The following is a 51,985-nucleotide window of genomic DNA, read 5'->3' as shown; positions in this document are numbered from 1 at the left end:
AATTTTGATTTGAGTTTTAGTTCAGCAGAAATCAAGCTTTGAAGATTTGGAACTAAGAACTTTTCTCTCTTTTTCTCTCTACCTATTTTCGGCCACAAAGTGAAAATGAGCCAGACTTGGGGGTTTTGGGGGTGTAGGGTGAGTTGTGATTGGTTGGCTTGGAGGTGGATTAAAATAATATTAAAATATCTCAGGTGTATAACTACTAAAACTAGATGTATCGGAACACTTGCAAAAACATTTCTAAAAATTATTTTCTGAGCTACTAGCATAAATGACACTAGTAACATATTTATTATGAGAATAAAACATGAATAATGAGGCCTTAGCATTGCTAAAGTCATCAAAGAATGCTAGTGCTAAGCTGCACCAGTAAATTGTGAACCCGGGTAAACCGGTTTTCTGTTTTTAACTAAAACTGATCAGGTAACCTTATAATATCATTCAAGAGGCTTCTAATACTCATATAATGATAATATCATCCTATTATCTCTTTTCTCTCATAAATCGGGCCCGGTTTGTCAAACTGAGACTATTTACGAAAAACCGAATCAAAACTCCTAACCGATACGGTTCAAAAACTAGGTTCTTCGCGACCGCGTTATCGAGCTTATCTCGGAAAAGGTTCTAACTTAAAGATGACATAATGACAATGAGGATTGAGATTCTTGATGATATATCAAAGGTTTTCCCCTTACTGATCTTCTGGAGAAATTCGTACTTTCAGAAAAGATCTCGCGTACTCGAAAATCGGGGTTGTTACACGTAAGGTTTATTACTTGGACGACCCAGTGCACTTGCTGGTTAGTTGTGCGGAGTTTTGATAAAGAGTTGAGATTAAAATTGTGCGTACCAAGTTGTTGGCACCATTGATGATCACAATTTCGTGCACCAGAGCTCTGCTGTGTCTCGATGAATTAATGTAATTACTTCTGTTTTCTATTCAACACGCTTGTCTCTGTTCTAAGATATTCACTCGCACTTAACCATGATGAATATGATGATCCGTGACACTCATCACCATTCTCAACCCATGAACGCGTGCCTGACAACCACTTCCGTTCTACCTTAGATTGAGTGTGTATCTCTTAGATTCCTGGTTCACGCATTTGATTGCATCTCCTGATAACAGAGCATTCGAATTTGTGAGATCAGAGTCTTCGTGGTATAGGCTAGAATTATTGGCGGCCATTCCTGAGATCCAAAAAGTCTAAACCTTGTCTGTGGTATTCCGAGTAGGATCTGAAATGGGATGACTGTGACGAGCTTCAAACTCACGAGTGCTGGGCATAGTGACAGACATAAAAGGATCAATGGATCCTATTCCGACATGAGTTAGAACCGACAGATGATTAGCCGTGCAGTGACAGTGCATTTGGACCATTTTAATTGAGAGGACGGACGGTAGCCATTGACAACGGTGATCCACCAACATACAGCTTGCCATGGAAGGAGTCTTGCGTGCGTGAAGAAGAAGACAGTAGGAAAGCGGAGATTCAGAAGACAGAGCATCTCCAAAACCTCAATCTGTTCTCCATTATTGCATAACAAGTATTATTTAATTTATGCTATTTACTCCTCATAAACCCAATCACTTTTATTACTAATTTCCTGACTAAGAATTACAAAATAACCATAGCTTGCTTCAATCCAACAATCTCTGTGGGATCGACCCTTACTCACGTAAGGTATTACTTGGACGACCCAGTGCACTTGCTGGTTAGTGGTACGAGTTATGAAAAGTGTGATTCACAATTCGTGCACCAGGCATCCTGTCTAGTTTGGAAAAACCGGAACCCACACAAAGGGCATGGACAATGTACCATCCCATCAGATAATGCATTGACAAATAAGAAGTCAAGGAATCTATTCGGACCATTCCTATATTCTACCCTACCTCGTGGCTTTGAAATCTAGCTCTTATCAATGTCTCAATAAATGAAACAGCACAAACAAATAAATAATTAGTAAAAAAATACATAATACTAAAAAATGGGGTGTGTGTCATGAGAACCAATAATAGTTTATCACAATTATGAGATGGGAGAGTACCATACGTAATAAACTCGACAATATATTATAAGCAATACCACGTAGAGAGCGATGAAAGAACTCAAAACGGAGACGGAAAAAAAGTTACTTGCATCCCATATAACATGTAGCACACGAAATAATCCCAGCCTCCAGTAACTTGGTGACCTCTTTCTACACCACCTCCTTCATGGCTGGATTTAGCCACCTCTGTGGTTGAACCACTGGCTTAGCATCGTCCTCCAATAGGATCTTGTGCATGCATCTTGCTGGGCTGATGCCCTTAAGATCACTTATGGACCACCCAAGAGCTGCCTTGTGTGTCCTTAGCACTTGAAGTAGTGCTTCCTCTTCCAGTGGATTTAAAGCAAAGCTTATGATCACCAGAAAAGTGTTACCTTCTCCCATAAATGCATATTTCAGGGATGGTGGTAGTGGTTTGAGCTCGGGTTTAGGAGGTTTCTCCTCTTCCTGATGAAGTTTCAGAGGCTCTTTCAATTCCTCTGAATCCACCAGATCAGGCTGAACATCTTTAAAGATGTCTTCCAACTCTGATTCGAGACTCTCGGCCATGTTGATCTCCTCTACCAGAGAGTCAATAAGATCAACTTTCATGCAGTCTTTTGGTGTGTCTGGATGCTGCATGGCTTTGACAGCATTCAACTTGAACTCATCCTCATTGACTCTCAGGGTTACTTCCCCCTTTTGGACATCAATGAGAGTTCGTCCAGTTGCTAGGAAAGGTCTTCCTAGAATGAGAGTAGCACTCTTGTGCTCCTCCATTTCCAGCACTACAAAGTCAGTGGGAAAGGCGAATGGCCCAACCCTGACAATCATGTCTTCAATCACGCCTGATGGGTATTTAATGGAGCCATCAGCAAGTTGGAGACATATCCGGGTTGGTTTGACTTCTTCGGTTAAACCAAGCTTTCTGATAGTAGATGCAGGTATTAGGTTGATACTTGCTCCAAGATCACATAAAGCTGTCTTGGTGCAATTACCCTCTAATATGCATGGTATCATAAAGCTCCCGGGATCTTTAAGCTTTTCTGAGAAGCTTTTCAGAATGAATGCACTGCATTCTTCAGTGAAGAGAAATCTTTCAGTTTCTCTCCAATCCTTCTTATGACTCAAGATCTCTTTTATGAACTTGGCATAAGAGGGTATTTGCTCAAGTGCCTCTGTAAACGGAATCTTTATTTCAAGAGTCCTGAGATAGTCTGCGAAGCGGGCAAATTGCTTATCCTGCTCCTCTGCGGAGTTTTTGAGGATAAGGCATCTTGGCTTTATATTCCTCAACCTTAGTTGCTGTAGGTTTATTTCCTACAGAGGTGGTTGGAGAAGCCTTTTTAGAGGGGTTACTATCAGCACTTGTGTGTGTCTGATCCCTCACTGGCATTTAAACGTCAGAACTGAGCTTCCATTGGGCATTTGACGTCAGCTCTTTGCCTGTTTCTAGCATTTGAATGCCAGAACTGCACGTGGGTTGGGCGTTTAATGCCAGCTTTGCATCCTTTTCTGGCGTTTGAACACCAGAGTTATTCCTCTCTGGGATCTTACTATCCTCAGAGGGATTTTGGATGATATTTTGCTCATCCTCTATCAGTTGTTCTTTCCTTGGCTTTCTGTTGCTCTGAAGTGAGTTATTTAATGTTTTCCCACTTCTTAATTAAACTGCCTGGCACTCTTCTGTTATCTACTTTGATATCTGCTATTTTGTCTGATTCAATTGTGCTCCCATATTTTTATTAGCATTTTTAGTGTCTTGTAGCATCTCCTTGAATTTTGCTAGCTGTTTTGTTAGAAAACACAATTGTTGATTGAGTTCAGCAACTTGTTCTGGAGGACCAGGTTCAGTAGATACTGCTTTGGCTTCTTCCTTTATGGAAGACCCACTACTTATGTACAGATGCTGATTTCTAGCAACTATATCAATAAGCTCTTGAGCCTCTTCAATAGTTTTTCTCATGTGTATAGATCCACCAGCTGAGTGGTCTAGAGATACCTGAGCTTTTTCTATAAGCCCATAGTAGAAGATGTCTGATTGCACCCACTCTGAAAACATTTCAGAGGGGCATTTCCTTATCATCCCTCTGTACCTCTCCCAGGCATTATAAAGGGATTCATCATCCTCTTGTTTAAAGCCTTGGATGTCCAGCCTTAGCTGTGTCATCCTTTTTGGAGGGAAATATTGATTCAGGAATTTGTCTGATAACTGTTTCCATGTTCTTATGCTTGCTATGGGTTGGTTATTTAACCACCTTTTAGCTTGATCTTTTACAGCAAACAGAAACAGTAACAGCCTGTATATATCCTGATCTACCTCCATGTCACGTACTGTGTCAGCAATTTACAAGAATTGTGTCAGAAACTCAATAGGTTCTTCCTGTGGAAGACCAGAATACTGGTAGTTTTGCTGCACCATGACAATGAGCTGAGAATTTAGCTCAAAACTGTCTGCTTTGATGGGAGGTATACAGATACTACTCCCATATGCAGCAGTAATGGGATTAGCATATGACCCCATAGTCCTTCTGGACTGTTCATTTCCACTTAGGTCCATGATGGATAAAATGGAATTGATATGGATTGCAAAGAAAATATATTTTTGTTTTTATTTTATTTAAGTAGAACAAACCAAATTATTAAGTTAAATAAAAATAATAAGATAAAATAAAATAAAATAATTAGAAATTAAAATGTAAATTTCGAAAACCAAGAGAAAAATAAATTTGAAAATGAAAATAATTGCTTAATTTAGAAGATTTGAAAAACTTTGGATATGATTTTTGAAAAAGATTTTGAATTTTGAAAAGATTTGATTTTTAAAATAAAAATCTGAATTTTTAAAAGTAATTTTCGAAAATTCAATTTAAAATAAAGAGAAAAGATATTTTTGAATTTAACGAGGAAAGAGAAAAACAATAAAATGACACAAGACTTAAAATTTTTAGATCTAATGCTCTTTGTTTTTCGAAAGTTTTGGAGGGAAAAAACCAAGGAACACCAAACTTAAAAATTTTAAGATCAAAATACAAAGAAGGCTCAAGAACACCTTGAAGACTCACAAGAACATAAACAGAACACCAAACTTAAAACTTTTAGAAAACTAAAAATAAGTTTTCGAAAATAAATAAAATAAAAAAAATAACAAGAGAACACCAAACTTAAAAGTTTGACACAAGATTTAATCAAAAAAAATTATTTTTGAAAAAGTTTTAAAAATGAAGATACCCAATTACCAAGAACATAAGCACAACGCTCTAGCCAACTGAGCTATAAATTTAACGTGTTTTAAAAAAGGTATTTAATGTATATAAATTTTTTTTTTTTTAATCTCTTTTTTTGAATGCTGATAATTTGAAAATGCACAAGAAAAACAAGAAAATACACAGAACAGGAAAAACTAAAGATCAAACAAGAAAAATAGCAAGAACAATTTGAAGATAAAGAAAGCAATGAACACAATTTCAAAAATTTAAAAGAAAATAAAAACATGCAATTGACACCAAACTTAAAATATGAAACTAAACTCAAACAGAAAAACTCAATTATTAGTTTATAAAAATTTTCGAAAAATTTAAAAAGAGAAAATAAGGATTAAAAAAAAATTTCAACCAAAAACAATAATAGAAGACGCAATTTTAGTGACTCTAAACTAAACAGATAAATTTTTCCTAATCTAAGCAACAAAATAAACCGTCAGTTGTCCAAACTCGAACAATCCCTGGCAACGGCGCCAAAAACTTGGTGCACGAATTGTGAATCACACTTTTCACAACTCGTACCACTAACCAGCAAGTGCACTGGGTCGTCCAAGTAATACCTTACGTGAGTAAGGGTCGATCCCACGGAGATTGTTGGCTTGAAGCAAGCTATAGTTATTTTGTAATTCTTAGTCAGGAAATTTGTAATAAAAGTGATTGGGTTTATGAGGAGTAAATAGCATAAATTAAATAATACTTGTTATGCAGTAATGGAGAACAGATTGAGGTTTTAGAGATGCTCTGTCTTCTGAATCTCCGCTTTCCTACTGTCTTCTTCTTCACGCACGCAAGACTCCTTCCATGGCAAGCTGTATGTTGGTGGATCACCGTTGTCAATGGCTACCATCCGTCCTCTCAGTTAAAATGGTCCAAATGCACTGTCAATGCACGGCTAATCATCTGTCGGTTCTAACTCATGTCGGAATAGGATCCATTGATCCTTTTATGTCTGTCACTATGCCCAGCACTCGTGAGTTTGAAGCTCGTCACAGTCATCCCATTTCAGATCCTACTCGGAATACCACAGACAAGGTTTAGACTTTCCGGATCTCAAGAATGGCCGCCAATAATTCTAGCTTATACCACGAAGACTCTGATCTCACGGATTCGAATGCTCTGTCGTCAGGAGATGCAATCAAATGCGTGAACCAGGAATATAAGAGATACACACTTAATCTAAGGTAGAATGGAAGTGGTTGTTGATGCACGGAAACTTGTCTCTCAATAATTTTCCTTCGGCAAGTATACCAAATTGTCGTCAAGTAAAACTCACAATAGAGTGAGGTCGAATCCCACAGGGATTGATTGGTCAAGCAACTTTAATTAGAGGAATGTTCTAGTTGAACTAAGCAGAATTTGATTTGAGATTTGCAGAAAATTAAATGGCAGGAAAGTAAATAGCAGGAAAGTAAATGCTGAAAATAAAGAGCTGAATGTAAATAGCGGAAAGTAAATTGCAGAATCTTAAATGGGAATGGGGAAGATGCTCATAAAAGTAGATTGCAGAATTTAAAGAGAATGGGTAAGATCAGAAATGGGGAATTCATTGGGCTTAGGAGATGTTGCATTCTCTGGATCAAGTTCATTTTCATCTCTTCCTCAATCAATGCATTCATTGATCTCCTTGGCAATTTTAAGTGATCGAATTCCAATTTCTTGGTAATTCAATCTCTCAAATCTTGATCAATAGCCAATTCCTTGGTCAATTACTCATGAGAAGAGATGAAGTATGGTCACTGATTATACTACATGTATTTCTAAATCAAAGTGTTGGTAGGATTATATGTCACTATATCCATCCAAACCCCAATTTGGTCCAACATGAGAAAGCATTTCTAGTATGGTCTCTTCATTCCTCTTCCAAAGTTCCGAAGAGATCCAAGTATGAATAGCTTCTTTTCTAAGATAACTACCCAATTGAATGAAGATTGAAAGCTTTCTAGTAAAATCAAGAGAAAAGAGAGAAGAAGAATAATGAAAACTAATATTGATCCATCAAATTACAACAGAGCTCCCTAACCCAATGAAAGGGGTTTAGTTGTTCATAGCTCTGGGAATGAAAAGCATAGATGGAGAGTACATTCTCAGAATTAAACTAAAAGTTGCAGAGAAAGTAAAATACAGAGAGTAGCTCTCTAATTTCCAACCCCCCTTTTTGATTCAAAACTATCCCTATATATACTACTCTTCTGATCTTCTAGTTGGTTCTTCAAATCTTGGATATGGGCCTTTGGATCTTGAGTTTGAAGCAGTTATCCTCTTCAGTGGGCTTAGCTTTACTTGCAGAGAGAAAGTGTGAAGTAGGAAGGAACTTTTAGCTTAGGACGTTAGTGGCTTTAACGTTAAGTGAAAGTGTGGGTTCGAGAACATTAGTGGCAGTCACCTTTTTCACTAACGTTCCTAACCCAAGGGTGATCCACGTTAACTTCAACGTTAGTGGCACCAACGTGACCACTAACGTTGCCTCTTGATCCTTCGCACACGTTATTGGGACTTACCTTTTCCAATAACGTTGAGAATCCTCCCTTCCCTACGTTAGAGTTCACGTTAGTGTGGCTAACGTGACCTTTAACGTAGGCTTGCCAAATCTTCGAAAACGTTAGTGACACTTACCTTTGTCACTAACGTTTCAAAATGCCCCTACTTCCCACGTTAGAGTTCACGTTAACTAAGTTAACGTGGCTTCTAACGTGGTGGTGATAGCCATCTCCAACGTTAGTGACAAAGGTGAGTGTCACTAACATTGACTCATCATTCTTTCATCCACGTTAGCTTCCACGTTAACTAAGTTAACGTGGGAGTTAACGTTGCTCATAGTGGCTCATTCCAATGTTAGTGACAAAGGTGAGTGTCACTAATGTTGGTGATTCTTGCTCCCTCCACGTTAGCTTCCACGTTAACTAAGTTAACGTGGCAACTAACGTGGCTCAAAGTGGCTTAGTCCAACGTTAGTGACAAAGGTGAGTGTCACTAACGTTGGCTATTCTTTTGCTTCCCCACGTTAGAGTCCATATTAACTGAGTTAACGTGGCTCTTAATGTGGCCAATATGAGCTTGGTCCAACGTTAGTGACAAAGGTGAGTGTCACTAACGTTGGCTTCATTTTCTTCTTCCACGTTAGAGTTCACATTAACTTAGTTAACGTGACTCTTGACGTGGGCTATGATGGCTTCGAGGACGTTATTGGCGATTACTTTTCTCATTAACGTTGCAAGCTAGCTCCCTTTCCACGTTAGTGATCACGTTAGTCAGACTAACGTGACTGTTAACGTGGTTCTTCCTTGCTTCCTTTGTCCGGAAATCAAGCAGTAGAGTGCATCAAAGTTCTAATCCAAGTCATGAGACATGCATCATCCAATTTGTCATTTAATTCATGCATAATTCTTATGAAATCATGTAAAGTGCACAATGTTTGCTTGAATCAAGATGTAAGTGAAATTCTACCCAAAACTTGCTTATTTCCTAAGAAAATGCATGAAACTACCCTAAAACAGTAAAGAAAAGGTCAGTGAAACTGGCCAAAATGCCCTGGCATCACAACACCAAACTTAAAGCTTGCTTGTCCCTAAGCAAGTACTGGAACAAGAGAATGATGAATAAAATGACAAGATGAATGAATCATTATTGTGGAAGTCATGCCCTTGGTTTTATGGTGGTTTCATGCATAGCAACTTAGGTTCATTCCTTCACTGGCTTTCAGACCTTTATCATGTCCTGGAATACTCACTTGATTGCACCCTATGAGACTTTTATTCATTGATCCTTTTATTGTTTTCAAGGTTTGATTGTGCTCTTAGGCTAAGTGCTCTGTGAGGGGGCGACTCTTTAAGATAAGCTTTCAGCCAACACTCCTGAACCAGTTGGTTCAAGGTGCTAGGTGTTGAAGCACCCCTAAGGACTTACTCCCTCAAGTCTCTCTCCCCCATACATGCACACCACAGGCACATGGTTTGTTATTTTCTTTCCTTGAGGTCTTGGTGTCCAGCACCTCTTTGGGTTACTAAATGTTCTGTAGCAAGGTTGCTCTTGATAGTGGATTTTCAGTTGATAATCCCGGGTTAGTTAACCTAAGTTACCAAGTGATGAAGCACTCCTAAGAACTTATTCATCCAAGCAGATCCTTGGTACAAGAGCACCACAGACATATCACTCAAGATTCAAGCCCTTGGTGCCTAGCCTTATTCTTTATTATCTTTTCTTTCTTTTTCAACTCTTATTGTTATTTTTCTTTTTCTTATTAGGATCTTATTATTTAGCTAGTCTCATAGGGTGTGTTTCAAGCATATGATTTAGGACAGATAGTTGCCTTCCCACCTTGTTGGTGAACCAACTTAGCTAAGCTATTACCACACCACAAAATTAGGAACTTACTCCACAATATGGATTCCACTCTGGTCTTTTATAACAAACATTCTCTTTTTATTTGGCTTAAAAGGACAAGCATACATGTAAACAAGGTGAAGATGCAGCATTGACATTAAAACCAGCACATATATGACAAAAGCAATAAAAACAAACATTAAATTCTAATGATTTAAACTAATGAGTAACTATTAATCAAGGGCACCTTGGGACTTCCAATTTTTAGCATTTCAAGTATATGGAATTAAGTAACAATACAACCTTTGGGTGATGGTTTTTAGCTGTCCCTTTGTTGTCATCATCCATAGTTTTTGCTCCTTCACTTCCTTAGATGATGGTGCACCATTTCCTCAGAAGGTTCCTGCAAAGTTATTGGAAGTTGCTTGTTCCCAAAGCACTTGAGAAATAGTTAGCTTGCATGTATGCTATTGAATTTCTGAACTTAATTTGGTGTGTGAACACCAAACTTAGTTCCTTGCCTAGTACGACAGATTGCATACTTGCAGAGAGCCTCATATGTTGTTATTAACTAAACAACTATTAACTAAAGACTAAACTACTACTAAGTGGTTCCCCTGATTGGTTGGAGCTAGCATTTTGCCATTCGAGTGTAGTGTGATTCTAACTAATATCTTTGGTGGAACACCAAACTTAGAATTACACTTTCACTCTTGGATTGTTTTAGTGTGGAACACCAAACTTAGCTCCTCGTAATACAGGGGAAACAACTTGTGATCTTTATTGAAATGATGATGAAAAAGAAACTACCTTAGGTTGGGTTGCCTCCCAACAAAGCGCTCTTTTAGCGTCGCTAGCTCGACGATTCCTCCCTTACTTGAGGACTTTGCTAGCATAGTATATCACATGGACTAAGTTATCTTTCCTCTGCCCTAACACGGCCCCAACTGCAAAATCAAATGCATCACACATCAATTCAAATGGTAAGTTCCAATTAGGTGGGGAAATGATAGGGGCAGAGGACAACCTCTGTTTCAAATTTTCGAATGCTAGCATGCATTTTTCATCGAAGACAAACGGTGTATCAGATACAAGGAGATTGCTTAAGGGCTTGACTATCTTTGAAAAATCTTTAATAAATCTTCTGTAAAAGCCAGCATGCCCTAAAAAACTCCTAATTGCCTTGACATCACTGGGTGGAGGAAGTTTTTCAATAAGTTCCACCTTAGCTTTGTCCACCTCAATACCTTGGTTAGAAACTTTATGGCCAAGGACTATTCCTTCAGTCACCATAAAGTGACATTTCTCCCAGTTCAAGACCAGATTGGTCTCTTGGCATCTTTTCAATACCAAGGCTAGGTGATTTAAGCAACTAGGAAAGGATTCTCCGAATACCGAGAAATCATCCATAAAGACTTCAATGAATTTCTCTATAATATCCGAGAAGATAGAAAGCATGCAGCGTTGGAAAGTTGCAGGTGCATTACATAGCCCAAATGGCATGCGCCTGTAAGCAAACACTCCATATGGGCAAGTGAATGAGGTTTTTTCTTGGTCTCTGGGATCAACCACTATTTGGTTATATCCTGAATAAACGTCGAGAAAACAATAATATGCGTGTCCTGGGAGTCTTTCCAACATCTGATCCATAAATGGAAGGGGGAAATGATATTTTCTTGTAGCTTCATTCAGTTTTCTGTAGTCTATGCACATCCGCCATCCTGTGACGGTCCTGGTGGGGATTAGTTCGTTCTTCTCATTGGGGACTACAGTGATTCCTCCTTTTTTTGGGACGACATGCACGGGGCTGACCCAGGGGCTGTCTGAGATCCGGTAGATTACCCCTCCCTACCATAACTTCATAACTTCTTTCTGTACTACTTCCTTCATGATTGGGTTCAGCCTCCTTTGGGATTGAATGGATGGCTTGGCATCATCTTCCAACAGTATTTTATGCATGCATATGGCCGAACTGATTCCTTTCAGGTCAGCGAGGGTCCATCCAATGGCATCCTTATGCTTTCGCAACACTTGGAGTAATTCATCCTCTTGATCTTGGCTGAGGGATGAGTTTATGATCACTGGGTGGCTTTCATTCTCTCCTAAGTATGCATATTTGAGAGTGGGTGGCAGTGCTTTGAGTTCAAGTTTTGGTGCTTCTAACTTTTCATTCTCTTCCTTTGGTGCGCCTTGTATATGAATTTCTGCTGTTGCGGCCTCTTCACTAGACGTTGATTTCTCCTCGGTCAACCCTTCAGGTTCTTCTTCTTCAAAGCTCTCCTGCACTGCATCTTCCAGTGAGTCCAACCTCATACACTCTCCCAATTGTTCTGGTGGGTAACTCATGGCCTTGAACACATTGAATGTCATATTTTCATTGTGTAATCTCAGGGTGAGGTCACCTTTTTGGATATCAACGACAGCTCCAGCAGTAGCTAAGAACGGTCTTCCCAGGATGATGGAGGCCTTGGCTTCCTCCTACATGTCCAACACTACAAAGTCTGCTGGGAAGATGAAATCCCCCACCTTCACCAGCAAATCTTCTACTACACCATGAGGAAACTTGAACGATCGGTCTGCCAGTTGTAGGGCTATTTTTGTTGGCTTAGCCTCCTCGATCTTCATTTTTCTCATCATAGCTACTAACATCAGATTTATGCTGGCTCCTAAGTCATATAGAGCTTTCTCCACTGTGATCTCCCCTATAATACAAGGGATCTGGAAGCTCCCAGGATCCTTTAATTTCTGGGGTAGCTTGTGCTGAATGATGGCACTACATTCCTCGGTTAGTATCACCGTTTCGTTATTCTTCCAACTTCTCTTTTTGGTCATCAATTCCTTCAAGAACTTGGCATAGAGCAGCATTTGCTCTATTGCTTCAGCAAAGGGTATGTTGATCTGTAGTTTCTTGAAGATTTCCAAAAATCTTAAGAACTGATTGTCATCCGCCTTCTTCTTCAATTGCTGAGGGTATGGGACTCTTGGGACGTCTGGCTTCATCATTTCTTCTTGTTTTTGCGGACTCGAAGTGGAAACTCGAACTCCATCTTGCTCTTCTTCCTTTTCATTTGAGCCATTTTCTTGTGGTTTCTGGGAAGCTTCTTTCAGTTCCTCCCCACTCCTGAGGGTGATAGCCTGACACTCCTCCCTTTGGTTTGAGTCAGTATAGCTGCGAGGGTTGTGGCTGGGAATTTGCTTGAATAGGTAGCCAATTTGTGTCTCAAGTTTCTTGATGGCAGCATCTTAATTCTACATATTGGACCGCACTTCTTCTCGGAATGCCTTACTGTCTTGAATCTCTTTGCATATGCCTTCATGTAGTTTCTCAATCCTTGAGAGTCTATCATCAGATGATGGTGGGTTGGGATTGGATAGATGAAAAGGGTTATCTTGGTTTTGGTATGGATGTGGAGAGGTGTTATGAGGGTGGTATTGATATGATCTCTGTGTGGAATGTTGGTGAGCTGCATGGTTGTTGGGGTTGTGACGTCTCTGATCTTGGCCTTGATCTTGTTGATTTCCCCACCCAAAGTTTGGGTGATTCCTCCAACCAGGGTTGTAGGTCTTAGAGTATGGATCATGGGTCTGCCTGGGTGAATTTCCAATGTAGTTGGCTTGTTCATGCTCACCTTCTGCCTCTGCATTCACCCCCTCTTGGGTTGTTGATGAGGTGGTGATTGCTGCTACTTGGTTCCTCTCCATCTTCTTGGTGAGGTCAGCCAGCTGCTTGGTAATAAGCTTGTTTTGGGCCAGCAGTGCATCCACATTGTTTAGCTCCATCACTCCTTTAGTGTTGCCTTTCTTAGAAGCATAGAAGTAGTCATTCTCTGCTACAGTCTTAATGACATCTATGGCCTCCTCAATGGTCTTCTTTTTGTTCAGAGATCCCCCGGATGAGTGGTCTACTGCCTTCTTTGATTCATAGGAGAGGCCTTCATAGAAAATATGTAGCTGCACCCATTCATTGAACATATCTAGTGGACACCTTCTTGTCAGGTCCTTAAACCTCTCCCATGCTTCATAGAGAGTCTCACCATCTTGTTGCCTGAAAGTTTAAACCTCAGCCCTCAACCTGTTGATTCTTTGAGGAGGATAGAATCTTGCCAAGAATTTGTTCACCACATCTTCCCAGGTTGTTAAGCTCTCCTTCGGAAAAGACTCCAACCATTTAGATGCCTTGTCCTTGAGTGAGAAGGGAAATAAGAGTAGTCTATAGGTGTCAGGATGAACACCGTTAGACTTCACAGTATCACATATCCTCAGGAAGGTGGTTAAATGTTGGTTGGGGTCTTCTTGGAAACCTCCTCCAAACGAACAGTTGTTCTGAACAAGGGTGATGAGCTGTGGCTTTAGTTCAAAGTTGTTGGCATGTATGGTTGGCTTTTGAATGCTACTCCCATAGCTTCCTGGGTTTGGGTTGATATAAGAGCCTAAAACTCTTCTCTCCTGCCCAGCATGATTTGCTAGACCTTCTCTGCCATGGTTGTGAGCCTCTTCTTCATGATGGTTCTCCATATTTTCATCCATGTTTGGTTCAAAATACTCCTCTTCTTCCTCCGTACCAACTACTCTCTTTCCTCTTGCTTCCCTCCTTAATCTAAGGAAGGTCCTCTCAGGTTTAGAATCAAAGGAAGTTGAAGCCCCGCTTCTTCTACCTGTCATACAACCAACAAGGCACAAGTAAGGAAATAGATGCAGAAAGTATTTCCGTTAGAATTGCTGTTAGTGTGAGTGATGCAATATATCAAACAGTTAGTAGGTTAGTGGACTGAATTGTTAACAACTAAGAAAATGGGTAGGGGAAAGGGCAGAAAATAACTAAAACTGAAAGTAAATTACTCAAACAGAATTTTAAATCAAACAAAAGAAAAATGCTCAATCTAGTTATCCTCCAATTTAATCATTGTTGATACAAAATCAATCCCCGGCAACGGCGCCATAAACTTGATGCACGGAAACTTGTCTCTCAACAATTTTCCTTCGGCAAGTATACCGAATTGTCGTCAAGTAAAACTCAAAATAGAGTGAGGTCGAATCCCACAGGGATTGATTGGTCAAGCAACTTTAATTAGAGGAATGTTCTAGTTGAACTAAGCAGAATTAGATTTGAGATTTGTAGAAAATTAAATGGCGGAAAAGTAAATAGCAGAAAACGTAAATGCTGGAAATAAAGAGCTGAATGTAAATAGCGGAAAGTAAATTGCAGAATCTTAAATGGGAATGGAGAAGATGCTCATAAAAGTAGATTGCAGCATTTAAAGAGAATGTGTAAGATCAGAAATGGGGAATTCATTGGGCTTAGGAGATGTTGCATTCTCTGGATCAAGTTCATTTTCATCTCTTCCTCAATCAATGCATTCATTGATCTCCTTGGCAATCTTAAGTGATCGAATTCCAATTTCTTGGTAATTCAATCTCTCAAATCTTGATCAATAGCCAATTTCTTGGTCAATTACTCATGAGAAGAGATGAAGTATGGTCACTGATTATACTACATGTATTTCTAAATCAAAGTGTTGGTAGGATTATATGTCACTATATCCATCCAAACCTCAATTTGGTCCAACATGAGAAAGCATTTCTAGTATGGTCTCTTCATTCCTCTTCCAAAGTTCCGAAGAGATCCAAGTATGAATAGCTTCTTTTCCAAGATAGCTACGCAATTGAATGAAGATTGAAAGCTTTCTAGTAAAATCAAGAGAAAAGAGAGAAGAAGAATAATGAAAACTAATATTGATCCATCAAATTACAACAGAGCTCCCTAACCCAATGAAAGGGGTTTAGTTGTTCATAGCTCTGGGAATGAAAAGCATAGATGGAGAGTACATTCTCAGAATTAAACTAAAAGTTGCAGAGAAAGTAAAATACAGAGAGTAGTTCTCTAATTTCCAACCCCCCTTTTTGATTCAAAACTACCCCTATATATACTACTCTTCTGATCTTCTAGTTGGTTCTTCAAATCTTGGATATGGGCCTTTGGATCTTTAGTTTGAAGCAGTTATCCTCTTCAGTGGGCTTAGCTTTACTTGCAGAGAGAAAGTGTGAAGTAGGCAGGAACTTTTAGCTTAGGACGTTAGTGGCGTTAACATTAAGTGAAAGTGTGGGTTCGAGAACGTTTGTGGCAGTCACCTTTTTCACTAACGTTCCGAACCCAAGGGTGATCCACGTTAACTTCAACGTTAGTGGCACCAACGTGACCATTAACGTTGCCTCTTGATCCTTCGCACACGTTATTGGGACTTACCTTTTCCAATAACATTGAGAATCCTCCCTTCCCTACGTTAGAGTTCACGTTAGTGTGGCTAACGTGACCTTTAACGTAGGCTTGCCAAATCTTCGAAAACGTTAGTGACACTTACCTTTGTCACTAACGTTTCAAAACGCCCCTACTTCCCATGTAAGAGTTCACGTTAACTAGGTTAACGTGGCTTCTAACGTGGTGGTGATAGCCATCTCCAACGTTAGTGACAAAGGTGAGTGTCACTAACGTTGGCTCATCATTCTTTCATCCACGTTAGCTTCCACGTTAACTAAGTTAACGTGGGAGTTAACGTTGCTCATAGTGGCTCATTCCAACGTTAGTGACAAAGGTGAGTGTCACTAACGTTGGCGATTCTTGCTCCCTCCACGTTAGCTTCCACGTTAACTAAGTTAACGTGGCAACTAACGTGGCTCAAAGTGGCTTAGTCCAACATTAGTGACAAAGGTGAGTGTCACTAACGTTGGCCATTCTTTTGCTTCCCCACGTTAGAGTCCACGTTAACTGAGTTAACGTGGCTCTTAACGTGGCCAATATGAGCTTGGTCCAACGTTAGTGACAAAGGTGAGTGTCACTAACGTTGGCTTCATTTTCTTCTTCCACGTTAGAGTTCACGTTAACTTAGTTAACGTGACTCTTAACGTGGGCTATGATGGCTTCGAGGACGTTATTGGCAATTACTTTTCTCATTAACGTTGCAAGCTAGCTCCCTTTCCACGTTAGTGGTCACGTTAGTTAGACTAACGTAGCTGTTAACGTGGTTCTTCCTTGCTTCCTTTGTCCTGAAATTAAGCAGTAGAGTGCATCAAAGTTCTAATCCAAGTCAAGAGACATGCATCATTTAATTTGTCATTTAATTCATGCATAATTTTCATGAAATCATGTAAAGTGCACAATGTTTGCTTGAATCAAGATGTAAGTGAAATTCTACCCAAAACTTGCTTATTTCCTAAGAAAATGCATGAAACTACCCTAAAACAGTAAAGAAAAGGTCAGTGAAACTGGCCAAAATACCCTGGCATCAGTTGTCAGGCACGCGTTCATGGGTTGAGAATGGTGATGAGTGTCACGGATCATCACATTCATCATGGTTAAGTTCGAGTGAATATCTTAGAACAGAGACAAGCGTGTTGAATAGAAAACAGAAGTAATTGCATTAATTCATCGAGACACAACAGAGCTCCTCACCCCCATTCATGGAGTTTAGAGACTGATGACAAGTCATCTTAGCCTAGTTTCACTAGCCCTTTTCTTTAGTTTTCACTTGAATTGTGCACTTTCTTTGGCTACAAGTAAGCTAATATGGGTAGATTTTCATGCTTCCTTTGATTGAATCAACCATGTATGAATTCATGCTATTTCATGAGGTTTTATACTATAATTGTCACATATTATGAAAGAATGAATATCTCATGATTTTAAGCATAGCTTTGATGTGTTTGGTTGATTAATGATAGGTGAAGAAAGCTTGGAGAAAGGTTGAAGCAAGAAGGAATAGCTAGGAGTAAAGAGAAGACAATGGAATAAGTGAAATTGAACCAGGAAACAAAAAGCTGGACCTAAAGTTAGCCTCAAACTTTTGCACAAACTTTTGGGTGAAAAGTTAGCCCCAACGTTAGCCCCTAACTTTTGGGCTAACGCTGGAACTTGAAAATCAATCCCTGGGAACCAAAAGTTTGCGCCAACGTTAGCCCCTAACTTTGAGGCTAACGTTGGCACATGAAAATCACCCCTGGGCACCAAAAGTTTGCGCCAACGTTAGCCCCTAACTTTGAGGCTAACGTTGGCACATGAAAACTACAAGGGGAGGAGCAAAAGTTTGCGCCAACGTTAGCCCCTAACTTTTGGGCTAACGTTGGCGCCACAAGTGCACCAAGGAAGGCTAACGTTGGTGCAAAAGTTAGACCCCTAACTTTTGCACCAACGTGAGTATCAGCAAGATATGGGAGCTGATATGAAAAGTTGGACCAAAAGTTAGACCCTAACTTTTGCTCCAACTTTTGGTCCAACTTTTGCAAAACTCCAACCCGGTTCATTTGGTTCACTTTGGTTCTTCTCCAAACTCCAAGAGCAATCAACCAAGGCCTCTTTCAACCCAATTCCACCAAGAGCAAAGGCCCAACTCAAGGCTTGAAGATCATTTGAAGAAAGTGTATAAATAGGATAGAATTCAAGTTCTTCGAGGAGCTCCCCTTTTAGTTTTTTAGAATAGCTTTTCTTTTCGGTTTTGCTTGGAGCTTTCCTTTTGAATTTTCATAATAGTTTTCGGAGAGCTTTGGATATTGAGTGATCTTTAATTTCTTAGTCTTGGGGAAAGAGAATTCACTTCTCTTCCTCTTAGTTTTATTGCTTTCAATTTCAATTACAATTGTCTTGGATCTTGGGTTGGAGAATTGAAGAAATTCTGTTTCAATCTCATCCTTGGATCTCTCTCTTTATTTACTACTTGATTGAATTTAATTTCTGTTAATTGCTCTTCATCTACTTTCTTTGCAATTTACTTTTCCCTTGCAATTGTTCTTGTTGGATCAAGGAAGGTAGTGAGATCTAGACCTGGTTTTCTAGTCTCTGGGTCCTGAGATCTGAATTCCCAATTTACATTTTGTTTCTTTCTTGCTTTTAATGTTCATTTACTTTACTGCTTCAAGACCCGATTCAACCCAAACCCTCTTTTACTCTTTTGTTTGATGCAAGTTACTTTTCTTTGTTTAATTTCTGCAAATCCAACTCCCAATCCCCTTTACATTTCGAGCCATTTACATTTCTTGTTCTTTAAGATTCAGCAATTTAATTTCATGTTCTTTTTAACTTCATGCAATTTACCCATTCCCTTTACTTTCCATGCAATTTAATTTCTGCAAATCACAAATCACTCAACCAAATCTTGATTCGCTTGACTAAATCAACCACTAAACTAAAAATTGCTCAATCCTTCAATCCCTGTGGGATCGACCTCACTCCCGTGAGTTATTATTACTTGATGCGACCCGGTGCACTTGCCGGTTAGATTTGTGTGTTTTGGGAGAAATTCATTTTTCTACCAAAATATCTCATCAAGTTTTTGGCGCCGTTGCCGGGGATTGAATAGATTGACAATGATTAAGTGAGGTGGTGATCTAGATCAAGCATTTTTTCTTTATTTTTTTTCTCTAATTTTTTATTAACCCACTAACTGTTTGATTTTTTGTTTAAACTAACTAACACTGCAATCTAGCAGTAGATTGAAGTGTCACTGGTTTTGTGCATTTCTCATGCTCTGCTTGTATGTCAGGTACAAAAAGAACTACACCCAATTTTCATGAACAAGACGAAAGAACTCTCAGGAGGTTAAGAAGAGCTGAAAGAGGGAAAAATATTGTTGGAGAAGAGGAATCAGACGAGGAATTTCAAGAGATGGAGGAACATTCAACCAATCCACCAGGTGGAGCAGACAACAACAATGACAACCCACCCCAGAGGAGAGTTTTGGCCTCCTATACCTTTGCAAATCCTAGACATTGTGGAAGCAGCATCTTAGTTCCAAATGTCAATGCTAACAATTTTGAACTCAAGCCACAACTCATCACTTTGGTTCAGAACAATTGCTCTTTTGGTGGAGGACCACTTGAAGACCCGCACCAACACTTATCCACTTTCTTGAGGATATGCAACACTGTCAAAACTAATGGTGTGCCTCCTGACAGTTACAAGCTGATGCTATTCCCATTTTCTCTCAGGGACATGGCCACTCAATGGTTGGAATCTTTTCCAAGGGACAGCATCAACAACTGGGATGATTTGGTAACCAAGTTTCTTGCCAAGTTTTATCCACCTCAGAGGATTATAAGGTTAAAGGCTGAGGTACAAACATTTACACAAATGGAGGCTGAACCCATCTATGAGGCATGGGAGAGGTACAAGGCTCTGATCAGGAAATGTCCCCGTGCCATGTTTAATGAGTGGGAGAAGCTGTAGAACTTCTATGAAGGCTTAACACTGAAATCCCAGGAAGCTTTGGATCATTCAGCTGGAGGTTCCTTGCAACTCATGAAAACTGCAGAGGAGGCTCAAGAACTCATTGATATGGTGTCCAACAACCAATATTTCTTTGCTCATCAAAGAGGCCGCCAACCATCACAAAGGAGAGGAGTAATGGAGCTAGAAGGAGTGGATTCAATCCTAGCTCAAAACAAATTAATGCAGCAGCAAATTCAACAACAATTTGAGCAAATGACCAAGAGGATTGATAGCCTCCAAGTTGCAGCAGTTAACACCAGCCAACCATCAACCACATGGGGACAGAGTGAAGAAACTCAAGAAGAACAACCACAAGAGCAAGTACAGTATATGCACAACCAAGGACCAAATGAAGTGTATGGTGATACATACAATCCATCTTGGAAGAACCACCCAAACCTCAGATGGGGAGATAATCATACCCAAAACCAACAACCTTGGCAGAGGAACTCAAACCAAAACAACCCAAGTAGCAACCACAACCACAACCAGCAGCAGACTAACCAAAACCCCTACAGAAAACCTCAAAACAACTACCCCAACCCCAACCAATACCAATCTAATAACCAACCCACCAACCAAAATGCCTACCATCCACCACCCACATCTCATAACCCACCTCAAGTATCACCTGAAGCCCAAAGAATCACTCACTTGGAGGCCATGATAGAAAAAATATTGAAACACCAGGAAATGGTAACCAAGAATCAGGAAGCCTCCCTGAAGAGCCTAGAGAGACAGATGGGGCAACTCTCCAAGTAAGTATCTGTTGAGAGACCTTCAAGCTCACTGCCCAGTGACACAATCCCAAATCCCAAGGAGGAATGCAAGGCAATACAATTAAGGAGTGGGAGAACATTGATAAGCAACAATGACACTACAAAGAAGCAAACAGAGAACATCAAAGAACCAACAGAGGATGAGAATCAAACAAAGTCAGATGAGGCTAAGGAGCAAGTTGTGATGCCAAACAAAAGCACTGAGAAACTTAAAGAGAAGGACAACCAGCCACATAGCTCAAAGGAAGTAGCTCAGGGACAGTAGCAAATAGGAAAGAGCATCACACCTCCACTGCCTTATCCCCAGAGGTTCAACAAAGAGGTTAAAGACCAGCATTTTCACAAGTTCCTTGAGACCTTCAAGAAGCTGGAAATTAATATTCCCTTAGCTGAAGCACTTGAGCAAATGCCTCTGTATGCCAAGTTTTTGAAGGAGCTTATCAACAAGAAAAGAAGCTGGGATGAGAAAGAAACCATAGTGATTACTGAGGAATGCAGGGCCTTGATTCAAAAGGGGCTTCCTCCCAAGCTTGAGGACCCAGGGAGCTTCCTGTTGCCTTGCACCATTGGGGAATTAACTCTCAGGATGCATGACCAGAGTGTCATTCTGATGGTATTACCAGAGGCACAATTTAGCAAGGAGAAGAAAGACTATATGAAAAATGACTAGGAAGGTCACAGCAACATCCCAATGCTAAGGATTGTGCAGACTAATGAAAAAGCCCAAGAGGATATTAGAGTATTAGCCACTGAAAAGAGAGGTCCCCAAGGAAAGCCTACGGCCAGAAAAGAAAGATCAACAAAAGGAAAAATGAAATGCAGAAACAAAGCAAAAAGGGGTTGGAAGAACAGAAAGATTCCAACAGAGGGGCTTTCCAAAGGTGACAAAGTGCAACTAATATATCAACAGCTGGGGGCAAATCAACAAACCGAGGACTACTACACTGTCAGCAACATACTCTCATTAGAGCATGCTGAAATTGAACACCAGAAAACAAAGAAGAGGATCACGGTCAGAGGAGACAAATTGAGGCCCTACAAGCACCAACCACCATAAAAGAAAGTTCTCTCTGTCAAGCTAATGACAATAAAAGAGCGCTCCATGGGAGGCAACCCATGCTTTAAGATTCATGTCATTTTAAATTCAATAAGTTATGATCAATTGAGCATGAATTCTTTTCTCTTTTCATGAACATGTCCATTGACTGCATGCACTGTTTTGAAACATATGCTAAGATTGGTGTGCTTTCAAGCACACTAAACCAATGTTACAAATAATTCCATTTTGCATGTTTGGAGTATCTTGACAAAGAATATGGCCAAACACTAAGTTTGGTGTCCACATAGCTTCATGAAAATTAGAAATTCATGCATCAATAATCATACAATTGTTGTTTTCCAAAATCTTATAAATGGAAAAATTCTTTTCCGGTAATGAAGGCATTAATTGTGATGTACCCTTTGACAAGAAACAAGTTTGGTGTTCATCAAACTTTGATGCACCGATTTAGGGATACAATTGATCCTTCATGAAAAAAAGAGAAAAAGAAAGTATGATGAAAACAATTCTTATGAACATTTAACATTTGAATTTCACTAATTGGAGGAAGATACTCATTTTCTTTATATATGACCAAACATTAAGTTTGGTGTCCTCCAAGGAGAGTGTCACGGTTCAAATGATATAAGAATTGATGGTTCACATAGTATTAATAAAAAGAACACTCTTGCTACGGCTGGATAAAACTAATGTATGTTGTCTTGTTGTGGTGACTAGGAGGTCAAAGAATCTTCAAAGAAAAAGACAAGACAAAGGAAAGCATAGCATGAGGACAAAATCCCATCACATGCCTCGAAAAAGAAATCTGCCACTCCTTGAGAATGCTCATGGCAAAGGCAAGGGAAGGAGCAAACTTTGTCTTCATTCATCCTTACATGCATACCTTTGATCTCCATAAGTCTAATTGCATCCCAGCCCTTTATTGCTCGTTTAAAAGCATACCACCTTCAAGCCATGCACATGACCGAATCACTCCAACCTTTGAAACTTCATTCCCTTCATCACTCCTCAACATAACAAGCTCGGTTCAACATTTCTCTTACTTTAAACTCCAACCATTTAAACTTCCCTTCATCATTTCTTGTCATAGCAAGTTCGGCCTCAACTTCTTCTTGCTCCAAACACACATCAAATTCTCCAACATTCTTCACACTCTCTCTAACCTCACAAAATTCAACCAATCAAGTAATCATGGCCTCTTTATCAAGAACCAAACGAAGAAAAGGGAAAGACCCCATGGTGGAGGAAGACACACATGGATATGACCAATGGAGATTCAAGTCTCGGTACCATCAAATGCAAATTGAATGGATGAACGAGAAAATGATCTATCCTGAAATTCCACTCTTGTTGCCGGATGATGGATGCCAAGAAATGAAGGACAAAATTCGAAAGAGGAGGTGGGAGGAACTTGCATCACCAGCCACCCGAATCAATGCCAATATCATAAGAGAGTTCTATGCAAATGTCTCAAGGCTTGACATGCGTGAGCCCCCAACATACAAGAGCTATGTGCGGGGGGTGGAAGTAGATTTTAGCCCGGATGCAATCAAGAAAGTCTTGAAACTAAAGTCAGTCCGCTTTAGTGAACCAGGATACCAACAAAGATTAAATGAGGATCAGGATTATGATGAGATTGCGAGAGACATTTGTATGGAGAACTCAGAGTGGGAAGGAGATGAGAAGAACAAATATAAGTTTCTGAAGAGATGTAACGTCACCCCGGAAGCAAAAGGATGGTATGAGCTGATGAAAAGATCAATTCTGGGCACAGTGAACACCTCAGAAGTTAACAGGGAGAGAGCCGTGATGTTGCATTGCATCATTGTGGGAGGAGAGATAAGAGTTCATGAAATCCTTGTAAAAGACATTCAAAAGCTGGCTGAGAAGAATTCGGCCGGATCTTGGTTGTACTATCCGAGTACCATTTGGAGGTTGTGTGCAAAGGCTAAAGTTCCAATGGAAGAGGAGAATCCAATGTGGTTAAGCCAAGGCATGCCCATAACCATTGAACGAATGATGATGCCCCTTGAAGCACATCAAGGCCGAAGACCACATGGAAGAAGGGAAAGAGAAGAACCAATGGAAGAAGATGAGCCACACATAGAAGAAGAGCCACAAGAGGAGGAGGAACAGCCGCACTTTTTCCCACATGGCAATATGGATATGACTCAAATGCAAGAAGCAATAGAAAGATTGTCACAACAGTACATGAGAATTCAAGAAAGGCAAGAGGAATACCATTCACTATACATGAAAAACCAACAAGCACAAGAAGAAAGGGAGCTAAGAATAATGAATAAACAAAGTGAATTCGAGTCAAGATTCCTTGTGATACAAGAAGAACATGCTTTTCAATCTCATGAATCTTTTGGAAAGTTGGAACAAATGCAAGCTGAAAATTTGAGAGCCCTCAAAGAGTTCACAACACTCCAAGATGCAAGGTATGAAGTACAAGCCGATTACAACATCAATAGCCAAATCAAACTGAACTATATTGGAGAACATTTGCACAACATGGATCCGGCTTTCCCAACTTTTGATGAATTCTTCAAAAAGAGAAGTGAGGTAGAGGTAAGCAATGCTATGAGACTTGAAGATAGAGTAGAGGAGGCTATGAATAAGGCTGGATTCTGGCGAGGCCAACAGACAACAAACACGGATAATGGAAACACTAGCAACCAAGTGTATGAAAGGAGAAAGAAAAAGCATGACAAATGAAAGGTGGACTTGCTCCTTGTTCATCACTACAAAGAAAAAAACATGCATCCTATCTGTTCTAAGTTGTCTTTGCATCTTTAAGTGGTTCTTTTTAATTAATAGTCTTTGCATTATGTTTGTTTCTTTTAAAATAAGTAGGCTAGTTTATGTGTGTGCTTGTGTGTTTACTTTCACTTGACAAGAAGCATGTTTTGTCCCCTGCATCTTTAAGTTCAATAAAAGAAATGTTTGAATGTGAAGCAAGATAGTCTCTGTTAGATAGAAGTAGAATAAAAGTAAGTGGTGGTATGTGTGTGATTGAATGATAGCTCACTTTTAGTGAATAAAGAGCCAGGATATCTCCTTCTAAGTAAAGAGTGGCCCACTGTCTATGAATCTCAATTAAATAAAAAAATCCTTGGTTAAGAAGAAAAACAAAAAGAAAGAAAGAAAAGAGATAGCCAAAAAGTGGCAGAACAAAAGGAAACAAAAAGAAACAAAGCTGGACACCAATAGCTTGAACTTTAGAATATATGCCTGTGGTGTCTTTGTATTAGGATCTGCTTGGATTATTAAGCTCTTTGGAGTGCATCAACACTTGATGACTTGGGTTAACTAACCCGGGATCATCAGCTGAAAGTCCACTATCAAGAGCAACCTAACTACAAGGCACTTAGTAGCCCAAAGAGGTGCTGGGCATCAATGTTCTAAGAAGGAATGTGAGCCAAGTGTCTATGGTGAATAATGTGTCAAGTATAAAGAAAAGGAAATGAACTTGCTACACATGACACTCAAATAAAGCTTATAAACAAAGTAATAGCCAAGGATAAAGGAATAATGAGAGGTCATAGCAGTCTGTTACTTGAAGCTTGAAGGAGACTTTCTAGGCCTAGGAGTCAATAAGAAGTGAGTATTCACATATCCACACAAAATCCCATGAACTATCAATAATACTCTGCTAGCATGAACATCCTCTTCCATTTCATTCTTTCTTCTCAATAAATCTTTTCTTGCTTGGGGACAAGCAAGCTTTAAGTTTGGTGTTGTGATGACAAGTCATCTTAGCCTAGTTTCACTAGCCCTTTTCTTTAGTTTTCACTTAAATTGTGCACTTTCTTGAGCTACAAGTAAGCTAATATGGGTAGATTTTCATGCTTCCTTTGATTGAATCAACCATGTATGAATTCATGCTATTTCATGAGATTTTATACTATAATTGTCACATATTATGAAAGAATGAATATCTCATGATTTTAAGCATAGCTTTGATGTGTTTGGTTGATTAATGATAGGTGAAGAAAGCTTGGAGAAAGGTTGAAGCAAGAAGGAATAGCTAGGAGTAAAGAGAAGACAATGGAATAAGTGAAATTGAACCAGGAAGCAAAAAGCTGGACCTAAAGTTAGCCTCAAACTTTTGCACAAACTTTTGGGTGAAAAGTTAGCCCCAACGTTAGCCCCTAACTTTTGGGCTAACATTGGAACTTGAAAATCAATCCCTGGGAACCAAAAGTTTGCGCCAACGTTAGCCCCTAACTTTGAGGCTAACGTTGGCACATGAAAATCACCCCTGGGCACCAAAAGTTTGCGCCAACGTTAGCCCCTAACTTTGAGGCTAACGTTGGCACATGAAAACTACAAGGGGAGGAGCAAAAGTTTGCGCCAACGTTAGCCCCTAACTTTTGGGCTAACGTTGGCGCCACAAGTGCACCAAGGAAGGCTAACGTTGGTGCAAAAGTTAGACCCCTAACTTTTGCACCAACGTGAGTATCAGCAAGATATGGGAGCTGATATGAAAAGTTGGACCAAAAGTTAGACCCTAACTTTTGCTCCAACTTTTGGTCCAACTTTTGCAAAACTCCAACCCGGTTCATTTGGTTCACTTTGGTTCTTCTCCAAACTCCAAGAGCAATCAACCAAGGCCTCTTTCAACCCAATTCCACCAAGAGCAAAGGCCCAACTCAAGGCTTGAAGATCATTTGAAGAAAGTGTATAAATAGGATAGAATTCAAGTTCTTCGAGGAGCTCCCCTTTTAGTTTTTTAGAATAGCTTTTCTTTTCGGTTTTGCTTGGAGCTTTCCTTTTGAATTTTCATAATAGTTTTCGGAGAGCTTTGGATATTGAGTGATCTTTAATTTCTTAGTCTTGGGGAAAGAGAATTCACTTCTCTTCCTCTTAGTTTTATTGCTTTCAATTTCAATTACAATTGTCTTGGATCTTGGGTTGGAGAATTGAAGAAATTCTGTTTCAATCTCATCCTTGGATCTCTCTCTTTATTTACTACTTGATTGAATTTAATTTCTGTTAATTGCTCTTCATCTACTTTCTTTGCAATTTACTTTTCCCTTGCAATTGTTCTTGTTGGATCAAGGAAGGTAGTGAGATCTAGACCTGGTTTTCTAGTCTCTGGGTCCTGAGATCTGAATTCCCAATTTACATTTTGTTTCTTGCTTTTAATGTTCATTTACTTTACTGCTTCAAGATCCGATTCAACCCAAACCCTCTTTTACTCTTTTGTTTGATGCAAGTTACTTTTCTTTGTTTAATTTCTGCAAATCCAACTCCCAATCCCCTTTACATTTCGAGCCATTTACATTTCTTGTTCTTTAAGATTCAGCAATTTAATTTCATGTTCTCTTTAACTTCATGCAATTTACCCATTCCCTTTACTTTCCATGCAATTTAATTTATGCAAATCACAAATCACTCAACCAAATCTTGATTCGCTTGACTAAATCAACCACTAAACTAAAAATTGCTCAATCCTTCAATCCCTGTGGGATCGACCTCACTCCCGTGAGTTATTATTACTTGATGCGACCCGGTGCACTTGCCGGTTAGATTTGTGTGTTTTGGGAGAAATTCATTTTTCCACCAAAATATCTCATCAGAGACTCATGCCGTAGAGATACAATGTAAAACGTGAAAATGTCATGAGGTGCAAAATAAATCTCTAAAATTTGTTTAAATACTAAACTAGTAACCTAGGTTTACAGAAAATGAGTAAACTACGACAGATAGTGCAGAAATCCACTTCCGGGGCCCACTTGGTGTGTGCTGGGGCTGAGACTTGAGCTTTACACATGCCTAGGCTGTTTCTGGAGTTAAACGCCAGGTTGTAGCCTGTTTTGGGCGTTTAACTCCAACTTGTAACCTGTTTCTGGCGTTTAACGCCAGAATGTAACATGGAACTGGCGTTGAATGCCTGTTTGCGTCATCTAAACTTTGGCAAAGTATAGACTATTATATATTTCTGGAAATCCTTGGATGTCTACTTTCCAACGCAATTGAGAGCACGCCATTTGGGTTTCTGTAGCTTCAGAAAATCCACTTTGAGTGCAGGGAGGTCAGAATCCAACAGCATCTGCAGTCCTTTTTCAGCCTCTGAATCAGAATTTTGCTCAGGTCCTCAATTTCAGCCAGAAATTACCTGAAATCACAGAAAAACACACAAACTCATAGTAAAGTCCAAAAATGTGATTTTTATTTAAAAACTAATAAAAATATACTAAAAACTATGTAAAAACAATGCCAAAAAGCGTATAAATTATCCGCTCATCAATGGCTACGATCATCTTCTGATGAAACCCTTTCCCCCTAACTATACCTTTTGGTTACATCACGGTGAGAGGATCATAGATGAGAGATCTAGCGGTAGGGAAGAACTAGAACCCACTGTAAATTCAGGAGATCAAATGCGTGACATTGTCCACGACGCATTTAACTTGCCGGGACGGCAGAGTGATGATGAAAACTCGATGAATGGGCATGTTGGAGACGTTGCGGAGGGGTTACCGTACTTATCTGATGAACCTAGCCGCGAGGCTCGTGCCTTTCACGACTTGCTTGAGGACGGCGACTAGGGATTATATCCGGGATCCTCAAGATTCTCGAAGCTCTCTTTCTTGGTGAGGCTGTACCATATAAAGTGCATGTGCAGAGTGAGCAACAAGGCTTTCAGATTGATTCTAGAGCTATTGGGGGATGCCTTTGAGCATGCATGAATTCCGAAGACCTTGCACGATGTAAAGTTCATGTGTAGAGTGAGCAACAAGGCTTTCGGATTGATTCTAGAGCTATTGGGGGATGGCTTTGAGCATGCTCGAATTCCGAAGACCTTGCACGATGCCAAGAGGATCATAAGGAAGCTTGGTATTGAGTACAAGAAGATAGATGCATGTCCAAATGACTGCATACTATACCAGGGTTTTGACCAAAACCTGTCTAGATGCAAATGGTGTGGAGCATCCAGGTGGAAGAAAAAGACTAGGAAGAATTCTTTATTAAGGATCAACGCCATTGTCAAGAAGAATAGGAAACCTCAGGCGGCGAAATTTCTTCGTTATTTTCCTCTGATTCCACGGTTGCAGCGATTATTCATGTGCAGTAAGACATCCGTGGACATGTTCTGGCCCAAGAGAAGAACCAACTCTGACGGTTCCTTGAGGCATCCCAGGGGTGGCGAGGTTGGAAAGCATTTGATAGGAGAAATACTGACTTTTCTGGCGATCCACGCAATGTTCGCTTGGCCCTGGCCAGTGATGGCTTCAATCCTTATGGAAACCTCAGTTTAAAATACTCAATATGGACAGTGATTCTTATTCTGTACAACTTACCCCCATGAATTTGCATGAAACAAACCAACTTTATTCTCTCTATGATTATTCCTGGTCCTAAAATGCCTGGCAATGACATAGATGTCTACCTACAGCCCCTGATCAATGACTTGAAGCAGTGTGGGCTGGTGTTGATATGTATGACGCTAGTGAGAAGAAAATATTCAAGATGCATGCTGCATTGATGTGGACTATCAGCGATTTTCCTGGCTTGGGCAATTTATCTGGTTGGAATACGTACGGCGGGAGAGCTTGCCCCACGTGCAATTTGGACGCCGAGATTAGGCGACTCACCTTCAGTCAAAAATGGTGTTATATGGGTCATCATCGCTTCTTGAATGGCGATCACAGATATAGACAGGACCGGGGTAGATTTGATGGCAAGGTAGAGGATAGATCCCCACCTACCAAATTGACTGGCAGGGATGTCTTGAGACAATTGGAGGGTGTGCCCGTCTCACAGGGCAAGGTGCAAGTGGTGGGCGGTAAAAGAAGGCACGGACAGTAGACTATGGTGCAAAACGATTCTCCCTGGAAAAAGAGGAGGGTATTCTTTGATCTGCCATACTGGGAGAACAACGAATTACATCACAACCTTGACGTGATGCACATAGAAAAGAATGTATGCGACAATATTGTCTTCACCCTGTTGAACGAGAGCGGTAAATCCAAAGACCACCTAAAAGCTCGAAAAGATCTCCAGTTGATGGGAATCGGGCATGATATGTGGCCACTTGAAGGTGGAAAGTATCCCGCTGCAGTCTTTACCATGTCGAATCAACAGAAGAATGTCTTCCTTAGGACCATTAAGAATGTGGTCTTTCCAGACGGGTACTCTAGCAATATCTCTCGCTCTGTTGATCTAAAACAGCGCAAGTTATTCGACTTGAAGAGTCATGACTGCCATATTCTAATAGAATATCTATTGCCAATTACTTCAAAACACGTATTGCCCACCCCAGTGTCTGTCGTCTTGGCTGAGTTATCAGCCTTTTTTGACTAATATGCAGTAAATCCATAGATCCTCAATAACTTCCTCTCCTTCAGGATCGTGTAGTCCATACTTTGTGCCACATGGAGATGATATTTCCACCTTCCTTCTTCACACCCATGGTTCATCTAACGGTGCATTTGGTCGAAGAGGTACGTCTCGGTGGCCCAGTGCATTACTGGTGGATGTACCCAAATGAGAGGTAAAGATCTACTTAAGCTTTCTCGACCTGTTTTATTTGGATAGCTGTCATCTAGTAATTTATATGTTACGTTCTCGAAGGTACCTATGTCATCTTAAGCAACACGTGCGTAACAGGGCACAACCGGAAGGATCGATTGTAGAGGGCTACTTATCCAAGGAGATTTTCACATTCTGTTCAAGATACCTAGATAATGTCGAGACTAAGATCAACCGAACGATGCGCATTGATGACCGGCCGAGCGATGCTCCGTCGAGCGAGATTGCCAGCATGTTCCCAAAGGTTGGAAAGGCGGTCAGGGCAGCTTCATTTTTTACTCTAACAGCAACCGAAAAGCTTCAAGCACATCGTCATGTACTGGTCAATTGCATTGTCGTAGAGAAATTCTTGGAGTAAGTATAAAAACTGAGTTCTAAAATTATACAGTGACCAATATGTTTAAGATAGTATTGAACTTGAACAAACTTTTTGTATGCATAGTGAGTACAGAGCCATCACAAAGAGAAAACTGTGAAATAAAACAAGGTCTCAGTCTCACATAGATAGTGTTGTGCACAGAAAATTTCCTAACTGGTTCCAGCATGAGGTAATCCTTAATATCTTAGGATCCTACTACCCTTTGATGCTTGCCTACCTCTAATGGTTTAAAGCCAGGTCCCATTTGGAAGCACCAATCATTCGAACGAGTTGCAGTGGCTCGCCTGCAGTCTCCTTGCTCAGGCCAGACACTTTCAGGATTACAATGTAAATGGATTTAAATTTAGAACCATGTCTAGGGAGGAAGGGATAAAAACACAGAATAGCGGGGTTTATGTCACTTCGGATACTAGAAGTTATGCAAGTAAACAGGATGCCAATGTTGCTATTGGCGGTGTCTCGTATTACGGGAGATTAGTAGACATCATCAAGCTAAATTACAGTGGTCAATTCACTGTAGTATTATTCAAGTGTCTTTGGGCAGACACCACATCAGGCAGAGGCATACGGCAAGACGTTTTGGGCCACACCTGTGTCAATTTTGCAACTGTCGAGAAGATGATGAGCCGTACATCCTAGCATCTGAGGCGCGTCTTGTGTTCTACATAGAGGATGAGGTGGACAATGAATGGAGTGTAGTAGTCCATGTGAAGCCAAGAGATTTGTTTGACATGGGAGAAGATTATAAACATTGTGAGGTCGACCTTCATCCGCAGTCTTGTATGACTAGATTGCCTGAATTTGATGTCGAAGGCCTGCGGTTGACAAGAGACAGAGATTTAGAGGAATCCACTAATGAAAAGGTTGAAGATTGTGATGAGGCCACCGATTCCTAAAATACATTTCTCCATCATGCATGTAGCTCATATTCATGGCAGTTCTGGATATATACTACTGTCATGATTCACCTATGATAGATAGTGGATTGTATTTTAGTCATATCATTAGATAATAGGTTGAATTGATTGAGTTTCCAAACTAGATTTTTTAAAACTTATCCTCTCAAATAAAGCTCTTTTATTTAACTGGTTTTTACAATGCTTACCTCTCCTTCAAGACTTCTTATATCACATTTTTAAGTTTTCCTTGTGCATTCTTTCTATTTCCATGGCCTATCAAGGAAATTGGAGAGCCGAGACTTCTTTCTCATTTGCAGAAGCCGTTGGTTCATAGAGAAGATGATAGATGCATCTCCATTCTCTTCGTTGGACCACGCAACATCCTTTGCAAGGCAGTTGTGGTTCAAAGAGTCTCGTATACAATCATGGCAGGATGCCTTCTCTGGACACAGTCACCTCTATCAAGCCATTGGTCATGCGCCGGCTTCAATCATGAGGGTTTGTTTGCTGCTGCCAAATTTAATTATCAAAATCCTTTTCATATTCATGGATGAAACCCATTTCAGGTAGTTATGTTAAAATCTTAGGAATTACTTCAATGGGACCGAAGGTATCGGGCTAAATTTAGGTTTGAGTTTATAACAAGTACGGAAACATGGTGCTCATAGAAAATACTTGACGAGGTGGAGGTAAATATTCTTGTTTTACTTTTGTATTTATCTAACGTTTATATTAGTTCTATATCTAGATAGCTAAACTCTATTATTTGTTTTGTAAAATTAATACATTAGATTCATTTATCTATGTTTATGTGCAAAAGGATCAACAAATATTGATAATACTAAAACAAGCCGAATCACCATTGAGGGTACAAAATTTAATTGTATTTTGTAGAGCAAGATAAACTTTATTTACGTTTGCTAGAAGAAACTTAATAGCATATAATAGAGACCCTTTTGTGGAACTCAAAAATGGTTGGTCTGTGCTCCTTTAAAGTGCCTGCTTGTCTCTACCTTCTACAAATCTGGGGGTTTTTAAATATACTCTATTTAAATTGCTTGTATTGACATGCTGTGACCAGGCTCAAGAAAACTTCCCATTCTTCATTGACGGTGACTTTTTTAATCATAAAGAATTGTGAAAGATAAGCAACATATCCTTGCTAAGGGGCTTTAGTGGATTGATTGTTGTGCATTTTTTTCGTTATTGAAGTTTATTGTTATTTATCTTTTGTTTATTCAACATAGCAAGCAGTGACTCGACCTTCATAGCTGCCTAGAATTACATATTCAATCTAGCCTTGGAGTATAACATTGTTCTTGTATCTTAAAGGCATCTAAAACTATGTAGTTGTCACTAAGCAGTTTCTTAATCCTTTGGGCCAAAAAAAAAGAGTAATATCTTTTTATTTGGTAATTGGTCTCTGTGTGTTTTCCTTCTTCTTATTATCATTAATTTTGGTATGTTATACAGGCACGCTATGAAAATTCTCTTGTCGTTGAATAGGATATTGCAGCATGGGAGGAATTCAAACTCATAGAACATGGCCTTGAATGACTATCGGAAAGTAAGAAAGACTCGACCTTTAGCACGTTTATGTAATTTGATTATGTTCACACACTAATTCCTCCTATTCTGGGCTTGTTTGGCTATGACGCAACTCTCAAGAATGTCTCGAGACAAGTGTCAAAGAGAATCTGAAGAACCGGGGGAGGTGGTTCCAGATTCAATGGAAAAAGATGATGTTGTCTCCTTCAATACATCTGATGAGGCTAATTCTGCTGGACGAAAGGTTGGCATGCTGTCATATGACCTCAATAAAATGCTAGAAGAGAATGAATATCCTTATAATGGAATGTCTCTTGGGAAGAAGAATGCATGGCACTTGGCTACGTGTTTAACACAATACTTGAATCCTTGAGGACAGTGCTTCAGTTTAGGACTGTTCAACCTGCCCCATTTGCTAAATGAATCACACAGATGATATGAACATCGTTTTATAGTAGTTTTCCTCAATCTGTCTTATCACATTTAAATAGTTTTTTTTTTACTTAGGCTATAAAGTAGGTGATTCTTATTGCTACAGCATAGAAGTGTGAACTTGGAAGGGTGGATTATGTGAAGTATGAGTCGACTCCACATTGTGATTTTGTTCTATGAAACCTGTCGTATTTTGAGGCCTTTTTCTCCTTCTCCCAACCATCTCTAGGTACCTAGGTGACAGTATTTTCTCCTTTGAAAGTTGCAGTTAAAAAACACTTTTAACTTCTGATCTATCTTAACATTGGGACTTGATTTCTTGTGGTTTTTCGTACCTGTTATTCCAGTCTTTTTTGGTTTGATATGTGTTAGAGCTCGTGAATACTAAAAAATAAATGATGGATAGTAAAATTTAGAATCACAGGGCATGAATCACAAATCCTCTTGGGAGGAACTTATGATATCCAGGTCGCATTTTGTAGGACTTAAAGTGAAATTGAAATGAAGGCTAGCATTGGACTTGGTCTAAATATTGGCCTCCCAATAACGTGCTGGTATTTCCCATCATTCCTGTATGTTGGGAGAACAACGATAGATTGCTTTAGTTGCTTAATATATATTTTAGTTGCACTGTACACTCAATTCACAAGGAAGATATACTAAAGAAGAAACTATGAATAGGTACACTAAAGCCCCATTCTTTGTTTTTTTTACCCGGTATGTCTTAGGAATTTTGGCTAATTTTTTAGCACACATTTATTTTCAAATAATTTATTTAAGTAAGTATACATGAATCATGGTAAGTATATTTTTTCCGTAATTGACGTCTGGTTGGGTGAGATACTAGAAAAGGATAATTCATTATAATAAAAGTTATTATACTCACTTTTATTATTGTTCCCTTTGTTATTATTGCCATTGTGATTACTATATTATCAATACCGGTACCCCTTATTTTTTTTAGTACGCTATCCATAATTATTATTATTATTATTATTATTATTATTATTATTATTATTATTATTATTATTATTATTATTATTATTAATTCAGAATTAAAGAAAATTAAAAATTTGGTTTATCAAAATTTGAAAGAACCGCCTTTGTGCTATAAAAGCAATATGCGCGCCCCAATCGCAACTTCTAAATCCTTAATGCTTAAACATCCTTATATATTTAACCAAGTCCTACCTCACAGCTCTAAATACATTGAACCAAGCCTCCACCCACTAAGAGAAGCACTCTCCTCTCGCGCTCTGGCTTGTCGTTGCGTTCGCCGACGAGGACTGCTCAACTCGCATTGCAGTCTCTCTCTCTTGAAGTTGCGTGTCACCTCACTGTCTCTGCCCGCATGGTTGTCGTTGGTTTGATCAGCAACAATCAACACCGTAAATAATGGAGAAAAGTTGGTATTTCCATTCTCAAATGCCAAATTTCAAATTTATTTTACCCCAAGAAAAAAAAAAGAACTCACTAATTATTGTCAACTTTTTGTTGAAACATGCCAATAATAGAGGAGTTTCCTTTCACCCTAAACTTTTTTTTATCTCTGAGGAAAGAATTGTACACAATTGCAAGTAACTTTGAATATGAATTTCCCTTGTTATAAAATAAGTACTTATGAATTTTTATAAACTTGTTGTATTTTATTTCGTTTCTTATTGTTGCTGGCTTAATGCTCTAGTAATCTAATATGCTGTGCATTTACAGGGAACCAGGTGAAACAGGTGGAGGCCTTGGTATGCCAGACAAATAATATTATTTGTTGGTTACTGTCCAATGTCCATAGAATTATGTGATTTATTGGAGTATATTGTTGTTGTAGGCATGTATTGTCAATTCATATTTTTTTATCATATCTTCAGATTTCCAATAGCTAACTATTTGAATTACAAGTTTTGGACCTGTCTAATTGTTTATCAGTTAATACTGTGAATGGGTTTCCCCTTCTATTTTTTTTGCATATGCTATATACGTGAAGAAGTAGGGACAAGTGGTTTTTTCTTTTACTTATTTCTTTTTGTTAGACCATGGAAGATAATAATTGTTTTTAATGTTTGTTTAGAGACTTCGCTCAAAATTTTGTAGGTGGTTCATTAATCATATAAACTTATAGTTTTATATCTTGCAGACTTTTATAGTGGACTACTTTTGATTTCTTCTAAAGGTATGTGCACAATAATGCTTATATATACATTGACATTTGTGTATGTAAGTTAGTATTTTCTATGGAATCCAATGTCATGGAAATCTAATTTTTATTATTAGCTAGCATTGTATTCATTGAATGCTTAGTTTATCTGCAACAATCCTTCTTTATAGTGTTCTCGTTTACCTCAACGTGTTGTATGTAACTGTATTATACTAATTAGACATACCACTTATTTAATAACATTACTAAACAATTTAATTACTGGATGTCTGCACATATGATTTGCATTTCACGTTGATTGTACTCTAACAAAATAAAGATATTGTGTGAAATAATCATTATATATAAGTACTCATTAGATTTCTTTTCAACTAATATTACATGTTATAAGTACTCATTTTTTTTTGTTGAACACTCCTTGAAAAGAATAGTCGAACAATATTAGAATTGTTTCTTTAACTCGTGGAGATTAATTTCTCTTCTTTCACCATCTTTACTAAAATAATTTAATATAGAGAGTACTCAAAAAGTTAATCTTCTTTGTGTTTAATTAGAATATTACCATACTTAAATTTCTTTTGGTTTAAAATATTCATTCATCATTTTGTGACATTAATAAACGTTTTGACAATTAACTCTATTATCATCACACGTTTTTTTAGTTTTTGTATTATTTATTTATCAATAATAAAAGTATTTTTCTCAAAACTTTATCTATTATTAATCTCTTCTATTTAATAATTATTTATTTGATTTTTTTCTAACAAAACTACATCAAATCACACATTAAATCACCATAATTACGTATTTTTTTGTTTGAGAGAGAAGGTATATATAAGAAAGAAAAAGAGTTTGATGAATGAGTACATAAATAGTATGTCAAGTTTTCTTTTTTTTATTTGTATTTATACTAAGTAGGCTTCTCAATTTTCTTGTTTGGGCTCAAGAATTTGATTTCTTGCCATCTTCGTCGAATACCTCCAAGATTATAAATTACGAAAGAATACACCATGCTTTGAATCTTCTTGATTCTATTTCGTTTTTTCTGGGAAACAGGTGACGTTTATCTTTTAAGATGGCTAGGAAAGGTCTATACAAGAAAAAACCAAAATTAGGACCAGGATGTCAGCAATCTCAAATGGCTCTGCCTCCGGCTTCGGCTTCCCACTGCGATGAGTCTCAAACTCTCCCGGACAGTGGTGATAGTGTCCCTGCAACTTCACGCCCATTCCTTCTACCGCGCAATGTATCAATGCCTGCTCCACAGACAAGCACAAATAGCGTTCAGAACTCAGAGTCAGGCCACGTAAACTTGGCAGCTAATGCAAATGATGTAGATTCTCTTGATCAAGAAGCTGATGACCCATTTGTTGAGATCATCGGTAATGTATTTAATAATTTTTATTTGTTCAACATGATTTAGACTCCCTGTTATATATTAATTTTCTCGCATGCTGTCCACAATAGATACACAAATAAGGTATTATACCTGGCTTATAGATTTCGACGGCACAATCAAGCCAGCAAAACTAAGAGTGAGGGAGGCTGGAATGGCCTAATGGTAGAAAGATCATGCTTAGGTTCAACAACCCAAAGCAAGCAATCGGAAACGAAGCTGGACTGTTGAGTGGCGTGCTTGATATGCTAGGATCTGACTATGGAAAATTTTCTATTAGTAGGGAAAGTTTGCATAAGATTACCACTAAAGACAAGGTTTATAACGAATGTGTCAAGGTAAAAGTTCATATCCCCTTTCAATTAAATGTGCTTATTCTTATAATAATTGACAAATTGTATTATCTGTGTAGCAAATTTTCCACTTTGATGAAGACGGTGACGGAACTATCAAGAAAAATATTTTGAAAAGTATGGGGAGGTCTTGGAAGGAAACAAGGCTGAGGTTGTATAATGATTTTTACAAGCCAATATTCACGATTGAACAAAATATTGAGCATCGTCCACTGAAAATTGATCGAGAGCATTGGAGATCGTTCCTTGACTATCGCGCCAAAGATGAGACGAAGGTAATATAGTATATTATTGGTGTACACAACAATACCCTTTATGTTGCATTGTGTCTTTTTAACTCAGATTCTAATCTCCCATTGTCTCTGATGGACCAATAGGAGAAGTGCAGGAAAAATGCGATTAATCGATCAAAACTATATACCCACACTGGTTGTTCAAAAAGCTTCGCACGGCGGATAAAAGAAGAGGTACTTTAACTTTTTATTCACTCTATGGACTATCTCTATGACTTAAGTTTCCTTGATTGTATGGAATACGGTATTCTTTTAAACTTTGTTATTACAGTCGGAATAACAAGGGAGGACAGTCGGAAGAGGAGAGTTATGGATCAAAGTGCACAAAAAAAAGTTGGCTCCTATATCAATGATGAAGTAAGAGCAATTGGTGTAAGTACTACTTATTATGATTGATGGATAAAATTATGATCTCAAATAGGATGATAGTTTACCTCAGCGATTATTTTGTTTTTTATTTCTTTACTGAATGGTTTACTCTCCCAAGTCAAAATGGACTAAAAGAACTTTACAATTTCCAATTCAGCTTCCTTTTAATACCAATTTTTTCATTCATATTTGTGTGTCTTTTTACTGTGATGAAAGTGATACAGTTAATCAATCTGTTTGGCGTGTTCTTGACATGAGATGGACTCATCAACAAAATGATTAAATTTGCTAATTTGTATCTGTAGGAAAGACTTTAGGAGATTGAGCAACAGGATGAGTCTTCTAGAGTATTGTCTCAAAATGGTTCCATTGCTCAGATTTTCGGAAAAGAGAAACCAAGTAGAGTACGTGGTGTGGGTTTCAGACTGACTCCTAGTCAACTCTTTGGTCCGAATTCACATACACCGGGCACCGGAGTCCAATTAGAGGAGATGCAGAGGAAGCTTATTGAACTGCAGGAAGAGCTGGAAGGCGAAAAGTTGAAGAAGAAGGCGATGGAGGATGAGGCAGCAGCAGGGAAGAAAAAGATGAAGCCGATGGAGAGTGCTCTGATTTTTCTATTTCAATGGCAGGGTAAGGAGCTACCACCAGACATCACTACAGGGATGAGTTTTGTAGAATGATAGAGTGAAAAATAGTAGAATAGGATTGGAGATAGTTTGGATAGAAGCAAACATTTTTTTAAATTAGACTTTGCAACTCTTTGCAAGAGATTTGTTTTCTTCGTATTTTCATGAATATATTATTTTGTTTTGTAGATATTTTTTTTTCTTGCTACAAGTTTAGATTCTAAGGTTGAAAATATTAACTCTTAAAATAATAAAAAAATATAAAAAAAAATAAATAGTTCTATAATAATTTAAAAATATTATATGATTTTTTAAGAAAACCCAAATTTCCTTTTTTTATAATTTTTCATAATTTAGCGGCGGTCTTAAACCGCCGCAAAGTGTCTCAAAATTTAAAAATCTGTTTGATATTGCGGCGGTTAGGAACCGCCGGTAACTGTGTCCGAAACGTTAGTTTAGATTTGCGGCGATTTTAAAACCGCCGCAAATTATGTGTCAGCTTGAAAATGCCTAGGTGAATAGTGGCAGTTTTAGAAATGTCAGTAAATATTCTGAAAATTGTGTCGCCCGCATTTGGTGGCAGTTTTCTGTACGATTGCCGCAAAATACCTATTTAGCGGCGGTTATACCAGCGGTTTCTGGAAACCGCCGTCAAACCTAATGCCCGCGCCCAAAACTATGGCGGTCCAATAAGCCGCCGGTCTTTAGTTTTGCTGCGGTTTAAAACCATCGCTAATCATAAAAAAAAGCCGCCGATATTCTCCGCCCCCTTGTGGTGGGGGCATGGATATTCCTCTTTTGTATAGAATATTGTGGACCAGCGTGTTGTTTTGTGCTTCCTTTGTAATTCTTTGGGACTCTTTTTCATTCTCAAGGAAGACATCAAATTTAAGATAGTTGACTATGTGGTTCATCGATCCTAAATTTTGATTGGATATTGTCATTATATTCGAGTTGTCGTCTACCTTTAATACTGACGGTGCACGTAGAGTTTCCTGAGTGAGACTTTTATTATGGTCCCCTGACTTGGTGCTGGCTAGTTTGGAGACGGCATCAGCTCGGGCATTTGTTTCTTGAGTTATATGCCAGACTACTCCTTCATGGTGCGGTCTTTGGCTTGATAGGTACCATTGATTTGTGAAGTTACCACTTGAGAGTCACTAAACACTATCAGCTTTTCTACCCCCACTTCTTTGGCCAGCTTTAAGCTAGCAAGTAAGACTTCATATTCTACTTGGTTATTAGAAGCTTGGAACTCGAGCCTTAATGAGAGTTCTATCCGAGTTCCTTGGTCGTTTTCCAGGATAACTACTGCCCCAGTACCAGCTTTATTTGATGACCCGTCTACATATAGGCTCCATGTAGTTGGGCTTCCCTGAGTTTCCGTATATTCAGCAACAAAATCGGTGAGATACTGGGACTTGCTGGCTATCTAGGTTTCATACTTTAAGTCGAACTCAGACAGTTCTACAACCCATTACAACATCCACCCTACCAGATCCGTCTTTTGCAAGATATGTTTCATTGGTTGGTTTCTACGGATCTTTATAGTATAGGCTTGAAAATAAGGTCGAAGCCTTCAAGAAGTGAGGATAAGGGCATATGCGAACTTCTCTATCTTTTGATAATTCAGCTCTGCCCCTTGTAGGGCTTTGTTGACAAAGTAGATAGGCTGCTGCCCTGATGCGAGCAGAAATTAGCAAATTAAAAATTGTTAAAATATATACGTTGCAAGTATAGTTCTTAATTTGCCAGAAATCTGCCTATCAATTTAGAAAGGTGTCACAGAAAATGGAAATTAAAATACTGGGAGTATGAATCCCAAGTCGTCTCCCAACGAGTTGCAGAAAAGTGTGCTATTCTATTAATCAGAGGTTTTCAAAAAGATTTGAATTGGGCAAACAGGAATTTAAATTGATGAATTTGAATAATGTAAATAAAAGCCTTGACTGGGAATTGATTAGTTGGAATCCCTATTATTGTTGGAATGCTCTCAGGATTAATTGAAAATTAAAGGTTATCCTGTTTAGTTATCCTTCACTAGGTGAAGGAAAGTCAAACAAGTTGGAATGCTACGTCCGTTCACAAGTTGCAATCCACTTAATTAAAAGGGATTGGTGTTAGTGATTAGGAGGCAATCCAACCATAAACCCAATTACAATTTTTCTTTCAAGCCTTCCAACTCAAAGGTTCCTTTCAATCAATTCCCCATCAAGTTAGGGAACTACTCACTCATTGTAAAGGTAAAATTCATAGCATATGAAAAGGAATTAAAGAAAGACATTGTAAATAAAAATTAAAATAGTCAATTAAAAATAAAAGTGATCCTTGTATTAAATAATCCTAAGAATATTCCAATGGTAAAATTAACAGAGCAAAGAACATGGAAAAGTAACCAAGTAAAGAAAACAAACTAGAATGACGAAGTCTTGATGAGGTAATAACTCTTCTCAGTGTTCCAATGCCAAAAAAAATAAGAAAAACTAAAATCCTAAGAACTATGAATGTGTAGAGAGAAAACCTAGAGGAGGAGTAAAAAACTAGATCTAAAAACTAAAAACTGTGTAGAATGAATGTTGTCCTTGGTTTCTGCATGTTCTCTGGCTCTAATCTGCTGTTCTGGGCCGAAAATTGGGTCAAAATAGGGTCCAAAATCGCCCTCAGCGATTCTGCAAATTATGCAGATCGGGCATGCCACGCGATCGCGTCATCCATGCGGACGCGTCATTCGCGCTTTACCTCGCCACGCGTTCGCGTCGTCCACGCCTCCGCGTCGCTCGTGCTTTTTCAGTCTGCGTGGTCGCGTGAGCCATGCGGCCACATCACTGCGATTTCTCCTCTTTCGCGCGGTCGCATGAGCCATGCGGCCGCGTCACTTCTCGCTGGTTATCTCCTCAATTTCTTGTGTTCCTTCCATTTTTTGGCTAGCTTCCTTTCCAATCTCCAACTCATTCACGCCCTATAAAGCCTGAAACGCTTAACACACAGATCATGGCATCGAATGGAATAAAGGAGAATTAAAATGCATAATTAAAAGTCTCTAGGAAGCAGTTTTTAATCATGTAATAATTTCAGGAAGGAAATATAAATGCATGCTATTTTAATGAATAAGTGGGTAAGGATCATGATAAAACCACACAATTAAACACAATATAAACCATAAAATAGTGATTTATCAACCTCCCCACACTTAAACATTAGCATGTCCTCATGCTTAATTGAAGGAGATAAAGTAAACAAGTATGAACATGCAGAAACTCATGCAATGCAATGCAATCCTATATATATGTGATGAGCGGATAATTTATACGCTTTTTGGCATTGATTTTAGTATGTTTTTAGTAGGATCTAGTTACTTTTAGGGATGTTTTCATTAGTTTTTATGTTAAATTCACATTTCTGGACTTTACTATGAGTTTGTGTATTTTTCTGTGATTTCAGGTATTTTCTGGCTGAAATTGAGGGACTTGAGCAAAAATCAGATTCAGAGGTAGAAGAAGGACTGCTGATGCTGTTGGATTCTGACCTCCCTGCACTCAAACTGGATTTTCTAGAGCTACAAAACTCAAAATGGCGCGCTTCAAATTGCGTTAGAAAGTAGATATCCAGGGCTTTCCAGCAATATATAATAGTTCATACTTTGGCCGAGTTTAGATGACGCAAAAGGGCATTGAACGCCAGTTCTACGCTGCAGTCTGGAGTTAAACGCCAGAAACACGTTACAAACCAGAGTTGAACGCCAGAAACACGTTACAAACTGTCGTTCAACTCCAAGAATGACCTCTCCACGTGTAAACTTCAAGCTCAGCCCAAGCACACACCAAGTGGGCCCTGGAAGTGGATTTATGCATCAATTACTTACTTCTGTAAACCCTAGTAACTAGTTTAGTATAAATAGGACTTTTTACTATTGTATTAGAGACCTTTGATCAGTTTTATGCTATCTTAGACTTTCATGGGGGCTGGCCATTTGGCCATGCCTGGACCATTATCACTTATGTATTTTCAAACGGTAGAGTTTCTGCACTCCATAGATTAAGGTGTGGAGCTCTGCTGTTCCTCATGATTTAATGCAAAGTACAACTATTTTCTATTCAATTCAACTTATTCCGCTTCTAAGATATCCATTCACACCCAAGAACATTATTAATGTGATGATTATGTGACGCTCATCATCATTCTCACTTATGAACGCGTGCCTGACAAACACTTCCGTTCTACATGCAACTAAGCTAGAATGAGTATCTCTTAGATATCTAATACAGGGGACCGAGTCCGAGTTATTAGTATCTTTGTGGTATAAGCTAGAACCCATGGATGGCCATTCCTGAGATCCAGAAAGTCTAAACCTTGTCTATGATATTCTGAGTAGGATCTGGGAAGGGATGGCTATGACGAACTTCAAACTCGCGAGTGCTGGGCATAGTGACAGACGCAAAAGGATAGTAAATCCTATTCCAGTATGATCGAGAACCTCCAGATGATTAGCCATGCCGTGACAGAGCATTTGGACCATTTTCACAGAGAGGATGGGATGTAGCCATTTACAATGGTGATGCCCTTATAGAAAGCTTGCCATGGAAAGGAGTAAGACTGATTGGATGAAGACAGCGGGAAAGCAGAGATTCAGAGGAACGAAAGCATCTCTATACGCTTATCTGAAATTCTCACCAATGAATTACATAAGTATTTCTATCTTTATTTTCTGTTTATTTATTATTATTATTTGAAAACTCCATAACCATTTGATATCCGCCTGACTGAGATTAACTAGATGACCATAGCTTGCTTCATACCAACAATCTCCGTGGGATCGACCCTTACTCACGTAAGGTTTTATTACTTAGACGACCTAGTGCACTTGCTGGTTAGTTGTGCGAAGTTGTAAAGTTATGTTTGGACCATGGTATTGTGCACCAGTTATTGGCGCCATTGCTAGGGAGAGAACGAACAACAAATTTTACAACCTCAGAGTAACAATTTCGCATACCAAGTTTTTGGCGCCGTTGCCGGGGATTGTTCGAGTTTGGACAACTGACGGTCCATCTTGTTGCTCAGATTAGGTAATTTTCTTTTTGTTTTATTTTCAAACATTTTTCAAAATTCTTTCAAAAATTTCTCATCTATTTTTGAAAATTATTTCAGAATTTTTAAGAATGAATTCTAGAGTTTCATGAAGCATGTTGAAGCCTGGCTGGCTGTAAAGCCATGTCTAAATTCATTTAGAGTGAGGCTTCCAAGTCATCATTACAAGAGCAAGCTAGTTGTTGCTAATAAAATTTGTTATTGTATGACTGATTTATATCCTAAAGCTGGCTGGCTATTAAGCCATGCCCAACCCTTGGATTGGAGCTTTAGGCTAACATTGAAAGATTCCTTGAATTCTTATTAAAAATTTTGAATTTCTTATTTTCTTTTTCCTATATGTTTTTCGAAAAAAATTTAAAAGAAAATCCAAAAAAAAATTTATAAAATCATAAAAATAAAAAATATTTTGTGTTTCTTGTTTGAGTCTTGAGTCAATTTTTAAGTTTGGTGTCAATTGCCTTTTTTCTAAAAATTTATGCATTTTTCAAAAATTCATGCATTCATAGTGTTCTTCATGATCTTCAAGTTGTTCTTGGCCAGTCTTCTTGTTTGATCTTCATATTTTCGTGTTTTGTATCTTTTCTTGTTTTTCATATGCATTCTTGCATTCATAGTCTCTATACATGAAAAATTTCTAAGTTTGGTGTCTTGCATATTTTACTTTCTTGAAAAATTTTCAAAAATAAGTCTTGATGTTCATCTTGATCTTCAAAGTGTTCTTGGTATTCATCTTGACATTCATAGTGTTCTTGCATGCATTCATTGTTTAGATCTAAAAATTCTCATGCATTGAGTCTTTTTCATGCTTTTCTCTTTCTTCATTAAAAATTTTAAAAAAATAAATCTTTCCTTTTTTTTCTCTCATAAATTTCGAAAATTTGGATTGACTTTTTCAAAAATTTTTTAAAATTCAGTTGTTTCTTATGAGTCAAATCAAATTTTCAATTTAAAAATCTTATCTTTTTCAAAATCATTTTCAAAAATCAAATCTTTTTCATTTTTCTTATTTTTCGAAAATTCTAAAAATATTTTTCAAAAATATTTTTCTTAATTTTATATCATATTTTCGAAAATATCATCAACAAGTAATGTTTTGATTCAAAAATTTCAAGTTTGTTACTTACTTGTTAAGAAAGATTCAAACTTTAAGTTCTAGAATCATATCTTGTGATTTCTTGTGAATCAAGTCATTAATTATGAATTTAAAAATCAAATCTTTTTCAAAACTAATTTCAATAATATCTTTTCAAAAATATCTTTTTATCCTATCCTTTTCAAATATCTTTTCTAACTTCTTATCTTCTTATCTTTTCAAAATTGAATTTCAAATCTTTTTCAACTAACTAATTGACTTTTTGTTTGTTTCTTATCTCTTTCAAAACTACCTAACTAACTAACCCTCTCTAATTTTCGAAAATATCTCCCTCTTTTTCAAAAAAATTCTTTTTAATTAATTAATTGTTTAAATTTTAATTTTATCTTAATTTTCGAAAATCATTAACTCTTTTTCAAAATTTATTTTTCGAAATTCCCTCTCTCCCATCTCCTTCTATTTATTTATTCATTTACTAACACTTCTCTTCATCTCAAATCCCCGCTCCTATCCTCACCCTTGTGTTTGGATTCTCCTCCCTTCTTCTCCTCTGAGTTTGAATTCTTCTCTTCTACATTCTTATTCTTCTTTTCTTCTACTCACCCAAAGGAATCTCTATACTGTGACATAGAGGATTCCATATTTTCTTTGTTATTCTCTTCTTTGTCATATGAGCAGGAGCAAGGACAAGAACATTCTTGTTGAAGCAGATCCTGAACCTGAAAAGACTCTGAAAAGGAAACTAAGAGAAGTTAAAATACAACAATCCAGAGACAACCTTACAGGAATTTTCGAACAAGAAGAGGAGATGGCAGCCGAAAATAATAATAATGCAAGGAGGATGCTTGGTGACTTTACTGCACCTAATTCCAATTTACATGGAACAAGCATCTCCATCCCTACCATTGGAGCAAACAACTTTGAGCTGAAACCTCAATTAGTTTCTCTGATGCAACAAAACTGCAAGTTTCATGGACTTCCATATGAAGATCCTTTTCAGTTCTTAACTGAATTCTTGCAGATATGTGACACTGTTAAGACTAATGGAGTAGATCCTGAAGTCTATAGGCTCATGCTTTTCCCATTTGCTGTAAGAGACAGAGCAAGAATATGGTTGGACTCTTAACCTAAGGATAGCCTGAACTCTTGGGATAAGTTGGTCAAGGCTTTCTTAGCCAAGTTCTTTCCTCCTCAAAAGCTGAATAAGCTTAGAGTGGATGTTCAAACCTTCAGACAGAAAGAAGGTGAATCCCTCTATGAAGCTTGGGAGAGATACAAGGAACTGACCAAAAAGTGTCCTTCTGACATGCTTTCAGAATGGACCATCCTGGATATATTCTATGATGGTCTGTCTGAATTAGCTAAGATGTCATTGGATACTTCTGCAGGTGGATCCATTCACTTAAAAAAAATGCCTGCAGAAGCTCAAGAACTCATTGACATGGTTGCTAATAACCAGTTTATGTACACTTCTGAGAGGAATCCTGTAAGTAATGGGACGCCTCAGAAGAAGAGAGTTCTTGAAATTGATACTCTGAATGCCATATTGGCTCAGAATAAAATATTGACTCAGCAAGTCAATATGATTTCTCAGAGTCTGAATGGAATGCAAGCTGCATCCAACAGTACTCAAGAGGCATCTTCTGAAGAAGAGGCTTATGATCCTGAGAACCCTGCAATAGCAGAGGTAAATTACATGGGTGAACCCTATGGGAACACCTATAACCCCTCATAGAGAAATCATCTAAATCTCTCATGAAAGGATCAACAAAAGCCTCAACAAGGCTTTAATAATGGTGGAAGAAACAGGTTTAGCAATAGCAAGCCTTTTCCATCATCCACTCAGCAACAGACAGAGAACTCTGAGCAAAATACCTCTAATATAGCAAACTTAGTCTCTGATCTATCTAAGGCCACTCTGAGTTTCATGAATGAAACAAGGTCCTCCATTAGAAATTTGGAGGCACAAGTGGGCCAGCTGAGTAAGAAGATCACTAAAACCCCTCCTAGTGCTCTCCCAAGCAATACAGAAGAAAATCCAAAAAGAGAGTGCAAGGCCATTGATATAACCATCATGGCTGAATCCAAGGAGGAAGCAGAGGACGTGAATCCCAAGGAGGAAGACCTCCTGGGACGTCCAGTGATCAACAAGGAGTTTCTCTTTGAGGAACCAAAGGACTCTGAGGCTCATCTAGAGACCATAGAGATTCCATTAAACCTTCTTACGCCCTTCATGAGCTCTGATGAGTATTCTTTTTCTAAAGAGAATGAGGATGTTACTGAAGAGCAAGTTGCCAAGTTCCTTGGTGCAATCATGAAGCTGAATGCCAATTTATTTGGTAGTGAGACTTGGGGAGATGAACCTCCCCTGTTCACCAATGAACTAAATGCATTGGATCAACTGAGATTGCCTCAGAAGAAACAGGATCCTGAAAAGTTCCTAATACCTTGTACCATAGGCACCATGACCTTTGAGAAGGCTCTATGTGACCTTGGGTCAGGAATAAACCTCATGCCACTCTCTGTAATGGAGAAACTGGGAATCTTTGAGGTGCAAGCTGCTAGAATCTCATTAAAAATGGCAAACAATTCAAGAAAAGAGGCTTATGGACAGGTAGAGGACGTGTTAGTAAAGGTTGAAGGCCTTTACATCCCTGCTGATTTCATAATCCTAGATACTGGGAAGGATGAGGATGAATCCATCATCCTTGGAAGACCCTTCCTAGCCACAGCAAGAGCTGTGATTGATGTTAACAGAGGTGAAATAGTCCTTCAATTGAATGAGGACTCCCTTGAGTTTAAAACTCAAGGACATCCTTCTGTAAACATGGAAAAGAGGCACAGTAAGCTTCTCTCAAAACAGAGTAAACCAGAGCCCCCATAGTCAAACTCTAAGTTTGGTGTTGGGAGGCCACAACCAAACTCTAAGTTTGGTGTTGAACTCCCATATCCAAACTCTAAGTTTGGTGTTGGGAGTCTACAAAATTGACCTGATCACCTGTGTGGCTCCATGAGAGCCCACTGTCAAGCTATTGACATTAAAGAAGCGCTTGTTGGGAGGCAACCCAATTTTTATTTATCTAATTTTATTTTTATTTTCATTGTTCTTTCATGTTTTATTAGGTTCATGATCATGTGGAGTCACAAAATAAATACAAAAAATTTAGAATCAAAAACAGCAGAAGAAAAATCACACCCTGGAAGAAGGACTTACTGGCGTTTAAACGCCAGTAAGGAGCATCTGGCTGGCGTTCAACGCCAGAACAGAGCATGGATCTGGCGTTGAACGCCCAAAACAAGCAGCATCCTGGAGTTCAGACGCCAGAAATGCACACTGAGGAAAGCTGGCGCTGAACGCCAGAAACAAGCATAGAACTGGCATTCAACGCCAGAAACATACTGCATCTAGGCACTGAACGCCCAGAACAAGCATCAATTCAGCGTTTAAACGCCAGAATTGCATGCAAAGGCATTTTACATGCCTAATTGGTGCAGGGATGCAATTCCTTGACACCTCAGGATCTGTGGACCCCACAGGATCATCTCAGCATCTGTGGACCCCACAGGATCCCCACCTACCTCCATTCATACTCTTCCCTCTTCTCAATGTTCATCCTCTCTTCCCAATAAACACCCTTCCCCAAAACCCTTCACCAATCACCTCAAGCTCTCTTCCCTATTACATATTCACCACTCACATCCACCCACTTTTCCTCATAAACCTACTTCATACACCCCACCTACCTTCAAAATTCAAAATCACTTTCCCACCCAAACCCACCCTAAATGGCCGAACCTAACCCCTCTCCCTTCACTATATAAACCCCTCCATTCTTCTTCAATTTCACACAACACAACCCCCTCCTCCTCTTCTTGGCCGAAACACATCTCTCTCTCCCTCTCCTCCATTTCTTCTTCTTCTTCATCTATTCTTTCTTTTCTTGCTCGAGGGCGAGCAATATTCTAAGTTTGGTGTGGTAAAAGCATAAAGCTTTTTGTTTTTCCATTACCATGGCACCTAAGACCGGAGAATCCTCTAGAAAAGGGAAAGGGAAGATAAAAGCTTCCACCTCCGAGTCATGGGAGATGGAAAGATTCATCTCCAAAGCCCATCAAGACCACTTCTATGATGTTGTGGCCAAGAAGAAGGTGATCCCCGAGCTCCCTTTCAAACTCAAGAGAAATGAGTATCTGGAAATCCGACATGAAATCCAAAGAAGAGGTTGGGAAGTTCTAACAAAACCCATCCAACAAGTCGGAATTCTAATGGTTCAAGAGTTCTATGCTAATACATGGATCACTAGGAACCATGATCAAAGTAAGAACCCGAACCCAAAGAATTATCTCACCATGGTTCGGGGGAAATACTTAGATTTTAGTTCGGAAAATGTGAGGTTGGCGTTTAACTTGCCTATGATGCAAGGAGATGCATGCCCTTACACTAGAAGGGTCAACTTTGATCAAAGGTTGGACCAAGTCCTCATGGACATATGTGTGGAAGGAGCTCAATGGAAGATTGACTCAAAAGACAAACCGGTTCAACTTAGAAGACTGGACCTCAAGCCTGTGGCTAGAGGATGGTTGGAGTTCATCCAACGCTCCATCATTCCCACTAGCAACCAATCTGAAGTTACTGTGGATCGAGCCATCATGATTCATAGCATCATGATTGGAGAAGATGTGGAGGTTCATGAGATTATACCTCAAGAACTCTACAAGGTGGCTGACAAGTCCTCCACTATGGCAAGGTTAGCTTTTCCTCACCTCATTTGCCATCTATACAATTCAGCTGGGATTGACATAGAGGGAGATATTCTCATTGATGAAGACAAGCCCATCACTAAGAAAAGGATGGAGCAAATAAGAGAGCCTATCCATGGATCTCAAGAGACGCATGAAGAAGCTCATCACCAAGAAATCCCTGAGATGCCTCAAGGGATGCACTTTCCTCCACAGAATTTTTGGGAGCAAATCAACATCTCCCTAGGAGAACTAAGTTCCAACATGGGACAACTAAGGGTGGAACATCAAGAGCAATCCATCATCCTCCATGAAATTAGAGAAGATCAAAGAGCTATGAGGGGGGAGCAACAAAGACAAGGATGAGACATAGAAGAGCTCAAGGACATCATTGGTTCCTCAAGAAGGAAACGCCACCATCACTAAGGTGGACTCATTCCTTGTTCTTAAACTTGCTGTTTTTCATTTTCCTATGTTAAATGTTTATCTATGTTTGTGTCTTTATTACATGATCATTAGTGTCTAAGTGTCTATGCCTTAAAGTAGTGAATATGAATCCATCACCTCTCTTAAATTGAAAAATGTTTTAATTACAAAAGAACAAGAAGTACATGAGTTCCGAATTTATCCTTGAACTTAGTTTAATTATTTTGATGTGGAGACCATACTTTTTATTTTCTGAATGAATGCTTGAACAGTGCATATGTCTTTTGAAGTTGATGTTTTAGAATGTTAAATATGTTGGCTCTTGAAAGAATGATGAACAGGAGACATGTTATTTGATAATCAGAAAAATCATAAAAATCATTCTTGAAGCAAGAAAAAGCAGTGAATACAAAAGCTTGCAGAAAAAAAAAAAAGAAAGAAAAAAAAATGGCGAAAAAAAAATATAAAAAAGAGAAAAAGCAAGCAGAAAAAGCCAAAAGCTCTTAAAACCAAAAGGCAAGAGCAAAAAGCCAATAACCCTTAAAACTAAATGGCAAGGGTAAATAAAAAGGATCCCAAGGCTTTGAGCATCAGTGGATAGGAGGGCCTAAAGGAATAAAATCCTGGCCTAAGTGGCTAAACCAAGCTGTCCCTAACCATGTGCTTGTGGCGCGAAGGTGTCAAGTGAAAACTTGAGACTGAGCGGTTAAAGTCAAGGTCCAAAGCAAAAGAAGAGTGTGCTTAAGAACCCTGGACACCTCTAATTGGGGACTTTAGCAAAGCTGAGTCACAATCTGAAAAGGTTCACCCAATTATGTGTCTGTGGCATTTATATATCCGGTGGTAATATTGGAAAATAAAGTGCTTAGGGCCATGGCCAAGACTCATAAAGTAGATGTGTTCAAGAATCAACATACTGAACTAGGAGAATCAATAACACTATCTGAACTCTGAGTTCCTATAGATGCCAATCATTTTGAACCTCAATGGATAAAGTGAGATGCCAAAACTATTCAAGAGGCAAAAAGCTACAAGTCTCGCTCATCTGATTGGAGCTATGTTTCATTGATATTTTGGAATTTATAGTATATTCTCTTCTTTTTATCCTATTTGATTTTCAGTTGCTTGGGGACAAGCAACAATTTAAGTTTGGTGTTGTGATGAGCGGATAATTTATACGCTTTTTGGCATTGTTTTTAGTATATTTTTAGTAGGATCTAGTTACTTTTAGGGATATTTTCATTAGTTTTTATGTTAAATTCACACTTCTGGACTTTACTATGAGTTTGTGTGTTTTTCTGTGATTTCAGGTATTTTCTGGCTGAAATTGAGGGACTTGAGCAAAAATCAGATTCAGAGGTAGAAGAAGGACTGCTGATGTTGATGGATTCTAACCTCCCTGCACTCAAAGTTGATTTTCTGGAGCTACAGAACATAAAATGGCACGCTTCTAATTGCGTTGGAAAGTAGACATCGAGGGATTTCCAGCAACATATAATAGTCCATACTTTGGCCGAGTTTAGACGACGTAAAAGGGCGTCGAACGCCAGTTCTACGCTGCAGTCTGGAGTTAAACGCCAGAAACACGTCACAAACCAGAGTTGAATGCCAGAAACACGTTACAAACTGGCGTTCAACTCCAAGAATGACCTCTCCACGTGTAAACTTCAAGCTCAGCCCAAGCACACACCAAGTGGGCCCCGGAAGTGGATTTATGCATCAATTACTTACTTCTGTAAACCCTAGTAACTAGTTTAGTATAAATAGGACTTTTTACTATTGTATTAGAGACCTTTGATCAGTTTTATGCTATCTTAGACTTTCATGGGGGCTGGCCATTCGGCGATGCCTGGACCATTATCACTTATGTATTTTCAAATGATAGAGTTTCTGCACTCCATAGATTAAGGTGTGGAGCTCTGCTGTTCCTCAT

General features: G+C 38.7%; 1 protein-coding gene and 2 non-coding genes across 3 annotated transcripts; 2 read left to right on the top strand and 1 right to left on the bottom strand.

Moving 5' to 3' along the window:
- Window positions 1-13,584: 13,584 nt before the first annotated feature.
- On the top strand, window positions 13,585-13,691 carry LOC112745708 (small nucleolar RNA R71). The gene has a single exon (XR_003173622.1). It is a non-coding gene; the product is annotated as a small nucleolar RNA R71 (small nucleolar RNA).
- Window positions 13,692-37,153: 23,462 nt separating this feature from the next.
- On the top strand, window positions 37,154-38,742 carry LOC112740399 (uncharacterized). The gene is made up of 5 exons (XM_029292581.2): window positions 37,154-37,399; window positions 37,474-37,689; window positions 37,792-37,881; window positions 37,979-38,079; window positions 38,382-38,742. The coding sequence occupies exons 1-4, from the start codon at window positions 37,238-37,240 to the stop codon at window positions 37,985-37,987; spliced, it is 477 nt and encodes a 158-aa protein (XP_029148414.1). The 5' UTR covers window positions 37,154-37,237; the 3' UTR covers window positions 37,988-38,079; window positions 38,382-38,742.
- Window positions 38,743-46,090: 7,348 nt separating this feature from the next.
- Window positions 46,091-46,198, bottom strand: LOC112746330 (small nucleolar RNA R71). Its single transcript, XR_003174221.1, has one exon. It is a non-coding gene; the product is annotated as a small nucleolar RNA R71 (small nucleolar RNA).
- Between the last annotated feature and the right edge of the window lie 5,787 nt (window positions 46,199-51,985).

The sequence above is a fragment of the Arachis hypogaea genome, chromosome 14 (assembly GCF_003086295.3).
Source record: "Arachis hypogaea cultivar Tifrunner chromosome 14, arahy.Tifrunner.gnm2.J5K5, whole genome shotgun sequence".
Lineage (NCBI taxonomy): Eukaryota > Viridiplantae > Streptophyta > Magnoliopsida > Fabales > Fabaceae > Arachis > Arachis hypogaea.
This window is presented reverse-complemented; position numbering and strand designations above follow the sequence as displayed.

Bases quoted from the DNA above. Each gene is read 5' to 3' on its own strand.
- LOC112740399 (XM_029292581.2), top strand. From the start codon at position 37,238: ATGCTTAGGTTCAACAACCCAAAGCAAGCAATCGGAAACGAAGCTGGA. The intron at 37,400-37,473 runs GTAAAAGTTCAT...TTATCTGTGTAG, and splicing joins TTTATAACGAATGTGTCAAG to CAAATTTTCCACTTTGATGA. The intron at 37,690-37,791 runs GTAATATAGTAT...ATGGACCAATAG, and splicing joins GCGCCAAAGATGAGACGAAG to GAGAAGTGCAGGAAAAATGC.